General features: G+C 43.7%; 2 protein-coding genes across 2 annotated transcripts in view; both read right to left on the reverse strand.

Annotated features, from left to right (window-relative positions):
• Positions 1-591: 591 nt before the first annotated feature.
• Positions 592-49,698, reverse strand: LOC132888453 (NACHT, LRR and PYD domains-containing protein 3-like). Its single transcript, XM_060924501.1, has 9 exons — positions 49,694-49,698; positions 49,156-49,329; positions 42,970-43,143; positions 42,847-42,919; positions 41,213-41,361; positions 19,951-20,121; positions 12,093-12,263; positions 11,733-11,893; positions 592-1,294 (listed from the first exon to the last, which is right to left on the reverse strand). The coding sequence occupies exons 1-8, from the start codon at positions 49,696-49,698 to the stop codon at positions 11,818-11,820; spliced, it is 993 nt and encodes a 330-aa protein (XP_060780484.1). The 3' UTR covers positions 592-1,294; positions 11,733-11,817.
• A 13,008-nt stretch (positions 49,699-62,706) lies between these two features.
• The window catches only part of LOC132888454 (protein NLRC3-like), a 12,515-nt gene continuing 3,132 nt past the window's right edge, over positions 62,707-72,089 (reverse strand). The window contains exons 2-5 of the mRNA XM_060924503.1: positions 67,576-67,686; positions 65,403-65,460; positions 64,742-64,946; positions 62,707-64,472 (exon numbers count right to left, since the gene is read on the reverse strand). Of these exons, the coding sequence (XP_060780486.1) occupies positions 62,707-64,472; positions 64,742-64,946; positions 65,403-65,460; positions 67,576-67,686 (2,140 nt within the window). The remainder of the gene's footprint in view (positions 64,473-64,741; positions 64,947-65,402; positions 65,461-67,575; positions 67,687-72,089) is intronic.

Raw genomic sequence — 72,089 nt, forward strand, 5'->3', positions numbered from 1 at the left:
TCTTATAGTGTTTGTGTTTATGTTCTGTCTTCATGTGGGTGTGTGTGTGTCTATGTGGAAGTGTGTAATGATCTTGAATCAATCATAATATAAAAACATATTTTGGCTGACAATAAGGTACAGATAGATATCAGAGTTTTGGCTTATAATCAATATTATGTCTGATTTTCATGGAATAGTGTGGAATGTTAAACATAGATAATGTCTCGTCTACGGAAAAGGTCAAAGACACTGGTTTGCACAGAAAGGATCTTAATAATTAACATGAATAATTCTTAACACATGAATGTAAAAGTAAATTACATCTTGATTCCATCAACATAAGTAAAATAACAAATAACAGTATGTCTTTAATAATTCTAAAACAAGGAATGTTATAAGAAAAGAAACATAAAAAAATAAGAACAACTTAACCACAAGAACAATGAGAATATGTCTGAAAGAGAGAGAACAATTAAACGACTAACAGGATTAAACTCATAACTAAATTAGGTTAATGCTTTTAAACTAAAAATCCTTAGAATCATAAGATCTTAATTATAATTATGTCATTATGAAACTAATCTAAAACTATACAACTAACATTAATCACGGAATGCATTCATTAATTACGGGATCTATAAAACTAACATAGTATATTTCAATATATTTCAGTATATTTCATAGCTTTTTATGAAGCTATGACCTAAGGTTCAACTGGATGAATTAACGTGATCATGAACTTTAATTCTACCATTTCAGAGTGTGTATGAGTCGATCTGACACTAAAACAGACCTTCAGACACTTCTCTGTTCAAAATACACTTTCATAAACAAAATCTTCCCAAACAATGTCCAGCCCGACTAAGGTTGTTTCAACTATAATTTTGACACAGAATAAGCATAAGAATTAATATTTAACCTACCAATAGTTAATTAATATATATCTACATATATCTTGATTTAACCTACTGATTCTGATTCATATTCTGATCATAATCTACATATAATAAAATTTGACCCAACACTTGTGTAGCCTTTATTTTGTAGATTCTGTGAACTACTGGTGTGACTTTTCTCTGTGCAGTCTTTTGTTGTGTTCCCCCTCCTGCCCTGGTCTGGCTCGCTGGAGACATTGTCCACACTGCTTCCTCACTGTGGGACGAGTTCCATTTTTCCCTCTCTTTGGTCATGCTGCAGTGTCGACGACTCACTTTCTAAAGTCGGCTGCTGACCAGAATTTCTAATACCAGGGACGTAATGTGTAATAGCAAACCCAAGAGCTTTCATTTTCTCCCATGTGGTCTAATAATATCTGTAAGATGAAAACAGAAAAAAAAAAAGACAGGTTTCAACATTGTGGTCAATATAAATTATCTTACTCAGGAACTATATCTGTTTTCCCTTGTAATTATCACTTTATTAAAATAAATCACATTTGGTTAAATCACATTCGCACTTCAGTAAATGCAGTATAAAAACGTGAATGAACAGTTGATCATTGTGTTTGTGAGAGTGAGTGAGTTTAGAGCATGTTGGACTCGTGTAAGCTGTTATTCCTGCTGAAATGAAAGTAAAACTGCAGTGGTATTTCTGTGTAGAACAGTAACAGCTCAGTTCAAAGTGTACTTAGTGTACTCGAATCAAATTACAGCCACAACTAACAATTAGCATGCAGTGATTGTTAGCATTATGTTTGACATCTGATATTGAGTTCAGTGGGATATTCTATGCGCTTCTGTCAGGGGCGGTGCTGGGGGGGGGGGGGGGGGGGGTTAGGACGATTCTAAGGGCCTGGCACTGACAGGGGGGCCTGTGAGGGATATTAATATTATTTTAATAGTATTGCCTTGTGTAAGTTTTTGAAATAAAATATTTCATTTCATCTGTTAAAATATGCAAATTATACATGGTTATATCCTTGAATTATTTATGATATTGTCATTTCACCCCTCCTCCCTTTTTACTAATGGTACAGTCTGATTCTGGGCGGGGACAGTGAAATGTGTAGCTCCGTGTGTGCACAGCGCTACTAGCACAGCGCCGCTATTAGCGCAGCTCAGATCAGCTGCCGGTTTTTCTGTGTGCGCAACAGAGCAACATTCTAGAAGTTGCTAAGCAGGAGCAGGTGTGATGGTGGTGAGATAAATTATGAAGTCCAGATTTCAACAACGGAAGGAGAAGCAGCAGAAAGGGAGAAAAAGGGTCGACAATTGGTGACTCAGTTTTTCCCAAAGAAAGGTAGTCTATTATTCACTGACACTCGATGCCATTACAGCATGCTAGCTAATGATAGACTAGCAGATTTCATTTTAACCTAGGGTGACCAGACGTCCCGGTTTTACCGGGACAGTCCCGATTTGGGGTTGTGTGTCCCAAGTCCCGACAAAAGTCTGTCGGGACACGGATATGTCCCGGTTTTCGCCACTCGCGACGTTTGCGACTGAGCAGCGTGGGAATCATTAGCGGAGAAATGTCTGCATTTACTATTTTGATGAATTGACAGGAATCGCAAACTTTCCTGGTTACTGCCCCCTGGCCCTGTGGCATGGGTGTTTATTTAGCCACATTATTCCAGACAACAGAACGTGTTGCCATGCAACAATAAAATAAACATTAACTGGCGCGAATGTTCTTTGTCTAGCAGCTAGCAGCAGTAATGCCGCAGCAATTATGCCGAAAAGAAAATGTACCTTTTCCAAAGATTTACAGGGCACCTACCCCTTCCTCCGATGCAGAACAATGCGCACGAAGCCTACTGCACACGCTGTAAGTGTTTTGTTCTTGTACTGAGTTGGGTAGCCTATGTTGCAAATGCTGTGCGCTCCTGTGGGGGCTTTCCTCGGGCTGTCGCCCCTCTCCTCTTTTATTGCTGTTTTGTTTGAGTGTATATTTACGGAAGCCGTGAGAGGCCCTTCATATAATCTTTTTTTTATTCACCTTGTTATCCCGAGATAACGACATAATGAATTCAGGATCTCGAGAAAACAACACAACTAATTCGAGATCTCGAGAAAACAAAACCGTTATTCCGAGATCTCGAGAAAACAAAATTATTTCATGATCTCAGCTGGATCACTGTATCTCCGTCGGTAGAGATGAAGCCGGGCCAGTCTTCTGCGGAGGTGCCGCGGACTAATTTTGAAATTATCCCTTATTAAAAGACTTAATGCAATCTCTCCTTGTGTCAACCCCTGATCAAAATATTGCCTTATTAGGTGATCGATTATTCCAGACATTCTAATGACCAAAGTTGCGTCTATACAGAATGAGAAATAGCCCCAAAGTCAGCATATCACAAGTCTCTTGACACACCTGAATGAACCATTTCTCAGCTGTTTACTCGAGATCATGAAATAATTGTTTTGTTTTCTCGAGATCTCGGAATAACGTTTTTTTTCTCGAGATCTCAAATTAGTTGTGTTGTTTTCTCGAGATCCTGAATTAATTGTGTCGTTATCTCGGGATAACAAGGTGAATAAAAAAAAAAAAGGATTATATGAAGGGCCTCTCACGGCTTCCGTAGTATATATTCTCAAATCACTTGTCTCCTTTTTGTTTCTGTTTAACATACCATTCTGACAGTTTGGCCATATTGCTGTGTTGAACAGCTTGTTGCACCTTCCATTAAAGTGTTCACTTTTGTACACATCTTCTTGCTTTATTCATTCAGTTGTGGGGAATGGTTTTTTTCTGCTCCTCCTACTCAAGCGAGTAGGACGCTTCTTTGCTTTGCTCCTGCTTTCTTGATCTTTATTTCTATACTTTACTTTCTCATTTAATTTCCACTATTTTTTCATTTTATTTTTCATCTTTATAAGCGGGCGGCACGGTGGTGTAGTGGTTAGCGCTGTCGCCTCACAGCAAGAAGGTCCTGGGTTCGAGCCCCGGGGCCGGCGAGGGCCTTTCTGTGTGGAGTTTGCATGTTCTCCCCGTGTCCGCGTGGGTTTCCTCCGGGTGCTCCGGTTTCCCCCACAGTCCAAAGACATGCAGGTTAGGTTAACTGGTGACTCTAAATTGACCGTAGGTGTGAATGTGAGTGTGAATGGTTGTCTGTGTCTATGTGTCAGCCCTGTGATGACCTGGCGACTTGTCCAGGGTGTACCCCGCCTTTCGCCCGTAGTCAGCTGGGATAGGCTCCAGCTTGCCTGCGACCCTGTAGAAGGATAAAGCGGCTAGAGATAATGAGATGAGAATGAGATCTTTATAAGCTTTTAATTTAATTTTAATTTAATTTCCACTATTTTTTCATCTTTATAAGAAGTTAGTTTTTAAAACAAAATGCCAGGGGGCAAAAAATCCTGCAGAAAATGCATGGAACTAGAACAGAGGATTTCTATTCTGGAATCAAAGATTGATGCTCTGCCAAAGACAGACGAATTAAAAGCGATATCTCAGGAAAGGGGCACGGTGGTGTAGTGGTTAGCGCTGTCGCCTCACAGCAAGAAGGTCCTGGGTTCGAGCCCCAGGGCCGGCGAGGGCCTTTCTGTGCGGAGTTTGCATGTTCTCCCCGTGTCCGCGTGGGTTTCCTCCGGGTGCTCCGGTTTCCCCCACAGTCCAAAGACATGCAGGTTAGGTTAACTGGTGACTCTAAATTGACCGTAGGTGTGAATGTGAGTGTGAATGGTTGTCTGTGTCTATGTGTCAGCCCTGTGATGACCTGGCAACTTGTCCAGGGTGTACCCCGCCTTTCGCCCGTAGTCAGCTGGGATAGGCTCCAGCTTGCCTGCGACCCTGTAGAAGGATAAAGCGGCTAGAGATGTGTGATCTCAGGAAAGGAGTACAGAAACAGTGGCTGAGAATGCAGAGATTGCACTCCGACAGACCGATGGCATTGCAGATCGAGTGGATGAAATCATCAATCAAGCTGGGCAAAATGTGAGTACAGAAAACTGGCAAATGATGGGTGGCAAGCCCAAAAATAAAAACAGAAGAGTAATTACTTCAACACCAGCTCGTTCTACAAATTACAATAGGATCTACAATCCTATGGAAAATCCACAGCCCATAAGGCTTCAGAACAAATTTGAATGCCTCAGGGATGTGGAAGAGGATTTTTCAAGCAGACAAACACATCGTAAAAAGAGATCGCACCAAGATCGAAGAGCTGTGGGAAGAGGCAAAAAGCAGCTCGTAACACCACCTGATCCCACAACCCTTGTTCTTGGTGATTCCACTGTAAGACAATTAAAAGGTCATGGGATGATTATTTGCTGCCTTCCAAATGCATCCATCTCTGACACCAAAGACAGCATTTTGAAACTCATGTCCGAGCATAAAACTATTAAACGTATTGTTGTGCATGTGGGAGCAAATGATGTTTTCAGAGAACAGCTGTTTGTCCAAGATGATTTCAGAAAACTTTTTTCTGAGCTCTATAAGACTGGAATACAATCTTTTATTAGCGGCCCACTTCCAGCGAGAGGAAGTTTTGCATTTTCTCGACTCTTCAGTCTTAACACCTGGCTTGGAAAAACTTGTTTTTCATTTGGTATGAACTTCATAGACAATTTTAACCTTTTCTGGAATCGCAGAGAATTCTACAAGCCAAATAGCACTGAACTCAGCTGGATTGGAGCCAAAGTCTTAGTAGACCATTACAGACTTGCAATCTTTTCTCAGCCAGCATTGAGGAAAACAGTTGATAAGATGTCGCAGACTGACATAGTTACAAAAAACAATACCTCTGCAAAGCCTAAACAATCATCTTTGCAAGTCGTCATCAAGGACACACAGACATCTGACCTGCCAGACTGCCAAGATTCAAAGACAGACTGCCAAAAATCAGAGACAAACTGCTTTACAAAGAACTCCCCAATTTCTCGCTCTTCTGATTTCATTTCGCCATCTCCATCTTCTCCCAGGATGGATTTCCCAAATAGCATGAAAAAATTGCTCCCAATGGCTACACTCTCTTTTTCCAGCCCAAATCTGTCGCAACAGTGTACCCAGTTCATCAAAATTGTGTTCGCCCAGGACTTTCAGCTGGCTACAAATCTTTTTCACCATCCAAAAGATACGTCATCTCCAATCCTTTCACCCTCAAACCAAATGGAACATTTAGAAAGTCTTGTTTGATGTACTCTGGGTCCCTGCAAATGGGTGTAGTTTTGAAAACCGGCTGGGACCCAATGTGCCTATGCCATTCTCTATTCCTGTGTTGATAAGAAATAGAAAACATAGAGCACATTTAACCCTGGGGGTAAACCAATCTAATCTCCTTCCTGTTTTAAAACAACATCAGAGTGCACAAGCAGATATTACTTCTAGACTTTCTATAAAGCTAGCTCTTCTGAACGTTTGATCACTTTTAAACAAGTCATTTTTAATTAATGATCTTATCTGCAAACACAATCTTGATTTTTTGCTTCTAACTGAAACTTGGCTGGATCAAGCAAATAGTGCTACCACCCTTATTGAAGCAGCTCCCCCAAATTTTAATTTTTTGAATGTTACCCGACAAGGGAAAGGTGGAGGGATCGCAAATATATTCAAAGTCTCTTTTCAATGTAAACAATCCTCACTTGGTGATTTTACGTCCTTTGAACACTTATGTGCACTTGTTACATGCTCTCCTAACATTATTATTAACTATTTATAGGCCTCCGAGACATTCAGCCAAAGTCTTTCTTGAAGAGTTTGGTGAACTGTTGTCAGTCATTTGCTTAGAGTTTGATTGTCTTATTATATCTGGGGATTTTAATTTGCATGTAGATAATACTGATAACACTTATGCCAAAGAACTACTTGCACTTATTGACAACTTCAACCTAGTACAACATGTACAGGGGCCGACCCACTCTCGTGGTCATACCCTTGACCTCGTCATCACAAAGGGTCTTACTGTTTCTACTACTGTTGTTGATCTTGCCTTATCCGATCATTTCTGTGTTTTCTCTGATGTTTCTACGTCTCCTCACATTCAGAACAGCTCAATGACTATGGGTAGGAGAGTCATAAAAGACAACACATGTGCTCTCTTTGAGCAAGCTCTCTCTCAGAACTCAACCAAAATGTCAGACTCTGTAGATGATTTACTGGAAATTTTTAATTTAAACATGACCCAAATTATGGATGATATTGCTCCATTCAAAATCAAAAGTCAATAATAAGCAGAAAGCACCATGGAAGCAATACCCGGCTGTTAAACTGCTAAAGAGAGAAGGTAGAAAGACTGAAAGAAAATGGCACAAATCTAAACTTCACATCCATTATCAAATCCATAAAGAGATGCTTTGTAATTATAATTATGAAATTCGTAAAGCAAGACAGTCTTTCTTCTCCAACATCATCAGCAGGAATATGAACAATGCCCGTGTGCTATTTTCAACAGTAGAGAAGCTAACTAATCCCCCACCACAATTAGCACCTGAACTTCTCTGTTAATAAATGCAATGAGTTTGCATCCTTTTTCAAAGGTAAAATTGATAAAATACGGCAGAATATTGCTCATAATATATCTCAGTTGCAAAAAATTGAAAAACTGCAATCACCAATGACACAGATAGATAACTTCAACACAATGTCAGAATTTTGTTTAATTGATTATGAGACTCTTGAAAAAACTGTACAAAATCTCAGTTCCTCAACATCTGAATTGGACATTCTGCCCACCAACTTTTTTAAGTCTGTTCTTCATCTTATAATTACAGATGTGCTTCAAATTATAAATACATCCCTAGAGACTGGCGTTGTTCCTGTGTCCCTGAAAAAAGCCGTTGTAAAGCCCCTACTTAAAAAAAATAATCTGGATCCTTCAGTATTAAATAACTACAGGCCAATATCAAATTTACCATTCATCGGGAAAATCCTTGAAAAAATTGTCTTCAATCAATTAACTGCCTTCTTGATATCAAACAGCCGTTTTGATAATTTTCAGTCAGGATTTCGTGCCAATCATAGCACTGAAACAGCGCTGATTAAAGTTATAAATGACATACGTCTTAATACTGATGCAGGCAAAACATCGGTCCTGGTATTACTGGACCTCAGTGCAGCTTTTGATACTGTTGATCACAACATACTGCTATATCGACTTGAACACTGGGTTGGATTGACTGGTAAAGTTATCAATTGGTTAAATTCATACTTAGAAGCTTCTTTGTTACCATGGGAAATTGTTCCTCAACGTCAATGTCCTTGACCTGTGGTGTCCCCCAGGGGTCGATTCTTGGACCATTACTTTTCAACCTTTATATGCTCCCACTTGGGCAAATTATCAATAACAATTCAATTCTGTATCACTGCTATGCAGATGATACCCAAATTTATCTTGCTTTATCACCTAATGATTATGCCCCCCTTGAATGTCTCTACCAGTGTATCGATCAAATCAATAGCTGGATGTCACAAAATTTTCTTCAGCTGAACACAGATAAAACAGAAGTAATTCTATTTGGAAAAAAAGATGAAAGACTCAGGATTACCACTATTCTTGACACAAAAGGGATTAAAACTAAAGAAATGGTTAAAAATCTTGGTGTTTTCATTGACAGCGAGTTAAACTTTGACAGTCACATGAAAGCAATCACTAAAACGGCATTTTATCACCTAAAAAACATTTCCAAACTAAGAGGACTTGTGTCAAAAAATGATCTGGAAAAACTAATACATGCCTTCATCTCTAGTAGGGTTGATTACTGCAATGGCCTTTTCACGGGCCTGCCAAAAAAGACCATCAAACGACTTCAGCTGGTTCAAAATGCAGCGGCTAGGGTTCTCACACGAACAAAAAGAACAGAGCACATTACTCCAATTCTAAGGTCCCTTCACTGGCTTCCAGTAAGCTACAGAATTGACTTTAAAGCATTGCTGCTGGTGTACAAATCTCTAAATGGTACAGGGCCCAATTACCTCTCTGATATGTTGCAGCGGCCAAACCCAATCAGATCTACCAGATCGAAACAGAAAAATTTACTATTAAAACCTGTTGTTAAAACAAAGTATGGTGGAGCAGCTTTTAGCTACTATGCAGTGCAGCTATGGAACCAACTGCCAGAGGACATTAAACATGCTCCTGCTGTTGGCAGCTTCAAATCTAGGTTGAAGACCAAGCTGTTCTCAGATGCTTTCTGTTAAATAATTAATATTGTCTTTTTTACATGTTTTATAATCTTTACTTTTACAGTCTCTGCATGTTTCAAATTTACTTTAACTTTATTCTATTTTATTCTGATGGTTTCTTTTTTTTTCTTTTTCTCCCCCTATTTGAACTTCTACTTCATTTTATTATTTTATTTCTACTATTGTTTAATTCTTATTATATTTCTTTTAATTCTTTTAATTAATTGTTTAATTCTTATATTATATATTAGAATAAAAATAAAATTATTTTATGTAATTTTATTTTCTATTGTTTACTGTTTTGCTTTTACCTCTGTAAAGCACATTGAACTGCAACTGTGTATGAAATGTGCTATATAAATAAACTTGCCTTGCCTTTTCAATCAGCAGTGCAGTGTCATTTTATTTAAATACTTCACATTTATTGCCATGGAAGATCAGATGACTGTAATGTAGAAGGTCTGCACAGACAGTGGCGTGCACAGATAGACACGAGGTGGTGCTCAAGCACCTGCCCCTCTGCCCGCTGTCCAAAAAAGTGCCCTTTTGAATTTTTTTTTTTTTACAGTTTACTGAGGCCAATGCCAACATGATCTTTTAGAAAAGCCGCGGCATTAAAAGCGTGTGTGAAAATAATGTCCCGATGTGTGCCCCCTCCGCACACACACCGGACCTCTGTCTCTCTTGCTCTGTCACGTGAACAAGCGTGCAGTGCATTCAATGTTAGGTTGCAGCAGCATAGCGTCCTGGAAGCCACGGCCTTGTCGTAGCGCAGACAACACATCGGGCAGTCAGTCAGCTCTTCCCCTGCCCCACCAGCCAGGTAACACATGAATCGAGTGAAAATGTATTGTTTGCCCTCTAAGCCCAAGCTGTAATTTTGTTGTGAAGTAGCCCGTCGCATACAGAAACAACTGCACATAAGTATTATATTTTTTGCTAGACCATTTTCAGATTTAGGAAAACAAAAATTTCTTTTTCTATTTTGTTCAACTAGAGATTCCTGGCAAAGTCAAAAAGCCTTGATGTAATAAATTAACATTAAGTGGTTGTTTCACACCTTTAAAAACTAAAACGGGTCAGTGGCGACCCGAACACAAGAGGAGGGTTAAATCTCAGACTTTTATAATAAGGTGTTCCACATGCGCAAAAAAGTGCCCTTTTTTCCCCCCAGAGCACTTGCCCCCCAAAATGTCTGTGCACGCCACTGTGCATAGAACTAGCTAAACTTGTGCAGTAAACTAGCCTACTGGGCTAATACGTGAGGTAAAATATTAGGCTAGCCTACAGTACATGATACTGGTGCTAATAACTGGTTTCAAAACTAATGAGGTGCCCTCAACATACACAGATTCAGCCTCAGGAATAGGACCCCAGCCCTCAACCCAAATCCTAGGAGGAGGTGAGCAGTACAATCCATGAATAAAGGATTTAGGGTTAAAAACTATTTTAATTGCTAGGCTACAGTAAGCAGCATTAGACTATTAAGACTTACATTAAAATGAAAAGACATTTCTTTCTTTTATGAGCAACTATTCTTAGGTAACTTAGTATGGAGTTCATTCAATCAAAATGTTCATGTGTCGAGAGAACTTGCATGCATTACTGTCTCAGTAGTATCTCAGTGGATTTATAACAGATTCTGTATTCTGCACATTATGGATAGTTCAGAGCCAGCGCCCTCCTCAGGCCATGAAAGTTGAGAACACCGTGTGTGAAAAAAAAAAAAAAAATCACCTTTTTTCATAGGTATCTTTATTGTATAATTAAGTCTAGGTGTTTTGCCATTGTTCATGTGTGGATTTGTTGATATTGTTAAGTATTTAACTTGAATATTTTGCACATTAGCTGTGGTCATAGATATCATTGCTAGTGTTCATGTGTGGATTTATTGATACTGTTGCTAAGTATTTAACTTGAATATTTGAACATTTGCTGTGTTTTCTAATAAATGTGTGATGCCTAAAAGAAACCAAAAACACTTAGTGGATTTCTTGCAGTGCACTCTGTAACTGTATCAAAAAACTAGTGTAGTTATTCGTCAAGGCGTACATTTGATCACATACAATAAGTCAATAAATGGAGGAAACAAAGGAATACATTTTGTAATCCTGATTATTGATGATGTTTGCTGGAGGGCTCTGGAGTCTCCATAATGTGCATACAGAATGTTATAAGTCCATACTGATACAGTGATGCATGCAGTTTCTCTCAACACAAACATTTGGATTGAAGGAACTCCATAGGCTACTGAGTGGCCTAATAATAGTTGCTCATAAAATATATATATATATCTTCCATATATATCATGGAATTTTTATTTTAAGGCAACAGTCTATTCAGTCTAATTCTGACAGTTCTGCATTTAAAATGTTCATATCCCAAATAATTGTATCACCTAAACTTGCTAGGTAGCTGATCACATGCATAGTAAAGTAGAAGTGCCAGCCAAAAACAGACTTCAAATTCAGCTGCTTGCGCTTGAAAATTTTACCGGGGGGCCCTAAATTGTAATCTTTCATAGGGTCCAAGATTTCTAGCGGCGCCCCGGCTTCTGTCAATACGATTATCATCGGTACATTCTGTTGATTTGTCCCATTACATTACTCGAACAGACATGACATTCTTGCTCTTACATTATATTTTAGAGGAAATATACATTCAGTCCTGTGTGTGTTAAGTTCACTTACATTAGCCGGCCTCCTGAACTTTTCAGCAACTCCTTGAGCTGTGTGAGTGAATCTTTTAGTTCATTCCCTCTCAGATCCAGCACTTTCAGATTGAGGAGTTTGAGCTCAGAGCTGCAGTCAGAGCAGCACCGCCTCTCTCTGTTATTCTGCACTGAGATAACCTGCAGACAGGGAGATAATGACGTACGTGTGAACATGAAGAGATTCATGAACTCATCGTGAATGTAACACAAACACAGATGTTAATACAGAGATGAAGATCTTGTCAGTTTTGTTCGTGTGCATCTGGAAAGCTCTGATTCACAGAAAACTATTAAAGATTGTGATCTCAGTTCAGTGTTTCATCACTGAGTTACTCACCGCAGTGTCTCCAGTTTACACTCGTGTTTCTTCAGTAGATCACAGAGCTTCTCCACTCCTGAGTCTCCCAGTTTACACCCACCCAGATGCAGCTCTCTGATGTGTGATGGATTTGTACAGAGAGCTGAAGCCAAAGCAGTGCAGGATTTCTCACTGACGCTCTTCCTCAGTCTGCAGAAAGGAAACGGCATTTAGTCCATCAGGACAGAAAAAAAGAAGAGAGACCTGAGATGAAATTATTATTTTTTTAATTCTGATTTCTTTTTATCCAAGTGTTATCATGTACACTAAGTGAGTATTGTGGTTACATTGCCCCCCAGAAAAAAACACACACACACACACACACACACTAATTGTGCTGCCTTTTGTGAACTTATTTGGACCTTATGCCTGTTACATGACAATAAGACCCTCTTCAAAAGTTTTACTGACACGTTTTAATGGCAACCTCCATCTTCCTCCCCTCGAACGACCACATCCACTTCCGCTCCTTTCACAATACGAGTTTCACCTTTGTCATTCAGTGTAAGGAAACATATGTGAACATGTACAGCTTTAGCAAATTAAATACAACAAAAATTATAAACATGCAAAACTGTATGTCTTATATCTGAAAGTTAACAACGCCAATCACTAGACTGATAATTCAGTGTATTTTTGTGAGCTGCTGTGACTTTTCTTATTTGTAAGATAGAAGTGTAAAGGATGGAATGATGAAGTAAATGTAAATAAAATGTAAATATTATTTTGGGTAATATTAGCCTCTTAAAACTGTTAAAAATAACGACAGTTTTTAATTTAAGTTTTCACCATCTGTTCAGTATTAGTGCTGACAGATGTTTACAGCTGTTTACTAGTGCTGAGCCAGTGTGTGTTACTGTCAGAAAACTTGTGTTGAATTACAGGATGGTTTTCTTTAATGTACCGTCCATTGCAGGGCTCCATGCGCACACACTTTTACACACTCATTCACACCTAAAGGGCAGTTTATCTTCACCAGTCCCCCCCCCCCAAAAAAAAAAAAAAAAACAACACTGCGCAGGCACCAACATAGCCGCCACGTTTTGAAGAGCTCGGTGTTTGTTCTTTACTTTTATTACATTGATAGTTGCTTTCAAGCTTTTAAAAGCTAGATTTAAGGAAAACGAAACGCCGTGGCTCCAAAACAGCCGGTTTCAAGTTCCCTATTCGCATAAATATCGAGTTCGACGGGCGATTGTATTATGGCGTGATCGAGGCTTGACTTTCCTGGTGGCTCCGGAACAGTCCATTTTACTAGATATTACGATCTGTATGGATGTCCAGCCTCACCCTGGTCCAGAGCTTGTCGTTCCAGGGAGGAAGCAGATGGGAAATGTTCGCAAAAGACCAGACAGTGGGAATACAGCTTACGACCGTTTGAAACTCCTGTCCCTCAGGCATATGGCACTTAAGCCTGATAGGACCGTCCTGTCTGAACTTAAGTCACTAGGCATTTTGCGAGACAGAGGCAGAAGAGGGGCTGGACAGAAGAACATCCCTGTTGTTGAAACCCGCCGCCTTAAAGGCGTTGTGCGGTAATTTCAGCAATCAGGCTATATCATGTGTCAAAATGTCGGGTTTGGTGGGTTATTCAAGCCTCTCAGTTTCCCGCGATCTCAGTGTCACGATGCGCCCGCTACAAGCATTTAAAGTTGACGCGCACAGCCAAATTTAGGCAGCCAGCCGTTAACTAGGTCAACTTATGTGTGACGTCATACCAGTAACCTCCCTTGGGTGATGCTGGCCTGTCCCCATGTTTTCTCTATAGCGTGCGTTTACCAGAGTTGTTTACATTGCAGATTTTGTGGATTTATTCAGTTTGTGGATAGTTTTGAACACTCAAAACACTATGAAATGATATATTAACATTCTGTGATACAAAATGCCTAATCGGTGTATTGTGTTTGGCTGTAACAACGAACACTGAACACTATTTGTGACTGTTGTTATCAATGGATCTGATTTCAAGGTCATGGCTAGGTATTGATAGAAAAAAATTATTTTTTTAAAAACACATTGTAGCAGCGGGGGCGTGGTCAAGCGCTGGTCTGTGACAGGAGGGCGGAGCCAGGGAAGGTGAGTGGCAGAATCATTACACCTGACGGTAATTAACCTGTGTTTTGTGTGTTTTCCCAGTAACCGCGCCCTATTTAAGGAGGCAGAGGGAGCGCAGAGAAGAGCTCATCCCGGGACAAGAACACAGTGTGTGTGTTTCGCTATCAGATTAAAACTGGTGGTTATACTGAAAAGTCTGGCAATAAAAAGCCTATTTGCATCTGAAGCGTTGTCCTGCCGTCCTCTGTGCTCCACCCACACTTCAGAGAGCTCTACAGTGGTGCCAAAACCCGGGACAAGGTGGAGCACCAACCTCGCAGCCCCATGGAATCCTCCCCGTTCGCGGACCTGGTCCACGCCCTCGCCACGGCTAAGCAAAGCCAGCACCAGGCGCTCGTCACGCTCCGAAAGGAGCAAGAGCGGCGCTTCGAAGCCCTGGTGCTGGCCCAGCAGGAAGATCGCGAGGCATTCCGGCATCTCCTCGCGTCGGCGGGGTCCACCAGCGCCCCGGCCGCGGGCCCGCAGGACGACCCCGAGGCGTTTCTCACATTGTTCGAGCAGGTCGCCGAAGCCTCGGGGTGGCCGATGGAGCAGCGCGCGGCGCGCCACCTCCCCCTCCTGACGGGAGAGGCGCAGCTGGCCGCGCTATAACTCCCCGCTGACCGCCGGCCTACGCGGACCTTCGCCGGGCCGTCCTCCAGCGCGCGGACCCCGCCGACGCGAGGAGATGCCGGAACGCCTCGCGATCTTCCTGCTGGGCCAGCACCAGGGGTTCGAAGCGCTGCTCTTGCTCCTTTCGGAGCGTGACGAGCGCCTGGTGCTGGCTTTGCTGAGCCGTGGCGAGGGCGTGGACCAGGTCCGCGAACGGGGAGGATTCCATGGGGCTGCGAGGTTGGTGCTCCACCTTGTCCCGGGTTTTGGCACCACTGTAGAGCTCTCTGAAGTGTGGGTGGAGCACAGAGGACGGCAGGACAACGCTTCAGATGCAAATAGGCTTTATATTGCCAGACTTTTCAGTATAACCGCCAGTTTTAATCTGATAGCGAAACACACACACTGTGTTCTTGTCCCGGGATGAGCTCTTCTCTGCGCTCCCTCTGCCTCCTTAAATAGGGCGCGGTTACTGGGAAAACACACAAAACACAGGTTAATTACCGTCAGGTGTAATGATTCTGCCACTCACCTTCCCTGGCTCCACCCTCCTGTCACAGACCGGCGCTTGACCACGCCCCCGCTGCCACACACGTTTTAAGTGTTTCTATGTATCAATCATTAATTGTACAAAATGATTTTCATACACTTATGTATTTGTCATATCTTTCTTTGTCACATGAAGTGTTGTCTTGATAACACATGTGGCACATAATTTTAGCAAATGGATGACAGAAGATTAATTGAAAGATTTATGCCACAGAGCTGCCTTTAACTAATAATTATCACTTATTACTGACGATTGTACGTTTACTAAACAATACAAAGCTCAATACTCCCAGCCTATAACATACTGAATATCAAGTTAAAATCAACCGCAATAAAAGGAAAATGATGAAAACTGGAATATCAAGGGGTCTACTGTATCAGAAGGCCCACTGCATTTCGCGAGATCGCAAGCTGTCAAGTTGCTAGAATTCAATCTTTCTAGCTATACTTTCACCCCCTACAGCTATCAGTATTACACACAATCATAGATTAATCACACAGCATTCTAATTCAAGTGAAAATGGTTTTTAAAAATACACATAACTAGTGATTTAGTCAGAGAAACCAACCAAAACAAGTCTTCAAGTCGCCGGTCTTCATTCTCGTCTTCGTTTCTGTCGTCGTCTGACCTGTCCTCATTTTCTTCTGAAGATGAGGCTCAGGTTCAAATCTGTAAGGCTGGATACCACCAGGACATTCAGCTGTCAAAATCTCTACTTGTGGGCCATTTTCTTCTTCTGTATCGGTAAAATCAAAGCTAATTTCCTCAGCATCGCTCCTATTTTCTGGTGTGTCCGTCATTGCAACTGCACCGAGTGGTTACTGGTATGACGTCACGCAGCTGTTCCATTGACCGAGAGGGGGCGCTGCGAACGCGGAAAATTTCAAGTGATGGGCATGATCAAATAAGGACCGATTACAACCGCAGGAAGCTTTTGAAAAATTGACGGTCAATTTATTTCGAATCTCGAAAGCATTCTGATGCAGAATAATGCGACTTTTATCGCCACTGCGTGACGCCTTTAAAGTAAAATCTATATGTCACCCTATTAACCGAAGCAATCTGATTGGCATTCCCCGAGTAAATACAGCAACGACCTGTGCTGCTCCTGCCACGGATTTTGCTGTTCCTAACTGTCTTTTCACAAATTTTTGTGGATTGGCGAAAACAAAGAACCGTGTAAGGGGACCAGTTGCTCTCGAAACTCACTTCAGAAACCAGGATATCGATGTGTGTGTGGTATCTGAAACACATCCTTCAACCGATGTGCCTGATGCAGTTGTGAATATTCCTGAGTATGCAATCTACAGGCGTGATAGAGGTTGGGCTGATTTGGACAAAAGGAAAAAAGGTGGAGTGTCTGTCTACGTATGGAAAAATTTAAAAGTTTTGGACGTTTATCATTCTATACAAATTGATCTGTTTGACTCTGGTATTGCCTTCTGGATATCGAATGCTAATTTGTGGCCTTTACAATCCACCAAAGCACAATTACCGTGATGAAGATCTAATGGGCTATTTGGTTGGCTTTGTTGACTCGGTGTTGGAAAAACACCCTGAAATAGTCGTGGTATGTGGCGGTGATCTCAATCGATTGGATTTGCAAGAACTAAAGGCTTTGTCAGGGTGGGACATTATGGTTGATTTCCCCACGAGGGGCGATGCTATTCTTGACAATTGCCTAACCAACCGCCCGGAACTTTTTGGAAAAGCTTATCCCATTCACATGCTAATAAAAACCGATCACAAAGGCTTTGTTTTGCCAGCGGGTCGTAAACTGAAGCCCATTCGTCATAAAGTGCTAGCGCGTGACTGTAGAGAACACCGCAAGCGAGCGCTGTATCTTGCATTGGCGGATATGGACTGGGGAGATGTTACCGAGGCAACAAACATAAATGAGGCAGTCGGTCGGCTTGAAGAAAAGAGTCGCTCACTGATGGATAAATATATGCCTTTCAGATCTGTGCGTATGTCATCACGTGACCCTGCTTGGATGACTCCTCTCGTAAGATCAATGTTTAGAGCAAAATCAAGAATCTCTCTCTCTCCAAACAACGAAGAACACCTTATAGTGATTAATAGCAGAATTTCAGAAGTAATTAGCCAGAACTGGAGAAACCCTTCTACAATCTTAGGGAGCCGCGAGTGGTGGAAAAATGTAGACTTTATTTCTCAGCGCCGTAACTCAACCTACGTTGCTCTGGATGAACATACCATGGACCGTCTTAATGATTATTTTGGGCAACTCTGCTGTGATGACAACTACATGCGACCAATCAACATGCAAATTGCTGATGATGTGGAGGTTCCCGAATTATCTGAGAGAATGGTCTGGAATGCTCTTGGGAAATTAAAGAAAACTGCTACTGGCCCGGATGAGATCCCGTTCTGGATCTGGAAAGACTTTTCGGAAATATTTACACCTGTTATTTCTAAAGTTTGGAACTTATCACTGTCAACGTACGAATGGCCTGAGTCCTGGAAGAGAGCTAACATCAACCCGCTACCCAAGTTGGATATCCCGAAGGAGGACAAAGATTACAGAGGCATTAATGTAACACCTGTTATTGCGAGGGCCTTTGAAAAGGTTGTGTTTGAGAACTTCGCCAGGAAAACGGTCAAAGCTAGCCTTAGCCCCTCTCAGTTCGCATACAGACAAGGAGGTAACTGTACCAATGCGCTGATCACCATCCAGCACCAGGTGTGTAAATACCTGGATGACATTGACTGCAGAGCCGTTAGAGTTTTTACAATGGACTTCAGCGAGGCCTTTGACTGTTAAGCATAATCTTTTGTCAAACAAACTCAAACAGTTAGCGCTTAGCCCATACATAATCAATTGGTATCACAGTTTTCTTTTTGGTAGGCAACAAAGAATCTTCTCTAGTAATCACAGTTGCAATTGGAAGTCTGTAAACAAAGGGACTACTCAGGGCAGTGTCAGCGGACCGCACCTTTTTAACATTTTCCTTAATGATCTTGACATACGTTATAATGGTAATCCTTTTCAAATACGCAGATGATTCTACTATAGTGTCTCCCGTTTATAACAAAGCAGACCCTTCTATAAATTTAGTCAATTTGTTTCTTAGATGGTCTAATGAGAATCAGACGTCATGTAACACTAGTAAACGTAAGGAACTAATAGTGCAGAAGAAATGTAATAATTATGTATATCAGCCTGTTAGTGATATCCCACAATGCAGTAGCTTACCTTTATTAGGAGTTACGTTACAGAGTGATTTTAAATTTACATTACACACAAAGACTAAATGGACTAAGGCGAACAAATGTCTGCATGTATTAAGAACGCTTAGAAAGGAACAGTGTACTCAATTAGAAATTGATTATTTTTATCCCTTGTTTTGCCTTGTTTTACATATGCCTTACCTGTTTATGGTGCGTATGAATCTAGTCTTAATGTAGTTCAAAATTTTCTAGATAGAGGTCATAAGCGCCGCTTCATATCGTAGCCTATCTGTATTAAAACTTTTTTAGCAAAACAAGATTGTAAAATAGACAAGAAAGCACTGTCGACTGATAATCATCCGCTTAAGCCTTATCTCCCCGTCAAAAAAAAAAGCAAATATAATCTCCGTGGAGCAAGATATGTAATGCCTAATGTAAATACTGATCGTTTTAAAAATACCTTTGTAAATAGGCTACTTTTTAAACATTTAGCTTAACTTGGTATACGAACAAGTTTTTTTTTTCTTTTTTCTTATATGCTTATGTACCTTAGGATATGTATTTTTATCCTTTGACAATAAAGACGAAAAGAAAAAAAAAAACACTAGCAGGCGCCCTTGTTCTGCATTATTATAAAACTTAGTGTGTTTCATCACTCAGCACATACATACATACATACATGCACATAGAGAAAAGCGAATTTCTGCCGTAGCTCGACTGAAATCGAAGTTCTAAATGGCATGGAAACACCTTAGCTCGGCTGAAATCGAACCGAACTGGATTTCTCGTAATCGAGCTACGCGACCTAGATTATGCGATTGTAGCCGAGCTACTTAGTGCATGTAAACCCTATCGAGCTACAGAGTCGAGCTGCTTACTTCAGCACTGCCCCTTCCGGAAGTGACGAGAGCACAAGCGGGAAACACAACAGCCTCGGTCGGCATGACACGGCACCTTAGCCGCCACTTTATTAGGAGCACCTGTGTCTGGGCATGTACGCACCCATTTCCAATTAGTTGGTAAGTTATTAGCATGTTAGCAGGCTAACAGTTAAAATGTTCACCATTACAGATCAACTTCAACTTAGTGGCCATTTTATTAGGAACACTTCTGTTCGTACATACAAACACTTCTTGTGAACACGGAACTGATAACTTTGTTTATACTCTTGAATAGCTCTTCTTCATGACGACAACCGAAAGTGTACCAACACGATGGGGCGTGTAGCGCCACCTGTGGCTCGGGTGCACAATGCACCTCACACAATAGCTCGATTTCCTTGTGTGCATGTAGGATTGGATTTCTCTGGCACCCCTGCTGGGACCCTTAGCTCGATTACCGACAGCAGCTTGATTTGGATGTGCATGTAAACGCACTGACTGAGTTACTCACCGCAGTGTCTCCAGTTTACACTCATGTTTCTTCAGTAGATCACAGAGCTTCTCCACTCCTGAGTCTCCCAGTTCACACCAACTCAGATTCAGCTCTCTGATGTGTGATGGATTTGTACAGAGAGCTGAAGCCAAAGCAGTGCAGGATTTCTCACTGACGCTGTAACACAGTCTGCAGAGGGAGACAGAGAAAAGATATTTAATCCTTTATTAGAGTGAACTCAACACTGTTACAGTATTAAGGTCAATAACTAATCTGGAAAGTGCTGAAGCCAAAGCAGTGCAGGATTTCTCACTGACGCTCTTCCTCAGTCTGCAGAAAGGAAATAGCATAAAGTGTTCTCATGTACAATAAGGGAGTATTGTTCAATGGTTACATTGACCCCAGAACACACACACACACACACACACACACACACACTTATTGAAGCTGCATGCTGGTTTTGTTCACTTATTTGGACCTTATGCCAATCATCCGTCCATTATCTGTAACTACTTATCCTGTGCAGGGTTGCGGGTGGGCTGGAGCCTATCCCAGCTGACTACGGGCAAAAGGCGGGGTTCACCCTGGATAAGTCACCAGATCATCATCGCGGGGCTGACACACAGAGAGACACAACCATTCACACTCACATTCACACCTACGGTCAATTTATAGCCACCAGTTGTCCTAACCTGCATGTCTTTGGACTGTAGGGGAAACCGGAGCACCCGGAGGAAACCCACTGATGCCCCTTTTCCACCAAAGCAGTTCCAGGGCTGCTTAGTTTGGAACCGGGTTTTCTGTTTCCACTGACAAAGAACTGGCTCTGGGGCCAGAAAAACCGGTTCCAGGCTAGCACCAACTCTGCTGGGCCAGAGGAAAGAACTGCTTATGTCAGCGGGGGGGGGGGGGGGGTTGTTAAGACCACCAACAACAGCAAGACCGCGAAAGGTCACTATTTTTAAGCGACAAGAAGCAGCAGCTGTACAAACGCGAAGTCATCCATTATTGTTGTTGTTGCTGCTTCTTCTTCTTCTCCGTGTTGTTGTTGCTTCGATGTTTGCGCCAAGGTTTATGCAAACGCAGCGACGTAACTGACGTATACAGCGACGTAATGACGTGGCTCCCCTTAGCACCGCGAGCTATGGAAAAGGAAACTGGTTCTCAGCTGGCTCGCAAGTTGAACGAGTTGTGAACCAGCACCAGCACTGGCCCCGAACCAGCCCCGGAACTGATTTGGTGGAAAAGGGGTAACAGACATGGGGAGAACATGCAAACTCCGCACAGAAAGGTCACATCAACCACAGGGCTCGAACCCAGAACCTTCTTGCTGTGAGGCGACAGTGCTAACCACTACACCAGGGGTTCTCAACCTTTTCTACTTTCAGGCCCACCTATTCATATTTGTAATGAGTCGGGGCCCATTAAAAAAAGATCCCCAATTATTTTGGCTCATCTATTCTCTTAGAATCTAATAATCTACTGTAAAGTGTATTAATGGAACACAACATCACTCCCTGTTACAGCTGGGAGCTCAGGAATTCAATAAATGCAGTAAAAACAAACTGTTTCTGTCAGGTACGCGAGAGAGGCGGATGTATGTGCAGAAGTGTTCAGTTTAATACAGTGCAATATATACACAAAGTGCAGAAAACACACACAAAGGCAAACAGTCCAAAACGGCAGGCAAGATCAGAAACATGAAAACAGGTAAAGGGTCGGTCGAGGCACAAACAGTACATCAAAGGCACAACGAGACCGAGAACAAGGCACAAGAATCAAGAAACCAGGAAAACAAGAACACGGGAAGAAAGGCTCGGTAATGTGTATGTAATGTAGTGTAATACTTCGCGATGCTACTGCATCAGTGCAGTCCTTAAATAGCCAAACAGAGAGTTCGCTAATTGAGTTCAGGTGCGTCTTGTTCATGGCGCGCGTGCTGGAGCTCACTCGGTGCTCACACAGCCCGAGGCGTGCCTTCAGGTGCACACGCCACAGCGCACAGGACTGACAGTTTTTAATTGTAAGTTTTGTATTTAAAACTGTATGGATGTGCCAGAAGCCAAACCCATGCATGCAGCTCATTCTCAGCCCAAAGGGATTAATGATCCAAAAGTGGAGTCTGGTCCATTCACACAAGAACTCATTGCCATGTTTGTGTTCAGCAAACAAGCACGTTATTAAAACCAAGAAGTGGATATAGAACCCACTCAATGGGATTAGATCCTTACACGCTAACAAAAAAGGATTTTTCCTACGAGTTGGAAAAATTATCCATCCGTTGAGTTCCCCGACATCTCAGACTACCTGCTGCTGCAGACATCATTCTACACGGACACACAGATGAAAACCTGGAAGATCCTGGAGAAGAACAACTTTTTATATGTGGCTGGGTTAAAGATCTGGGGATCAGGACACTACACGATAGACGGCGGTAGACGGATCTAAGTGCAGGAAGAGTGTTTATTAGCAGGCGTGATATTTAAGTCAAACAAACAGACATTGTCGCAAAGCAGCTTCACAGAAAATTAAAGACTTTAAACATGAGCTAATTTTATCCCGAATCTATCCCCAATGATCAAGCCTGTGGCGACGGTGGTGAGGAAAAACTCAGATGACATGAGGAAGAAACCTTGAGAGGAACCGGACTCAACAGGGAACCCATCCTCATCTGGGTGATAACAGAAAGCATGAGTATAAATAACTCACTTCTATAACTGTGTCCTATAGAGTCACAAAGTATAACTGTGGAACCAGGAAATTCATTATAGTTTTAACAGGAAGTCTGTGTTGTTGAAGTTATAAACTGTTCACTGATGGAAACTTGAGTGCAAAACTGTTCATGACATCTGCAGCCCTAAAGTTAGCAAGTCAACTGAAGTCCTCAGATATAAATGCATTACTGTAAGAGTCCAGAGCGTCTTCCAAGTGTTGTGTGTTTTTTTTTTTTTTAAGCAAAACAGAAAGGGTATTTAAACAGCGTTACAAACAGCGTTACAAACACGGCTAGAAACAAATTGGACAGTGATGATGATAATACTTCGCAAAGCCTCTGTGAAAACAGCTTCCGTATCTGTGCGTGCTGATTGCACTCAAATCAGCGTCAGGTGTTCCCCATAACGACTGGGTCCCAATCACGCACACAACGCGCTCCGTGAGTGCACGCGGCCGCTCGAGCTGCACCAGGCTTAAGTGCACAAAGGTGTGACAGTCAAGTGTTCACCGACTGTGTGACCACAACTTTTAGCTCGCGTGTATGTCGCCATCAAAACGCCTCATTTTCATCAATAACCCGTCGCAAAGCACCGCGAGCTGTAGTGTGACCGTAGCTTAATGAGGTGGATGTGACGTCAGATGCAACCCAGGAATTGTACCCTAAAGATTAAAAATTAGCTTCAACTAGAAAAAAACATTCACGGCCCACTAGATGTCGCTTCGCGGCCCACTAATGGGCTGCAGCCCGGTGGTTGAGAAACACTGCACTACACCACCGTGCCGCGCCTTATGCCAATCACAAGACTGATAATTCAGTGTATTTTGTGAGCTGCTGTGACTTTTCTTATTTGTAAGATAGAAGTGTAAAGGATGGAATGATGAAGTAAATGTAAATAAAATGTAAATATTATTTTGGGTAATATTAGCCTCTTTTAAAACTGAAAAATAACGACAGTTTTTAAACTAAGTTTTCACCGTCTGTTCAGTATTAGTGCTGACAGATGTTTACAGCTGTTTACTAGTGCTGAGCCAGTGTGTGTTACTGTCAGAAAACTTGTGTTGAATTACAGGATGGTTTTCTTTAATGTACCGTCCATTGCAGGGCTCCATGCACACACACTTTTACACACTCATTCACACCTAAAGGGCAGTTTATCTTCACCAGTCCCCCCACTAGCAGGCGCCCTTGTTCTGCATTATTATAAAACTTAGTGTGTTTCATCACTGAGTTACTCACCGCAGTGTCTCCAGTTTACACTCGTGTTTCTTCAGTAGATCACAGAGCTTCTCCACTCCTGAGTCTCCCAGTTTACACTCACTCAGATCCAGCTCTCTGATGTGTGATGGATTTGTACAGAGAGCTGAAGCCAAAGCAGTGCCGGATTTCTCACTGAAAATGTAACTCAGTCTGCAGAGGGAGACAGAGAAAAGATATTTAGTCCTTTATTAGAGTGAACTCAACACTGTTACAGTATTAAGGTCAATAACTAATCTGGAAAGTGCTGAAGCCAAAGCAGTGCAGGATTTCTCACTGACGCTCTTCCTCAGTCTGCAGAAAGGAAATAGCATAAAGTGTTATCTCATGTACAATAACCATTGTTCAATGGTTACATTGACCCCAGAACACACACACACACACACACACACACACACTTCTTGAAGCTGCATTTGTTCACTTATTTGGACCTCATTCCAATCATCCGACCACTATCTGTAGCCGCTTATCCTGTGCAGGATCGCGGGCGGGCTGGAGCCTATCCCAGCTGACTATGGGTGAGAGGCGGGGTTCACCCTGGATAAGTCGCCAGATCATCGCAGGACTGACACACAGAGACAAACATTCACACTCACATTCACACCTACGGTCAATTTAGAGTCACCAGTTATCCTAACCTGCATGTCTTTGGACTGTGGGGGAAACCGGAGCACCCAGAGGAAACCCACGCGGACACGGGGAGAACATGCAAACTCCACACAGAAAGGCCCTCGCCGGCCATGGGGCTCGAACCCAGAACCTTCTTGCTGTGAGGCGACAGCGCTAACCACTACACCAGGGGTTCTCAACCTTTTCTACTTTCAGGCCCACCTATTCATATTTGTAACGAGTCGGGGCCCATTAAAAAAGATCCCCAATTATTTTGGCTCATCTATTCTCTTAGAATCTAATAATCTACTGTAAAGTGTATTAATGGAACACAACATCACTCCCTGTTACAGCTGGGAGCCCAGGAATTCAATAAATGCAGTAAAAACAAACTGTTTCTGTCAGGTACGCGAGAGAGGCGGATGTATGTGCAGAAGTGTTCAGTTTAATACAGTGCAATATATACACAAAGTGCAGAAAACACACACAAAGGCAAACAATCCAAAACGGCAGGCAAGATCAGAAACATGAAAACAGGCAAAGGGTCGGTCGAGGCGGAAACAGTACATCAAAGGCACAACGAGACCGAGAACAAGGCACAAGAATCAAGAAACCAGGAAAACAAGAACACAGGAAGAAAGGCTCGGTAATGCGTATGTAATGTAGTGTAATACTTCGCGATGCTACTGCATCAGTGCAGTCCTTAAATAGCCAAACAGAGAGTTCGCTAATTGAGTTCAGGTGCGTCTTGTTCATGGCGCGCGTGCTGGAGCTCACTCGGTGCTCGCACAGCCCGAGGCGCGCCTTCAGGTGCACGCGCCACAGCGCACAGGACTGACAGTTTTTATTTGTAGGTTTTGTATTTAAAACTGTATGGATGTGCCAGAAGCCAAACCCATGCATGCAGCTCATTCTCAGCCCAAAGGGATTAATGATCCAAAAGTGGAGTCCGGTCCATTAACACAAGAACTCATTGCCATGTTTGTGTTCAGCAAACAAGCACGTTATTAAAACCAAGAAGTGGATATAGAACCCACTCAATGGGATTAGATCCTTACACGCTAACAAAGAAGGATTTTTCCTACGAGTTGGAAAAATTATCCATCCGTTGAGTTCCCCCAACATCTCAGACTACCTGCTGCTGCAGACATCGTTCTACACGGACACAGATGAAAACCTGGAGGAGAACAACTTTTTATATGTGGCTGGGTTAAAGATCTGGGGATCAGGACACTACATGATAGACGGCGGTAGACGGATCTAAGTGCAGGAAGAGTGTTTATTAGCAGGCGTGATATTTAAGTCAAGTCAAGTTTATTTTTATAGCGCTTTTAACAAACAGACATTGTCACAAAGCAGCTTCACAGAAAATTAAAGACTTTAAACATGAGCTAATTTTATCCTGAATCTATCCCCAATGATCAAGCCTGTGGCGACGGTGGTGAGGAAAAACTCAGATGACATGAGGAAGAAACCTTGAGAGGAACCGGACTCAACAGGGAACCCATCCTCATCTGGGTGATAACAGAAAGCATGATTACAAATAACTCGCTTCTATAACTGTGTCCTATAGAGTCACAAAATATAACTGTGGAACCAGGAAATTCATTATAGTTTTAACAGGAAGTCTGTGTTGTTGAAGTTATAAACTGTTCATTGATGGAAACTTGAGTGCAAAACTGTTCATGACAGCTGCAGCCCTAAAGTTAGCAAGTCAACTGAAGTCCTCAGATATAAATGCATTACTGTAAGAGTCCAGAGCGTCTTCCAAGTGTTTTTTTTCTTTGTTTTTTAAGCAAAACAGAAAGGGTATTTAAACAGCGTTATAAACATGGCTAGAAACAAATTGGACAGTGATGATGACAATACTTCGCAAAGCCTCTGTGAAAACTGCTTCCATATCTGTGCGTGCTGATTGCGCTCAAATCAGCGTCAGGTGTTCCCCATAACGACTGGGTCCCAATCACGCACACAACGCGCTCCGTGAGTGCACGCGGCCGCTCGAGCTGCACCAGGCTTAAGTGCACAAAGGTGTGACAGTCAAGTGTTCACCGACCGTGTGACCACAACTTTTAGCTCGTGTGTATGTCGCCATCAAAACGCCTCATTTTCATCAATAACCCGTCGCAAAGCACCGCGAGCTGTAGTGTGACCGTAGCTTAATGAGGTGGATGTGACGTCAGATTCAACCCAGCAATTGTACCCTAAAGATTAAAAATTAGCTTCAACTTGAAAAAAAATTCACAGCCCACTAGATGTCGCTTCGCGGCTCACGTATGCGCTGCAGCCCAGTGGTTGAGAAACACTGCACTACACCACCGTGCCGCGCCTTATGCCAATCACTAGACTGATAATTCAGTGTATTTTTGTGAGCTGCTGTGACTTTTCTTATTTGTAAGATAGAAGTGTAAAGGATGGAATGATGAAGTAAATGTAAATAAAATGTAAATATTATTTTGGGTAATATTAGCCTCTTTTAAAACTGTTAAAAATACGACAGTTTTTAAACTAAGTTTTCACCGTCTGTTCAGTATTAGTGCTGACAGATGTTTACAGCTGTTTACTAGTGCTGAGCCAGTGTGTGTTACTGTCAGAAAACTTGTGTTGAATTACAGGATGGTTTTCTTTAATGTACCGTCCATTGCAGGGCTCCATGCACACACACTTTTACACACTCATTCACACCTAAAGGGCAGTTTATCTTCACCAGTCCCCCCACTAGCAGGCGCCCTTGTTCTGCATTATTATAAAACTTAGTGTGTTTCATCACTGAGTTACTCACCGCAGTGTCTCCAGTTTACACTCGTGTTTCTTCAGTAGATCACAGAGCTTCTCCACTCCTGAGTCTCCCAGTTCACACCCACTCAGATCCAGCTCTCTGATGTGTGATGGATTTGTACAGAGAGCTGAAGCCAAAGCAGTGCAGGATTTCTCACTGACGCTCTTCCTCAGTCTGCAGAAAGGAAACGGCATTTAGTCCATCAGGACAGAAAAAAAGAAAAGAGACCCGAGTTGAAAATTGTTCATAAATTTTAAAAATTCTGATTTCCTTTTATCCAAGTGTTCTCATGTACACTAAGGGAGTATTGTTCAGTGATTACATTAACCCCAGAACACACACACACACACACACACACACACACACACACACACACACACACACACACTAATTGTGCTGCCTTTTGTGAACTTATTTGAAGCTTATGCCTGTTCCATGACAATAAGACCCTCTTCAAAAGTTTTATGGACACGTTTTAATGGCAACCTCCATCTTCCTCCCCTCGAACGACCACATCCACTTCCGCTCCTTTCACAATACGAGTTTCACCTTTGTCATTCAGTGTAAGGAAACATATGTGAACATGTACAGCTTTAGTAAATTAAATACAACTTCTTCTTCTGGCTGCTCCTGATTAGGGGTCGCCACAGCGGATCTTTCGTCTCCATTGCTCTGTCTTCCGCATCCTTCTCTACCACACCTGCCACTTTCATGTCCTCGCTTTGGCCTTCCTCGTTTTTGTTTGCCTGGCAGCTCCATCCTCAACATTCTCCTTCCCACATGCTCTGCATCTCTTCTCAGGATGTGCCCATACCATCTCAGTCTCATCTCTCTTAGCTTAATTCCCAAGCTCTCCACATGTGCTGTCCCTCTGATGTGCTCGTTCCTTATCCTGTCCAACCTCGTCACTCCCATCGCAAACCTTAACATCCTCAACTCCGCCACGTCCAACTTTGCCTCCTGTCTCTTCGTTAAGGGTACGGTCTCCAATCCATACATCACAGCTGGTCTCACTACTGTCTTATACATCTTACCTTTCACTTTTGCTGGGACTTTCCCATCACAAATGACTCCCGAAATCCTTCTCCACCTGCTCCACCCTGCCTGCACTCTCTTTCTCACCTCACTATCGCAGCCCTCATTTTCCTGCACAGTTGACCCCAGGTACTTGAATTCACCAACTTTCTTTACGTCTGCTCCTTGCATCTTCACTACACTCTCATCCCCATTCTCATTGATGCACATGTATTCTGTTTTGCTCCTGCTCACCTTCATTCCTCTTCGTTCCAATGCATCCCTCCATCTCTCCAAACCCAACTCAACCTCCTTTCTACTTTCACCACATATCACAATATCATCCGCAAACATCATGTTCCATGGTGACTCTTGCCTCACTTCGTCCGTCAAGCTATCCATCACTCTGGCAAACAAGAAAGGACTCAAAGCAGATCCTTGATGGAGTCCCACCTGCACCTTGAACCATTCAGTCGTTCCAACTGCACACCTCACTGCTGTTTCACTGTTCTCATACATGTCTTGCACCACTCTTCTCACTTCACACTTCTCATTCACTCCACTCTTTCTCATACAATACCATAACTCATCTCTCGGCACTCTATCGTATGCCTTCTCCAGGTCTACAAACACACAATGTAGCTTTCTCTGGCCTTCCCTGTACTTCTCCATTCACATTCTTAAAGCAAATACTGCATCTGGCGTGCTCTTCCTTGGCATAAACCCGTACTGCTATTCACAGATTGCTACCTTTCTTCTCAATCTCGCCTCCAATACCCTTTCCCATATCTTCATGGTGTGGCTAATCAATTTTATCCCTCTATCAAGTATCAAGTCAACTTTATTGTCAAATATGCTATACACGCTCGACATACAGCACAGATGAAATATCAGTCCTCTCTGACCCACGGTGCAAATTGGCAATGCAATAAATAAAAATAGAATAACTGAAAAAAAAAACAACAGTATAAACACTCTAGATAGGAACTAGACATACTAAACACTCAAACAATATAAACAGTATAAATAAACAGTATAAACACTAGATAAGAACAAGACAGACTAAACACTCAGACAATATAAACACTCTAGATATTAACTAGATGAAACACTCACTCACACACACACACACACACACACACAAATTGGTACAAATAACCAAACAGTCAAGGGCACTTGAGGTACAGCAGGTAAACATGAAACATGAAATAAGCAGAATAAACAAACTAGCAGCCGTTAAGGTGAGGTAGTGCGGAATAGTGCAAATGAGCGAGGTAAAGTGAGATGTGCAGTCCCTGAGTTCAGTGTGTTAATGAACGATGAGATGTGTGTGTGTGTGTGTGTGTGTGTGTGTGTTGGGGGGGGGGGGGGGGGGGGACTGTGAGGATGACATGTCAGATGCTGAAGGGGGGTGTGCGGGCAGAATCTGAAGCAGGGGGCAGAGGGGGGGAGGAGGGGCAGAACAGGGAGGGAGTTGAGCCTCCTGACTGCCTGGTGAAAGAAACTGTTCTTGAGCCTGCTGGTTTTGGCCCGGAGACTCCACAGTCTCCTCCCTGACGGCAGCAGGCTGAAGAGGCTGTGAGATGGGTGGGTGGGGTCACCTGCAATCCTGATGGCTTTGCGGGTGAGGTGGGAGTGATAAATATCCATTAGAGAAGGGAGAGAGACACCAATGATCTTCTCAGCTGCTCTCACGATGCACTGCAGAGTCTTGCAGCAGGACACGGTGCAGGTGCTGTACCATACGGTGATGCAGCTGGTCAGGATGTTCTCGATGGTGCCTCTGTAGAAAGTGTGCATGATGGGGGCCGGGACTCTTGCTCTCCTCAGTTTGCGGAGGAAGTACAGACGCTGTTGGGCTTTTTTGGCCAGTGATGCGGTGTTGTTGCTCCAGGACAGGTCTTCAGAGATGTGCACACCCAGAAACTTGGTGCTGCTCACCCTCTCCACTGCAGCACCGTCGATAGATAGTGGAGCATGCTGGGTGTGCTCTCTCCTGAAGTCCACAACAATCTCCTTCGTCTTTTCCACGTTCAGACGGAGATTGTTGTCCTTGCACCACATGGCCAAGCGGCTCACCTCACTCCTGTAGATTGCCTCATCGCCACTGCTGATGAGACCCACCACAGTCGTGTCATCCGCAAACTTAATGAAGATATTTGAGCTGGATGTTGGTGTGCAGTCGTGGGTCAGCAGAGTGAAGAGGAGGGGGCTCAGCACACATCCTTGGGGGGCCCCCGTGTTTAGTGTGATGGTGCTGGAGGAGTTGCTGCCGACCCGTACAGTCTGTGGTCTCCCTGTCAGGAAGTCCAGCAGCCAGTTGCACAGGGAGGTGTTGAGTCCCAGCTGATCCAGTTTGTGAATGAGCTGCTGAGGAATGATTGTGTTGAATGCTGAGCTAGAGTCTATGAACAGCATTCTGACATACGAGTCTTTTGTCTCTAGGTGGGTGAGGGCTGAGTGGAGGGCAGTGGAGATGGCGTCATCGGTCGAACGGTTGGATTGATATGCAAACTGGAAAGGATCCGGGGGGGGGGGGGGGGCAGACTTGATATGCCTCATGACTAGCCGCTCGAAGCACTTCATGAGGATGGGAGTGAGTGCAACAGGGCAGTAGTCATTGAAGCAGGAGGGAGATGGCTTCTTCGGGACCGGGATGATGGTGGTGGCTTTGAGGCATGTGGGGACAACAGCCTGGCTCAACGAGATGTTGAAGATGTCTGTAAAGACATCTGTGAGCTCCTCGGCACAGTCTCTCAGGACACGACCAGGAATGTTATCAGGACCCAGAGCTTTTCGTGCATTTGTCATCCTGAGAGCTCTCCTCACGCTGTCTGGGGACAGCGTCAACACCTAGTCGCCGGGAGGTGGTGGGGTCTTCTGTGCCGTGGTGCTGTTGTCTGCCTCAAAGCAAGCGAAGAAGTCGTTCAACTGATTCAGCAGAGACGTGGAGTTGTCACAGGTCTGTGGCGAGGGCTTGTAGTCTGTGATGGTCTGAATCCCCCGCCACAGGTTCCTGGTGTCTCTGCTGTTGTTGAAATGGTCAGCAATGTGCCTGGAATACTGTCTCTTGGCCACCCTGATGCCTCGTGACAGATTGGCCCTAGCTGTCCTCAGGCCCACCTCGTCCCCAGCTCTGAAGGCGGCGTTCCGAGCCCACAGGAGCCTATAGACTTCCCCTGTCAGCCATGGCCCGAATGGAGACGGTTCTGGTGACCGTAACGTCATTCATGCACTTCCTCATGTAGGCAGTGACTGTCTCCGTGTATTCCTGGAGATCTGTGGTGTTGTTGTAGGTAGCTGCCTGTCTGAACATGCTCCAGTCAGTGGTGGAAAAACAGTCCTGGAGTGCCTCTGAGGACCCCTCTGGCCACACACGTATCTGCTTTTTAGCTGGTTTGGTGACTTTAACCAGCGGCCTGTATGCTGGCATTAGCATAACAGTGGAGTGATCTGAGGCCCCAAGGTGGGGGAGGAGTAGGACTTTGTAGGCGTCTTTATGCATGGTGTAAACATTGTCCAGAATATTGTTTCCACGTGTGGGAAAGTTGATATGTCCATAGAGTTTTGGAAATGCGCTTTTGGGGTTTGCATGGTTGAAATCCCCAGCCAGGATGAGGAAAGCACCTGGGTGGGCTGTCTGCTGCTCACTGATGTGCTGATAGAGTTCATTCAGTGCTTCACTCCTGTTATGGAGCACTTGCATGTGACGTCACAGCCGATCCAGATTGTGACAGACGCCATCTTGTCGGTCAAACGCCATATTTCCGCCTTCTACTTCTGCCTTTTCTTCTGGAAAACCCTACTATATACAATTCTACTACAACGGCTGTGGCTACAAGCTCTCCCTACCTGTGCACATTTTTTATGTTTTTTGCATGTTGTTCGTCTGTATCGGACTTCAACATCCACTACAACTGTATGGACTTACTGGACATTGGTTTCCAGCAGAAAATGACAGTTTGTAGCGATTTCCATCGCATGCACAACATTCCGGACGAGATAGCGAGACCAGAGGGGTCTCCACGGATTGTTATCGGAAGCAAAGCGAAGGAGGCGGCGTCGGGAGCAGAAGCAAAAGCGAGGCTGCAGAGCCGTCCTGTTGACCAAGCTCAGAAAACAGCCACTCAAATCTCCACTGCTAAGCCTCTATCTCTCCAACGCCAGATCCATGGTAAACAAGACGGACGATTTGGAATTACAGCTGGAATTACCTTATTCTATAATCGGCTGGTCAGTGCTATACTCAATACTTAAGTGACTTACCCGTCCAATGAGGATTGTTATTTTCTTGTTTACAAGATGCCACATCTGAGTCGCTGACAAATCCTGATTTTCTGTAAAGATAACTGTCCAGAGATTTATAAGCACGCAGTGCTTCACCACTAAACAGCGAGGGAAAGTTAATGAGGTAATTATACACGTCTGGGTATTCCGCTGGCAGTTCAATATCCACTGACACGGTTGTGAAAACTACGTCCAGTAAGCCATAAGGGTCACTAATCTGTAGATCGTTTATTTTAGACATATATCTAGTTATCTGTTCATTAGAAAAATGAGCCGTGTAGTCCGTCGGTTGAAATTGATCCATTCTGTACACGAGTGCAGCAATATTCAGCTGTGTTTTTTACCGACAAGATGGCGGCTGTGTACTTTCCGGTCACGTGACTGCAAGATCTCTATTGGAGCCGGGAGGGATGTATAATGCTACCAGCAGTATGGCTGTAAATTCCCTCGGCAGATAGAATGGCCGGCACTTAATAATCATAAACTCCACCAGTGAGCAGTGTTTGCAGACTACAACAGCATCACGGCACCAGGCATCACTGATGTAAACACAGAGTCCTCCACCACGAGTCTTCCCCCCCTCGATTCGCGCTCTGTCTGACCGGTAGCATGTTAAGGCCAATTTATGCTGACAACCCAGTCCTCGCAGACGGTGTCGCAGACAGTGTCTGCGTAGCCCCCCCACCTTCGCAGACGCTCTGCGCGCACCTCCCAAAAATTGTGACCACTGCAGAAGCCTCGCAGACAGCGCCGCAGACAAGAGGGCTCTGATTGGTCCACTCTACAGGCCTCTGCATGCTCTTGCGACAAGGCTTTCGCAGATCGCTTTTCGCAGACAGTTGTAATTTATTGTTGAGCGGGGGAATAGGCGTGCGCGATGTTATTCACCGGCACAACGCAAGGGAGCGCGAAGTCGCTAGGAGTAGTTGGTGGGTGTGGTTAGTGGAGTGTTTATCCTCCGGTTACTTATAATGACTAGAACTTTTTTTTTTTTTTATAATGACTAGAACTGGAGTCGTATAGATGTACGTACTTCCTCAATCAACCGCTCTTCATGCTGCTCCATCTTCGCTCGTGTTTTTAAAAATGCCGGTCATGAAAACAAAACAAACCGGGAAAGTAGGGAAGCGGAAGTGCGTGTACAGCGGATGTAGAGTGGACCAATCAGAGCCCTCTTGTCTGCAGCGCTGTCTGCGAGGCTTCTGCGGTGGTCACAATTTTTTCTGAGGTGCGCGCAGAGCGTCTGTGAAGGTGGGGGGGCTACGCAGACACTGTCTACGACACCGTCTGCGAGGACTGGGTTGTCAGCATAAATTGGCCTTACATCCGCTGTACACGCACTTCCGCTTCTCTACTTTCCCGGTTTGTTTTGTTTTCACGACCGGCATTTTTAAAAACACGAGCGAAGATGGAGCAGCATGAAGAGCGGTTGATTGAGGAAGTACGTACATCTATACGACTCCAGTTCTAGTCATTATAAAAAAAAAAGTTCTAGTCATTATAAGTAACCGGAGGATAAACACTCCACTAACCACACCCACCAACTACTCCTAGCGACTTCGCGCCCCCTTGCGTTGTGCCGGTGAATAACATCGCGCACGCCTATTCCCCCGCTCAACAATAAATTACAACTGTCTGCGAAAAGCGAACTGCGAAAGCCTTGTCGCAAGAGCATGCAGAGGCCTTTAGCCGGGCTAGCTGAATGGCACAGTCCGGGACGCTGTCGTTAAGCCATGTTTCCACAAACACAAGGACACAACACCCACTCACAGACTTAAAAGATGAGCGGAGCAGGCGGACATAATCCAGCTTGTTGTCCAGCGAGCGTACGTTGGCCAGAGTGATGGTAGGGATAGCCGGCCTGTGAGGATTAGCCGCTAGCCTAGCTCGGACACCTTCGCGTTTGCCCATCTTCTGCTTCCGCATGTTCCGCCTGTGGCGCTTCCACTGCCGGCTGGATGCAGGAGTGGGGGTCGGTGCTCGGGCAAGCCTCCGGAGCAAACCGTAGCCGCGTAGCACTTCCGGTTCTGCTGGATTTATATCCGTGAATAAAGTTCTGCGGATGTCGAGCAGAAACTCACGGGAGTATGTGCGCCAGTGGCGGCTGGTGAAAAAAATTCTTGGTGGTGCTGGTGTGTGCCAGTAGAGTTCCCTGCCTAGTCCAGTATAAGCATTCAAATGAACAGTCAGAAAATGACAATTCCACAATAATTTAATTTCCTTCTCAAAATCAGCAGTTTCACAGATAAAGTAAATTAACAATTTACAGCTATATTAGGCTCCATTTACGCTTTGGAAAGGAACGGTTTCCAATACAATACTCAAGTTCTTGAGAGAAGTTTACAGCAAGGGTATGATTTCAGATGAATCTATACAAATCAACTGTGTGTGTGTGTGTGTGTGTGTGTGAGAGAGAGAGTGAATGAGTGAGAGAGAGGGAGGAAGGTTTCTAAGGTGAGTGTGGGACTGAGTGAGGTGGTGTGTGTGTGTGTGTCTGATTCTAAGGTGAGTGTAAGATTTCTGTGTGAGAGAGTGACTATGAAATGAGGTGTGTGTGTGTGTTCTGAGCTCGGTGTATTTCTGTGAAACGAGACAGTGAGAGGGGGAGCGAAACAGTGTTGACACTCTTGTTGTGAATACAAACTATGACAAGAAAGCTGTGTGATTATTGTCCAATATGAACCAAAAGTCTAGTTTTGAACATCAAAGACAGAGAGAGAGAGAGAGAGAGAGAGAGAGAGAGAGATGCATTTTCTGTAGCAGGGGCGAAATTTCCAGCGCCCCAAAACCATTAAATTCGGCGATGCTGATTGGCCAAATATTTATGATTTTTCCCGAGCAACCATACACGATTGGCTATTCCGCTGCACTTCTGGGGCGCTTTACCGAGCGCCCAAGAAGAGAAATGATCCGAGTCTGTCGGTGGAAATTCACCATTGAATGAGAGTCAGTTGGTGGAAATGTTGTTTAAATAATTCAGATCGCATGTAGGCACACACTATTAAGTAAAACTGACATTGATAATAAAATTTGTAAAAAATATATATCGATATATTTTATATTTTTTTCCCCCTCCACATCTGGGAGGGCGGCGCCCGAGCGCCCCCATGAGCCAGCCGCCACTGATGTGCGCCTTGAAACTAATGGACGCGACAAAGACGAACAGATACACACTGTTTTAAAACACAAAACACGAAAACCCCGTTCTGTCGGGACAGAGAGGAGCCGCTGCGTGTGTGCGCGCCGCCATCCCTCTGTAATTACTGCAGCTCTGTACATCTCCCTTATTCTTGTATATTGGGACAAGCACACTCTTTCTCCATTCATTCAGCATTTTCTCATTCTCCAAGATCTTATTAAACAATCTCGTTAGGAACTCCACAGCCGTCTCACCCAAACATCTCCAAGCCTCAATCGGGATACCATCTGGTCCGACTGCTTTCCCAGTCTTCATTCTTTTCATGGCTGCCCTCACCTCATCCTTACTAACCGACTCTGCTTCCTGATTTGCTGTCTCCAACTAATCTGACCTCTAATCTGACCTCTCTCTTGGATTCTCCTCATTTCAAAAATCCTCAAAGTACTCTTTCCACCTTCTTAATACACTCTCTCTGTTTGTCAGCACATTTCCATTTCCATCTTTCATCACTCTTACCTTTCATCACTCTTAATTAAACACAACAAAAATCATAAACATGCAAAACTGTATGTCTTATATCTGAAAGTTAACAACGCCAATCACTAGACTGATAATTCAGTGTATTTTTGTGAGCTGCTGTGACTTTTCTTATTTGTAAGATAGAAGTGTAAAGGATGGAATGATGAAGTAAATGTAAATAAAATGTAAATATTATTTTGGGTAATATTAGCCTCTTAAAACTGTGAAAAATAACGACAGTTTTTAAACCAAGTTTTCACCGTCTGTTCAGTATTAGTGCTGACAGATGTTTACAGCTGTTTACATCTGTTTATGAGTGCTGAGCCAGTGTGTGTTACTGTCAGAAAACTTGTGTTGAATTACAGGATGGTTTTCTTTAATGTACCGTCCATTGCAGGGCTCCATGCACACACACTTTTACACACTCATTCACACCTAAAGGGCAGTTTATCTTCACCAGTCCCCCCACTAGCAGGCGCCCTTGTTCTGCATTATTATAAAACTTAGTGTGTTTCATCACTGAGTTACTCACCGCAGTGTCTCCAGTTTACACTCGTGTTTCTTCAGTAGATCACAGAGCTTCTCCACTCCTGAGTCTCCCAGTTCACACCCACTCAGATCCAGCTCTCTGATGTGTGATGGATTTGTACAGAGAGCTGAAGCCAAAGCAGTGCAGGATTTCTCACTGACGCTGTTCCTCAGTCTGCAGAAAGGAAACGGCATTTAGTCCATCAGGACAGAAAAAAAGAAAAGAGACCAGAGTTGAAAATTGTTAATAAATTTTTTTAATTCTGATTTCCTTTTTTCCAAGTGTTCTCATGTACACTAAGGGAGTATTGTTCAGTGGTTACATTGCCCCCCAGAAAAACACACACACACACACACACACACACACACACACACACACACACACACACTAATTGTGCTGCCTTTTGTGAACTTATTTGGACCTTATGCCTGTTACATGACAATAAGACCCTCTTCAAAAGTTTTATTGACACATTTTAATGGAAACCTCCATCTTCCTCCCCTCGAACGACCACATCCACTTCCGCTCCTTTCACAATACGAGTTTCACCTTTGTCATTCAGTGTAAGGAAACATGTGAGAACATGTACAGCTTTAGCAAATTAAATACAACAAAAATCATAAACATGCAAAACATACACTACCGTTCAAAAGTTTGGGGTCACCCAGACAATTTTGTGTTTTCCATGGAAAGTCACACTTTTATTTACCACCATAAGTTGTAAAATGAATAGAAAATATAGCCCAGACATTTTTCTGGCCATTTTGAGCATTTAATCGACCCCACAAATGTGATGCTCCAGAAACTCAATCTGCTCAAAGGAAGGTCAGTTTTATAGCTTCTCTAAAGAGCTCAACTGTTTTCAGCTGTGCTAACATGATTGTACAAGGGTTTTCTAATCATCCATTAGCCTTCTGAGGCAATGAGCAAACACATTGTACCATTAGAACACTGGAGTGATAGTTGCTGGAAATGGGCCTCTATACACCAGGGGCGATTTCTCAGAGACAACAAGGGAAGCCGAGCTTCCCCTAAAATTCTCTCCCCAAACTGCGGCATCTATGACATTGAATTCTCATTAAAACAATAACTTGCATAACATAATATATGCCCAAGATTGTATTTACATTCATAACTATCCTGTAACTTATTTGAGTGATGTCTGACGAACTTGCAGTTCGCTACGAGAATCACCTTTGCTGCCAGGCTGTAACCAGCGTTGCCAGATGCTGCTGACGTTTTCCAGCCAAAATATGTTCAAAACCCGCCAAAATGCACTTAAAACCGCCCAATCTGGCAACACTGGCTGTAACCTTTCTTATTTCAATGGGCTCTATGGACTGGCAGCCGGGTATCCGTTGCAGTCTATGAGACGGCTCTGAACAGCCAATTTCGGCTAGTTGTTATTGGTTAAAATCGACAAAATCGTCACTTCCAGGGAAGCCGGGCTTCTCTGGGACTAACGAGACAGTGGGAGGGGCAAGAAGCCGGGCTGATGAAGGATTATTGGAGGTAGTGTTTGAAAGACATGAGGAGGGCGGGCTCTGTACTTCAGCGTCAGCGAGGAACACAGAAGCATGATCAGTCCCTAGCGGATGTCGAGAAAGTGTAGTTGTGTGCCAAAGTGCTGTCCGAATTTCTTTTCATATAAACATTTCTTCTCATTGATGTCTCTGTACATTACTCTGTAAATAAATGTAAATATATTGATATAGAGATATAGATATAGATGTAGATATATATAAATCGTTGTGCTCCATTAACTTTCATCCATTCTATCAGTTTGATCATTCGTGAATTCACTCGTTTATTTCATTTGTAGTTCAATCTGGTTGTAGGCTAGCTTGAGCCTTATTGGGATCTGCAGTGCTAGCTGCTAACAGAAATTGGTGAAGTCTCTGGAAAGCACAACCAGCTGGTATGACAGGGTCACAGACCATTTTCTGGAAAAGGAGCGGAGGGCAGAATTTGTGTATAAATAGTGTGCATCATATAATGTTCATGAATCTGAAGTGTGTATATTGTTCAGTAATGTTAAGAGAATGGTGGGCTCTGTGTTATAGGTTATACCTGGGTATAATATTCAAGGTTCTGTGTGTTGCATAGCCTACCTGGTTATGAATTTCCAGACTGTGTTGCAGAAGATGTTCAAGGATGTGTTGCACAGCTGGGTGTTGTGTTAAAGACTCTGTGTTGCATATCAGGGTATGATGTTCAAGGCTCTTCGTTGAATAGCCAGTGATTTTTGGATGTTTGATATTTTTGATTAAGGATATGAGGCACTAGCCTGGCAAGCCAGACTATAACATGAAATGTACAAGCAAAAATACTTTCTGCCACTAGGTAGGGTTGTCTAGTTCACTATGCTAATGGGGCACACCTTTCTATGCTTTGATATCCGGCCTACAGGTTTTACGATGAATGCGTAAAATGGGCTTCCCCTGTTTTAAAAACCAGCAGCCGCCACTGCTATACACCTATGTAGATATTGCACCAAAAACCAGACATTTGCAGCTAGAATAGTCATTTACCACATTAGCAATGTATAGAGTGTATTTCTGATTAGTTTAAAGTGATCTTCATTGAAAAGAACAGTGCTTTTCTTTCAAAAATAAGGACATTTCAAAGTGACCCCAAACTTTTGAACGGTAGTGTACGACATATCTGAAAGTTAACAACGCCAATCACTAGACTGATAATTCAGTGTATTTTTGTGAGCTGCTGTGACTTTTTTTTATTTGTAAGATAGAAGTGTAACGGATGGCAGGGGCGTCACTAGGAATTAAGCTTTACAGGGGCACTGCACAATGCACCTTAACGTTCCTGTCCCCAACCTATGCAAAGTGGATAATTCTCATGCTCTCGTGGATGAAGTTATGTGAGGAATAGGTCAACGAGACGGAAAACACATCCCAGTCCCCAAAAAATTTATTGTTGGCATTTGGGCTTTTAATGCATGCTGATGCTAAACGTGTCACCTCAACTCTCACGATTCACGAACTTAGCTGGTTAGTTATGACTGACTAGCACATAGCCTACAACCTTAATCTGACCTCTCTCACCCTCCTCCTCATCTGTCACTGTTTCCCTGCCCCTGTCTCTGCTTCATGAGAAGAATTGTCTGATATCCATCTGGAAAAGTCATTTAATATCGTTTAATTCAATGTAGTTTAATGGGTTTGTTAGAATATGGTTTGCTTAGTTTTGTTGCAAAAACTTCGCGCTACCTTCACTCATCCAGAGCCCGTTCTCTGACTCATCCAAAGAGTAGACTCATCTCTCCAGTAGGCTAAATGGACTCATGGCACGCCGCATGCACGCTATGTTTACAGTGAGAATCTCCCAGACCAATCAGAAAATTAGTTAGAAAGAAGAGGCGATAGAAGTTTGAAACACACTCTGTCCTACAACTTACAGTAGATAAATGATCTGCCAAAGAAACTAGTTTGTTACGAAAATCTTTCAACATTTTCTTACTGGGGCACAGCTGATTTTTACTGGGGCACGTACCCCAGTAAAAAAGGCCTAGTGACACCCCTGAAGGATGGAATGATGAAGTAAATGAAAATAAAATGTAAATATTATTTTGGGTAATATTAGCCTCTTTTAAAACTGTTAAAAATAACGACAGTTTTTAAACTAAGTTTTCACCGTCTGTTCAGTATTAGTGCTGACAGCTGTTTACATCTGTTTATTAGTGCTGAGCTAGTGTGTGTTACTGTCAGAAAACTTGTGTTGAATTACAGTATGATTCTCTTTAATGTACCGTTGTTCTATCAAACTGTGCTACCTATCGAGATGTGCTACCCTGCGTCTTTGCGCAGGCCCATTTTTTGAGCTCTGTTTCCACGCCCATCATTTCATGCTACCTTGCAGGAGTGACTTTGCTGGAATCTGAAATGTATATTTCAGAATATGAGAATAGAGTATCAAAACATGCTCCCCATGCTCTGACAGCGCCCTTGGAGGGACTGGAGGTGTAAAATAGAATGTGTATCTACTGGGAGCATTATTTGATGGAGAATATTGGTAGATCAAAATGTACCATTTTAAAAACGTCAATCAAAACATGCAAGCCAAGCTCGGACAGTACACGTGACCTGGTTTGTAATGTAAATAAATATGTAACGTAACTTGTTGTGAGTAATATCTTTAGGAGATATACAAAAATCATACCGATAATCAACGGGAGCAGTTTTTGACAAAGTAGCATAAATCGATGGACTCTGCTGTCGATTAGCGCTACGTTAGCATTTTTCAGTAGAACACCACAAATCATCAGAACACCGTCCATTGCAGGGCTCCATGCGCACACACTTTTACACACTCATTCACACCTAAAGGGCAGTTTATCTTCACCAGTCCCCCCACTAGCAGGCGCCCTTGTTCTGCATTATTATAAAACTTGGTGTGTTTCATCACTGAGTTACTCACCGCAGTGTCTCCAGTTTACACTCGTGTTTCTTAAGTAGATCACAGAGCTTCTCCACTCCTGAGTCTCCCAGTTTACACCCACTCAGATCCAGCTCTCTGATGTGTGATGGATTTGTACAGAGAGCTGAAGCCAAAGCAGTGCAGGATTTCTCACTGACGCTGTTCCTCAGTCTGCAGAGGGAGACAGAGAAAAGATATTTAGTCCTTTATTAGAGTGAACTCAACACTGTTACAGTATTAAGGTCAATAACTAAAGAATAAACCACTGTGTGTGTGTGTGTGTGTGTGTGTGTGTGTGTGTGTGTGTGTGAGAGAGAGAGAGAGAGAGAGAGAGAGAGACAGGGTGGTGTGATGAAGTGGAGTTACTGTTCTCACCCTGAAGTTGATTATTTTTCTATAACAGCACATCTTGGAGTGTTATTCTTCTCATACCACAGCAATTTGCCAAAAAAAAAAAATAATTTGTAGTTATATTAAATGTTGCGGAACATCAATGAAAGAAGTTAGTTAGCCAATATTATTATTATTATCATTCTACATGCACACTCTTCTAGTTTTTCAATGTCGGTTCGTGTGGTTTTCTCTTGTAAACAGAGGGGAAGCGTCAGGGCCTTCCAGGCGTTCAGAGAAGCCCAAACATATCAGCATTTCAAATGTTTTTTAACATGTGCTTTTTAATTGCATTCTTGAAGGCGAACGCGAATTTAACCATGAATCGGCGCCGTCAGCGCAGCAGTGAAGTCACCTTCCAGCCGGTGTAGCGTTCATCAGTAGTGTTAGCGAAAGCTAATAAAGCAGTGAGTGCTATCGAGAGCAAGTAGCACAGGCTAACGACCGAGAAACTAAGATTTCTGTCTCCAGACTCTTCTTCCACACTGCACGCTCACTACAGTATTTTTCACTCAGACTTAAGGATTTATTCCCCTGTGGAATTTACTGAGTTAAAATCAACATCGACAGCTTCACACAACAGAGCGACCTGGCAGCCTGACGCTAATCCCTTACAGAATCCTTTACCCTGTTGCTGTTTTGGTGTCTGAAGTCCCAGCTCTAATAGTAACGGTTCACCACTGCTTGTAAACATGCGTGAAGAATATCTAATGAAGTTTTGGGAGCCTTTCAGGTGTTCAACATGTCTTTAGTTTCAGTTTATTTATTTAGTGCTTAATTATAGCACAGCTAATCCTAGCACTGGATTAGCCGAATCTTTCTCTTTCCCAGCGAACAAAGAAATGGTTCTGTGCAGCAGAAACCTCCCTCATTGGATATTCGCATCAGCTCTTATGTGTGACGTCACGTTGTCTTGATAAATGAAATAGTAGTCTGTTAAATTCATGTGATTCACATTTAGTGGTTACAACTGACCTGTTTATTCTTATTTTTTCTGAAAAATAATGTAAATATATAAAATCTGTAAAATGTTTAAAATAATTGAGTCAGTTGTGTATAATTAGGAGTTGAGGTGAAATGTGGCTGTAGTGCTGTGGCCTACTATAAAAGCCGTGTGACATAATTAGTGAATATCTACAAAACTGAGCTGTAAGAAATGGAATATTTAAGCCTGGGCTTCAATGAAAACAGCGTTTTCTCGAAGAGGCAGGGACTCGGCAGGTTGTAAGGTGAGTACAATTCACTGTCAGCGGCTTTCCAATCAGCACAGGCACAGTCCGCATGGATACAGTCGCTTCTGGCTGTAAAAAACAGCAACTGAGTGAAAACAGAAAATAGAGATCGATGTGTTTATAGTTGTTTCTTACGTAAGTTTCTGCAGTCTGTAATGTGGATCCTGCAGCAGAGCCGAGAGCTGATCCACTCTGACGTCTGTTAATTTTCTGGAGCTCAGATCCAGCTCCGTGTGCAGTAAGGGGTTTTTACTGAACATTCGAGTAAGAAGGTTGTAGGCTTCCTCTGCTTCAGCACTTTTCAACAACCTGTAGGGATTTGAAGAGAAAGGTTCTTTTCACAGTATTTATTTATTTATTTATTTGTTTGTTTATTTAATATGATGTTTGCTTCTAGAAGAATCACCTGAGTGTCAGTTTGTTAGTTTTGCAGTCAGTAAGTTGTTGGACTCCTGATGCTCCAGGGTCGTTCCCTCTGAGATCCAGCTCTCTCAGGTGTGATGATGGGTTTAGTCTCAGAGCTTCAGCCAGAGCAGTGTATCCTTCCTCTGTTATACTGCAGTCTGAAAGTCTGTGTAAAATGTTGCCAAAGAGGATCGAGAAGAAAAAGGGTGAACATCTTAGAAAACAATATAGAATTAAGAAGCTATTTGGCACACTGGAAAACATGGCACTTCTATTCATCTCATCTCATTATCTCTAGCCGCTTTATCCTTCTACAGGGTCGCAGGCAAGCTGGAGCCTATCCCAGCTGACTACGGGCGAAAGGCGGGGTACACCCTGGACAAGTCGCCAGGTCATCACAGGGCTGACACATAGACACAGACAACCATTCACACTCACATTCACACCTACGGTCAATTTAGAGTCACCAGTTAACCTAACCTGCATGTCTTTGGACTGTGGGGGAAACCGGAGCACCCGGAGGAAACCCACGCGGACACGGGGAGAACATGCAAACTCCACACAGAAAGGCCCTCGCCGGCCCCGGGGCTCGAACCCAGGACCTTCTTGCTGTGAGGCGACAGCGCTAACCACTACACCACCGTGCCGCCGCACTTCTATTCATAATATTATATTAAACACAATACTGAAGACATCAAAATTATGAAATAACAAATGGAACATATGTGGAATTATGTTGAAAATAAAGTGTTAAAAAACAAAATGTGTGAGATTTTAGATTCTTTAAAGTAGCCACCATTTACCTTGATGCTTTGCACACTATTCGCATTATCTTAACCACCTTCATGAGGTAGTCACCTGGAATGATAATCACCTCGAGTGATGTGGCAAAATGGCAGCCAATCGCTTTGTCACCATACTACTACTACTACTACTACATCAACCTCAGTCGGGCATACAGTGGTGCCTGAAAGTTTGTGAACCCTTTACAGTTTTCTATATTGCTGCATAAATATGACCTAAAACATCATCAGATTTTCACACAAGTCCTAAAAGTAGATAAAGGGAACCCAGTGAAACAAATGAGACAAAAATATTATACTTGGTCATTTATTTACTGAGGAAAATGATCCAATATTGCATATCTGTGAGTGCCAAAAGTATGTGAACCTTTGCTTTCAGTATCTGGTGTGACCCCCTTGTGCAGCAATAACTGCAACTAAATGTTTCTGGTAACTGTTGATCAGTCCTGCACACCGGCTTGGAGGAATTTTAGCCCATTCTTCCGTACAGAACAGCTTCAACTCTAGGATGTTGTTGGGTTTCCTCACATGAACTGCTCACTTCAGGTCCTTCCACAACATTTCGATTGGATTAAGGTCAGGACTTTGACTTGGCCATTCCAAAACATTAACTTTATTCTTCTTTAACCATTCTTTGGTAGAACGACTTGTGTGCTTAGGGTCGTTGTCTTGCTGCATGACCCACCTTCTCTTGAGATTCAATTCATGGACAGGTGTCCTGACATTTTCCTTTAGAATTCGCTGGTATAATTCAGAATTCATTGTTCCATCAAGGATGACAAGCCGTCCTGGCCCAGATGCATCAAAACAGGTCCAAATGGGATAAGGTTCTTATGCTGGAATGCAGTGTTTTCCTTTCTCCAAACATAACACTTCTCATTTAAACCAAAAAGTTCTATTTTGGTCTCATCCGTCCACAAAACATTTTTTCAGTACCCTTCTGGCTTGTCCACATGATCTTTAGCAAACTGCAGACGAACAACAATGTTCTTTTTGGAGAGCAGTGGCTTTCTCCTTGCAACCCTGCCATGCACACCATTGTTGTTCAGTGTTCTCCTGATGATGGACTCATGAATATTAGCCAATGTGAGAGAGGCCTTCAGTTGCTTAGAAGTTACCCTGGGGTCCTTTGTGACCTTGCTGACTATTACATGCCTTGCTCTTGGAGTGATCTTTGTTGGCTGACCACTCCTGGGGAGGGTAACAATGGTCTTGAATTTCCTCCATTTGTACACAGTCTGTCTGACTGTGGATTGGTGGAGTCCAAACTCTTTAGAGATGGTTTTCTAACCTTTTCCAGCCTGATGAGCATCAACAATGCTTTTTCTGAGGTCCTCAGAAATCTTTGTTCGTGCCGTGATACACTTCCACAAACGTGTTGTGAAGATCAGACATTGATAGATCCCTGTTCTTGAAATAAAACAGGGTGCCCACTCACACCTGATTGTCATCCCATCGATTGAAAACAATTGACTCTAATTTCACCTTCAAATTAACTGCTAATCCTAGAGGTTCACATACTTTTGCCACTCACAGACGTGTAATATTGGATCATTTTCCTCAATAAATAAATAAATAAATGGCCGAGTATAATATTTTTGTCTCATTTGTTTCACTGAGTTCTCTTTTGTCTACTTTTAGGACTTGTGTGAAAATCTGATGATGTCATATTTATGCAGAAATATAGAAAGGGTTCACAAACTTTCAAGCACCACTGTAATAATGGACTCTCCACTCCTCTCTATCCATCATTAGGGTCCTCAATTCAGTGGTGTCGACCACTCCAGCATCTTCTTTGAGGACATCCACCACTGTTTTGAGTGGCCGCCCAGGGCATCTTCTGCCATGTGTGGGCTCCCATAATACCATTACAGAAACTGGGATCTCTGGATGTTGGAAGCAGTGGCCGGCTAGCCTGAGTCGCCTTGCCGCTATTTTCTCTGAGACCCTAGGGAGGTCTCCATACAATTCTTGATTGGTGATGTGTTGCTGCCAGTTGATATTGTGAATGGCCCTCAGCATTCTTGTATAACACCTGTCCAGGGACTTCGTAAGGGGAGTGGTCAGGGTCCAGACCTCCCAGCCATAGAGCAGGATGGATTTAATGGCTGCTGTGAATATCCTGGCTTTTAACCCTCTTGATAACTTGGATGTCCAAACTCTTTTCAGGCTGTGGAGTGTGGATGGCCTTTCTGTTTCTTTGTGTGCAGCAGTAAAAGACCTCGGAGTGATTATTGACCCCAGTCTTTCATTTGAAACTCACATTGATAACATTACCCGGATAGCTTTCTTTCATCTCAGAAATACTGCTAAGATAAGAAATTGAATGTCACTACATGACGTGGAAAAACTAGTTCATGCTTTCGTTACCTCCAGGTTGGATTATTGTAATGCCTTACTGTCTGGATGTCCCAAGAAGTGCATAAACAAGCTCCAGTTAGTTCAAAATGCAGCAGCAAGAGTCCTTACTAGAACTAGAAAATATGACCCCATCATCCCTGTCTTATCCACACTGCATTGGCTCCCAATCAAATTTATTACTGATTATAAAATACTACTGTTGACCTTTAAAGCACTGAATGGTCTCACACCACAGTACCTGAGTGAACTTCTGCTCCTCTATGACCCACCATGCCTACTTAGATCAAAAGGTGCAGGCTATCTGCTGATACCTCGTATAGTGAAGGCTACATCAGGGGGCGGAGCCTTTTCTTACAAAGCCCCACAGTTATGGAACAGCCTTCCAAGTAATGTTTGGGAATCCGACACAGTCTCAGCATTTAAGTCTAGGCTGAAAACATATCTGTTTAGTCAAGCCTTGTGTTAATGGTGTTTATGAGGTAAAGGAGTAGATCTGGAGGATCCTCAGACAGTGTTTTGGTAAACTGGGATGTATGGATGCTGTCAGTCCCCCACTCGCTTGCTCACTCGAGTTTGTTGATGGTGTAGTGGCTGCTGCTTTATGTCCCGGGGCTCCCTCATGCCTGTGTTACCTTCTGGCTCTCCCCTTTTAGTTATGCTGTCATAGTTAGTTGCTGGAGTCCCTGCTTATACTCGGTGCAATATGTATACTGTTCCTACTTATTGAGGTGACATTGGGCATACCTAACAATCTGTGTTTTCTCTCTCTCTCTCTCTCTCTCTCTCTCTCTCTCTCTCTCTCTTCCCCCTCAAATCTGTCCATCTGAGTTACATATCGGTCCTGGGATCGAGATGCTGAACCTCTTCTGCTCCTCGGACCTGCCTGATCCATCCTGGTGCCCTGTGTCTGGTTTGAGTCTCATCACATCGCTCCTGTGGAGGACGGCCCCATGTGACAGTTGAAAGTCACACCTGGAGGATGCTCTGGACTCTTACAGTAATGCTTTTATGGCTGAGGACTACAGTTGACTTGCTAACTTTAGGACTGCAGTTGTCATGAACAGTTTTGCACTCAAGTTTCCATCAGTGAAGAGTTTAAAACATCAACAAAACTGACTTCATATTAAAACTGTTAATGTTATAGTCATGTTGTCTGTTGGTGCCCAAATGAGGATGGGTTCCATTTTGAGTCTGGTTCCTCTCGAGGTTTCTTCCTCGTGTCGTCTGAGGGAGTTTTTCATTGCCACCGTCGCCAAAGGCTTCATCATTGGGGATAGATTAGGGATAAAATTAGCTCATGTTTTAAGTCGTTCAAATTCTGTAAAGCTGCTTTGCGACAATGTTTATTGTTAAAAGCGCTATACAAATAAACTTGACTTGACATTCTTTGACTGCCTTCCTCGCTGTTTGTATGCTAGGGTGGTCAGAGGCTCTTGCTTTCTTGATGCTTTTAACAGTTGGTAAAAGCTTCATTGCCTCTCTGTTCGCATCAATAAATCTGGAGTAGCAGTCAGTGGAGCTTTCTTCAAGGTCAAGAGCCTCAAAATGATTCCTTACCTCGATGGTATATTGGGCTTGGAGTGTAGGATCTCCCGCAAAGGCCTTCCAGTCAATCTTTGGTGCAGGGATTGTCTTTGGCTGGTGTAGGCTGAGCCTAAAACTCATACTGATGACCCAACGGTCTGAGCCCGCTGTGCTGAAGCTGTTATAAGCCTCAGTATTGATTACACTGTTCCACCACTTTCTTCAGACAATGATATAGTCTAGTTGGCTTTTAGTCAGGGTGGACCTATCCTCCTGAGTCCAGAGTGTGGACAGTAACAAAGTATGACTGTACAAGCAGGATTCCCTTTAAATTCAGTAACTAAAATACAGTTGCAGACAGAGGTTATGCTTCAGAAGGACTTTCTCGCTCTAATGCTGAGCATTAGTCCAACCCCTCCTTGGGATGAATTTGTGATTATTTCTCTCCATACAGATGATGTCACTCGGTGAAAATCTTTAACTACTTCAAACTTAAGCTCTTCACTTGGGTGAACTCTCCTATGCTCCTGGATACCAAACATGTCAATCTTGTGTTCTTGCATTCTTGATGCAAGCTCTTTTGCATGATTTCTGAGGTGCAGTGTGTTAGCATTGAAGGTGTGACAATGCGCATTAATATGAGACCCTCCAGGCGCCACTTTATCTGGAGAGTCTTGACTTTCTTGACTTGAGAGGCTGTTATGTCAGAATTGTTTGAGCTCATGTAAGCAATAATAGACCTGCAATAATAGACTTTGTTACTGTAAGTGAGGAAGAATTACAAATGATGAAAGAAAATGCTGTTCCTAAAAGCACTAAAGATGATACGCAGTTTGGTCTAAAACTATTCAAAGGTAAGGTGGAATTGTGATTTATTTTATCGATTTCAAAACAAAGTATTTTATGTGACTCGGCTTAAATAAGTGACACAAGTCTGCGCTCCAAAGTTATTACATTTACTTGTCGCTTTTGAAGTTTGAAATACTTTTTTTCCAATATTTTTAAAAAAATAATCAGATGTATTTTACAATAAAACAATGAGTCACAGGCTCAGTGAATATCAGTGAAAATGAACTTTTTCATGATATTCTAATTGTTTGAGATGCACCAATATATACAGATCTAAAAATAAACATTTCTGCAATTATTTTCCTCTTTATTCTTTGTGTATCAGTTGCAATAAGCAATTCTTCAGATCAAGTCGACCCAATAGGAGAGATGAACTCACCTCAGTTTCTCCAGTTTACAGTTTGGACTCTCCAGTCCAACACAAAGCTGCTTCACTCCTGAGTCCTCCAGATGGTTACTGCTCAGATCCACCTCAGTCAGTTTGGAGGATTCAGAGCTGAGAACTGTGTGTAAAGCTGAGCAGCTTCTCTCTGTCAGGTTACAATCACTGAGCCTGAAAGGAGGGAGAGACATTTCAAACAAAAATACTATTCGACCATTCTTTAAAGAATGATTCACCACCAACACCCCCCAACATGCGAACGAACAGAGAGAGAGAGAGAGAGAGAGATTGAATGTTAACTTTACCTGGTGCCAGTAAAAACAAGGGAAAATATATTTTGAAAGACAATGATGACAAACTATTCAATTTTTCATATTTTAATGAGGATGTGAATATTTGAAAATCCTGACCCATCCCCACCTGAAAGCTGAAAATATCAGAGGAACTCATAAAAACACTGAGCCCTTCATGAACACAAACACAAAACTGTTTGTGCTGTAAGACAGAAAATCACTGCTGTACACAGAATATTCACGGCATTACCACGACCACAGCATCACAACTGTTTCACTCTGTGCTGGTTGCTGTCATATCCTGTTCAGAATGAACTCCTGATGAGTTTTGATGATTAAACAGTATATTTAATCGATAGTGTGAGGGAGAACTGAACCATGACTCTCTAGCAAGGTATCGACCGTGACAAAAGGAAGTGTGTGTCTCAGTACTCAGTGTATTAGTAATTCACACACACTGTATTTATTCGGCCCGCTTACGTTAATAATCCAGACTCAGAATATCTTTGTATGTGTTCAATTCCCAGCGGCTTGTGCTCATTTTTAATGATCTACTCGCCAATACTGCTGTGTGCTCAGCTCAGCCGTCCTCTCTATTTAATACACTGTTTATACACAATAAAGATGTTTTTATTGCGTTACTTGTATTGTAGGAAGATGTGATAGCTCCACCTCCTGATATTTAATGGTTTTCAATCTGATTTGCTTTGAGCGTTCATCATTTTAGTGCATCAAGAACAGTCATTTCCTGTTAATCTTTTCACTAGTGCTACAACTTACATCACATGGTATCAGATGTTGGGACTGGACACTTTTTTAGGAGTACTGTCAGTAACGGCGCTGAAAACCTGAGTTCAGAGCAGCCTCCACACATGGCCGCTCTGGACTACACTTCCCAAGATCCACAGCGACCCTTGTCACCAGAGTTCTAACAACATCACCTGTCTTCAGTCTACCTGCTATCACCTTCTCCATATACAGTGGGGCAAAAAAGTATTTAGTCAGCCACCAATTGTGCAAGTTCTCCCACTTAAAAAGATGAGAGGCCTGTAATTTTCATCATATGTACACTTCAACTATGAAAGACGGAATGGGGGGAAAGAATCCAGGAAATCACATTGTAGGATTTTTAATGAATTAACTGGTAAATTCCTCGGTAAAATAAGTATTTGGTCACCTACAAACAAGCAAGATTTCTGGCTCTCACAGACCTGTAACTTCTTTAAGAGGCTCCTCTGTCCTCCACTCATTACCTGTATTAATGGCACCTGTTTGAACTGGTTATCAGTATAAAAGACACCTGTCCACAACCTCAAACAGTCACACTCCAAACTCCACTATGGCCAAGACCAAAGAGCTGTCAAAGGACACCAGAAACAAAATTGTAGACCTGCACCAGGCTGGGAAGACTGAATCTGCAATAGGTAAGCAGCTTGGTGTGAAGAAATCAACTGTGGGAGCAATTATTAGAAAATGGAAGACATACAAGACCACTTATCTCCCTCGATCTGGGGCTCCACGCAAGATCTCGCCCTGTGGAGTCAAAATGATCACAAGAATGGTGAGCAAAAATCCCAGAACCACATGGGGGGACCTAGTGAATGACCTGCAGAGAGCTGGGACCAAAGTAACAAAGGCTACCATCAGTAACACACTATGCCGCCAGGGACTCAAATCCTGCGGTGCCAGACGTGTCCCCCGGCTTAAGCCAGTACATGTCCAGGCCCGTCTGAAGTTTGCTAGAGAGCATTTGGATGATCCAGAAGAGGATTGGGAGAATGTCATATGGTCAGATGAAACCAAAATAGAACTTTTTGGTAAAAACTCAACTTGTCGTGTTTGGAGGAGAAAGAATGCCGAGTTGCATCCAAAGAACACCATACCTACTGTGAAGCATGGGGGTGGAAACATCATGCTTTGGGGCTGTTTTTCTGTAAAGGGACCAGGACGACTGATCCGTGTAAAGGAAAGAATGAATGGGGCCATGTATTGTGAGATTTTGAGGGAAAACCTCCTTCCATCAGCAAGGGCATTGAAGATGAAACGTGGCTGGGTCTTTCAGCATGACAATGATCCCAAACACACTGCCCGGGCAACGAAGGAGTGGCTTCGTAAGAAGCATTTCAAGGTCCTGGAGTGGCCTAGCCAGTCTCCAGATCTCAACCCCATAGAAAATCTTTGGAGGGAGTTGAAAGTCCATGTTGCCCAGCGACAGCCCCAAAACATCACTGCTTTAGAGGAGATCTGCATGGAGGAATGGGCCAAAATACCAGCAACAGTGTGTGAAAACCTTGTGAAGACTTACAGAAAACATTTGACCTCTGTCATTGCCAACAAAGGGTATATAACAAAGTATTGAGATGAACTTTTGTTATTGACCAAATACTTATTTTCCACCATAATTTGCAAATAAATTCTTTAAAAATCAGACAATGTGGTTTTCTGGATTTTTTTTTTCTCATTTTGTCTCTCATAGTTGAAGTGTACCTATGATGAAAATTACAGGCCTCTCTCATCTTTTTATTTGGGAGAACTTGCACAATTGGTGACTGACTAAATACTTTTTTGCCCCCATGTAAGCTCAGCTCTCACTCTCAGTATTTGTGAAGTATTGTTCTGTGTCCCTGTGCCTGACTTTACTGAGCCGTTTGACTATCTGCCTGACTTCCCGTTATTGAACTCTGTTTACGTTTACTTTCAACTTCGTCCTCTTGCCTTATCTGTGATATCCTGTTCGCCGAATGACTGACTCTTGCTCGTCCCTGACTACGTTTCTAGTTTCCCGATTTGGATTTGTTCACAGTTCGCGATGCACCCGCTCTCCCCTGCAACTGCATCCATAAGTGCCTGCACCCTGACAAGTACATGTAACTCAGCACGGTATCAGACTGGAGCGGCGGCTACAATTATCAACACCTTAACGATCTTTTGGCCGTCGCAAAAGTAGAAGACTTTCAATACGTAAATTGTGCATGAATAATTCCTCAAACTTCCACTGAAAAAAAAAAGAGTTGATTCCTGATTACTTCGCTTATCAGATCACGTGACACTGTTTCACAATCATCGACACCTTTGTCCAGTTATCGACATCCAGATGAATATTTATAGAAAATAAATCAGTATGTGGTATTAAGTTAACAAAACAGTTTTTATTTAAAGTTAGTTTTCCATAGACTTATATTTAGGACAAAATATCTTTTATATAAATATATGGATGTTGGTGTTTACGTAAATGAGGAAGTAATTCTCATGTTTGTAAACAAATGAACTGATAATGTTTAACCTGCGTCAGAAAATCTTTTTGTTCCACTTTCTCAGGATTTTCGTAGATCACATTTTGTTAATCATTCATTCTTGTTTGTATTAATTTCTAGTTTTGTCGTTTAATAATAAATGTCAACAGGCAATCGACACTGTAACCACATTAACATCCAGGTCAAAGGTCGCATCTCATTCCTTGAACCAAAATTAAAAAATAAAAATGTCTACTGATACTGTAATATGTGGTAGATATTTACAACGAACTGAAAAATTAATTAACCAATAATAACTGTTGGAACTGAAACTCACCTTTGTAAAATTTGTTTTTTATTGGTAAATCTGAAAAGGTATCAATAATTATGGACTGTCGATAATTGTAGCCACCGCATACCAGTTGTTCAGAATTGCCGTGCCAGGTCTTAATTATTTTGACCTTTAAAAGTAGTAAACAGGCACCCTTGTCAGACATAGTGGCTCCCAACTCGTTAGTTGTCAGGGCATATTACAACATGCCAACTTCAGACACCCTGGCGCCACTGTCCATCACACTGTGCTGCGTGGACTATATAAGATGCGCACAAACATCGAAGAAAACACAGCACACATCAGACGGGGACTCCATGCAACACCTGCTTCTCATCAGTGAATATTTGGATCCGTTTCTCTCTTTCTTTCTCGGTTTCATTTCTTTCTTGCTTTCTGTCTTTCTATCGCGGACGTGTCAGGATCCAATGTCCATCATTTGTGCCGTGTGAGCATTCCGTGCGTCCTTGAATGTAAGTTGTTTATTGTTGCGTAGCTACTGTGTTATGTGTGTACTCGTTATCTGTAACTGTTACATGTGGCGGTAAGGCTAGCGAGTATTTCTTCTCTTTTTCTCTCATCCTGTGTCTGTCTATTTTCTTACGTGTTTGTTCTGTTCTGTTCAGTAGCCATGTAATGATAGCACTTGTTTTCTCGTCCACGGTTTGTTACGGGAGCACATTTCATTATTAGCCATTGCCGTGTTGGGAGTGTAGTGGTGGTATGTACAGTTCATAACCGCGCCACATATTCTAACCTTCTATGCGCAATACAGCGCGGGGCAGCGCTTAAAGGAGCCACGCTCCCCTTCATTCAGCCGACACACTCTGTGTCTTCATGCGGGTGTGACTCGCTGTAAGCAGTTGCACTACGCACCTTGGTAATGATAGCTGCTGTAGGCAGCTATCCTCATCCCCCGTGTACGTTGTACACATTGTACATATTGTGTACATATCGTGTATATAGTCAGTATCTAGTGTGTTGTGTTATTTATTATGGGGTGTAAGTAACATTCATTGGGCTTTACATTGTTTTACTTATATAGTATTCATTTGTGTGTTTTACATTTGTATTACATTGTATATAGTTATTATTCATTTTCGTTAATATATATTTAATGCGATGTGTATTTGTATTTATATCATTGTTATTATTTACATTATTGCTTGTGTGTATATTATTGCTCATGTCTTGTTGTATTTGTATTTTATTCTGTTTTCTAGTAAAACCACGGTTTACACGGTTTCTCGTGAGTGGACATCCATTAATTCCTGTTCTAACCGGACAGCCTGGGTAGCTCGCTGTATACCTGATCCAGTGTCCCTCTTATATAGTCCTTTACCCTGTCCATCACCGGACACCCATTTTTATATGGTCCTTCGAGCCGGATACAGCATTCTACACAGTCAGGATGTCCACTCATGATGGCAGTGCCCGTCCTCGCCGTGAGCACCACCACCCCAGGCACCTGGATGACTACGTGGTGACCCAGGCTCAGCGACGGCTGCCACAGGACGGCGCACACACCCAGGATGATTCTTCCCATGTGGGAGACAGCAGGCCCCGGGAGCCATCACACACTCCCCCTGCTGGGCAGACTCCCCTGGACACGTCAGCAGCTATCCTCCTCGCCCTTCAGCAGATACGGGAGGACAATCGGCAGCTGCAGCGGGATGTGCAGTACCTGTTGCAACAACAACACTATGCATCACCTCCACGCACTCCAGCGAGGGACATCCGGGTTCCAGCCATCACGCCTGGAACCCCCCCAGCAGTCCTATCATCACCACTGCAGCATGACAGAACATACAGCCCTGCTGACTCAACCAGTGGACATCGCCGCGCCCCGGTGGCAGAGCAGTCGTCACCTCTACCTCGGCCACACATCGCAGGAGCTGAGGCAGCGCCGTCCACACCGCCACACGGAGGAGCTCCCCATCTGCCAACACCACTGATGGCAGAGCTGACAGAGCACCTGAGGAGCATGAATCTGCCACGGGGTCACTCATTCACGTCGTCCTCACCCTTTCCTGCCACCCCACAGTACTCAGCGCCATTCAGCCCACGGCGCCCTTCGTCTGCTCAGAGACAGCGGATGTCATCACCGGTGTCGGCCGGTCAGAGGGCAGTGGCACCAGATCATCACAGGCTGTCACCTGTCCCACAGCGACTGACATCTCTTCCCCCTCAGGAGCTGACCTACCGCGGGCCCAAGATGCGAATCCCAGCGTTCACCGAGGATGACCCACGGCAGTTCAACAGGATGCAGCTGGCGCTCGACAACGTCCTACCACCCGACGCGACAGAGCGCTTCAAATATCAGATCCTGCTGGACCACCTGAAGCTAGAGGATGCTGTCCTGGTAGCGGATGCTTACTGCCACAGCAGCTATCCCTACAGTGATACGATGGCAGCCCTCACGAAGCTCTTTGGGCAGCCCCGCAAACTGGCACTCAGGCAGATCAACCAGGTCTTGGCTGAGCCCCCTGTCAGGAGCGGTGACCAGAGAGGCTTCAGGAACTTCGCCCTGAAGGTGCAGTCCTTGGTGGGGATGCTGGATAAGATGGGGACCCAGGAACAGCTTGAGCTACGGTGTGGTTCGCATGTGTCTCGGTTGCTGCCCAAGCTGCCTCACGAGCTGCGTACTGCCTTCAGGCGGTACATCGACCCAGACCGTGTGCCTGTCCCCACACTCCTGGACTTCGCCGCATGGTTACAGCACGAGGTTGGTGTGCAGCTGGACGAGACCAACGACCCGCCAAAGGCAACAGCGAGCCAAGCAGAGCGGCAGCGGAGCACCAGAGGCAAGCAGCCGGCAGCCACACGCTCCACCACGGTCCTGCTGGTAGACCCCCCAGCCAAGTCAGCTCAGCAGCCATCAAAGTCAGCTCCACGTACACCCGCCAAGGTGGAGCCTCCAAAGAAGTACTGCCCCTTCTGCAACAGCACGGAGCACTACTTCAACCAGTGCACTGCGTTCAAGAGTATGTCACTGGAACCGAGGCTCCAGTGGATCAAGACCGGGAAGAAGTGCTGGAGGTGTGGACGCGACCATCAAGCAGCTCAGTGCTACCTCAAGGCACGGTGCCCGAAGTGCAATCGCCTGCACCTCGAGGTACTGCATGAGGTGAATGCACAAAGCAGGCCGGAGACTGCGACACTGTCTTCACCCAGCCAGCCATCCACCTACTACCTCGACCCAGCACGGAGAGGTAGTTGTGTGCTGCTGAAGATGGTGAAGGTGCTCCTTCATCACGGGGGCAAGAAGATGGAGACCTACGCCATCCTCGATGACGGGTCAGAGCGCACCATGCTCCTCCCCCAAGCAGCGCAGCAGCTTGGCCTCAAAGGACAGAGTGAGAATCTGGCCCTCCGCACCATCCGTCATGACATCAGAACGGTGCCGGGGAGGTCAGTGTCCTTCTCTGTGTCATCCCTCAGTCAACCGCAGCAGCGGTACAAGATACAGCGGGCTTTCACATCACCCGAACTGGGACTGTCCCCTCATTCACACCCAGTTGAGGCCCTCCAAAGGACCTACCGCCACCTCAGAGGGCTGCCTCTTCACTCCGTTACTCAGGCCCGTCCGCTGCTCCTCATTGGATCTGACTACCCAGACCTCCTCATCCCCATCGAGCCTGTGCACATAGGCCCACCAGGTGGACCCATTGCCCTGAAGACACGCCTTGGGTGGACACTTCAAGGCCCCGCCAAGGCTGTCAAGCATCGGTCTTCCACCTCAGCGTGCCTGTTCATCAGTGCACCGTCACCATCAGTGGAGTTGCTGCAGAACGTCACCAGGCTGTGGCAGATGGATGTGGTGCCGTACCGAAACGAGAAGATCATCACCCGGTCCAAGCAGGATGCTGCAGCTGTCAAGTTGCTGGAGGAGAAGACCGTCAGAGTGACAGTCGACGGCGTTCAGCGATATGCCACTCCTCTGCTGTGGAAAGCAGGGAGCCCACAGCTCAACGCACCGCTTGAGGCTGTACTGGGCCATCTACGCGGCACAGAGAAGCGGCTGTCACAAGACCCCCTCAAGGCCAAGTCGTACAGCCGTGAGGTGAAGAAGCTGGTGGACGCCGGCTATGTGAGCAGAATCACTCCTGAGGTGGTCCAGGCGGGAGACAGTGCGTGGTACATCCCTCACCACATGGTCACGCACAACGAGAAGGACCGCATCGTGTTCAACTGCTCTTACACATACCAGGGTGGCAACCTGAATGAGCAGCTCCATCCTGGGCCCACACTCGGATCCTCTCTGCTGGGTGTGCTACTCCGCTTCAGGCAACACCCGGTAGCAGTGTCAAGTGACATAAAGGGGATGTTCCACCAAGTCCGTCTCCTACCTGAGGACAAGCCCTTCCTCCGCTTCATCTGGAGAGACCTGGACCGTAGCAGTGCCCCGACTGTCTACGAATGGCAAGTGCTGCCGTTCGGCACAACGTGCAGTCCCTGCTGCGCCACGTTCGCCCTCCAGAAACACGTCCTGGATCACAGCAGCACAGAAGACACCCGATACTCCATCGAGCACTGCTTCTATGTGGACAATCTGCTGCAAAGTTTCCCCTCCACATTAGAAGCCAGGCAGCTGATCAGTAACTTGCAGCATCTTCTCCCCTCTGGCGGGTTCGAGCTACGCCAGTGGGCCACCAACGTGCCACCACTCATTCGGCACATGCCACCTGACATGCGGTCCGAGAGCTGTGAACTCTGGCTCTCCCATGACACAGCTGACCCCCAGGAACGGGCTCTTGGCCTGTTGTGGCACTGCATGTCAGACAGTCTCAGCTACCGTCTTCGCTCCACAGACCATGCTGAGCCCACCATGCGGAGCATCTACCGGGTCCTTGCACGTCAGTATGACCCTCTAGGATTGCTCATCCCATACACCACTCGGGCCAAGATTCTTGTCCAGCGCCTGTGGGACAAGAAGAGGGACTGGGATGATCCACAGCTTCCAGAGGACGTTCTACGGTCCTGGCGTGCCTGGGAGAGTGAACTCCAGCACCTCCCCTTCATCACCCTGCCACGATGCTACACCAGACCAGGGACACGGCCCACAACACAGACCATTCACGTGTTCTCAGACGCATCAGAGAGCGCGTATGGATCTGTAGCCTACCTGCGAACAGTGGACGAGTCTGGCGACATCCAAGTGGCCTTCTTGGCAGCCAGATCCCGGGTGGCCCCTGTCAGACAGCAGTCCATCCCCCGACTGGAACTCTGCGCCGCTCATACAGGTGCCCAGTTGGGCTCTGTCCTGCAAAGGGAACTGTCCCTGCCCATCACCAGCATCATCTACTGGACTGATTCATCCACAGTCCTAGATTGGCTTCAGTCCCAGTCCTGCCGCTACAAGGTGTTCGTCGGGACCAGGATCGCGGACATCCAGGAGCTGACGGAGGACAGCACTTGGCGATACGTCCACTCATCAGACAACCCAGCTGATGATATCACCAGGGGGCTGACTCTGTCACAGCTCATCCAGGAGCATCGCTGGAGTCGCGGACCTCCCTTCCTGTGGCAGGACGAGACAGCATGGCCGACTGGTCCAGGCCCCTCACCCACTATCGCTGCTGACGCCACCGAGCTGCGGAAGTCCCAGTTCTGTGGCCACATCACCGTGACCTCTGACCCTGCGTTGCCTGATGCAGGGAACTTCAGTCAATATCCAGAGCTGCTGGAGGCCACAGTCAGAAAGCGTCACGGGGCGGCCACATCCGCCATCACAGCTGAGGACTACAGGCAAGCGGAACTGGCACTCCTCAGGAAGGCACAGAGTGACTCCTTCCCCGAAGACCTCACCCTGCTCTCAGCGGGGAAGCCAGTCTCCACTGACAGCAGGATCCTCACATTGTCCCCGGAGTACGACGCTGAGACACAGCTGATCCGGGTCGGAGGTCGTCTGCGCAGGTGTGACACGGTTGAGGAGGAGACTCTGCACCCCATCCTGCTTGACCCTCAGCACCCCATCACACAGCTCATCATCCAAGACTTCGACAGCCACCTGGCGCACCCAGGACCAGAGCGAGTGTTTGCTGAGCTGCGCCGGCGGTACTGGATCGTGCGTGGGAGAGCGGCTGTCAAGAAACATCAGCACAGCTGTCCAGAGTGTCAGAAGTGGCGAGGCACACCAGTGATCCCCAGAATGGCTGACTTGCCACCATCAAGTCTGCGCTTGCACAAGCCAGCCTTCTATTCCACTGGAATGGATTGTTTCGGGCCGTACCTCATCAAGATCGGCCGACGCACTGAGAAACGGTGGGGCATCGTTTTCAAGTGCCTGACAACCCATGCAGTGCATCTAGACCTCCTCACCAGCATGGACACTGATGCTTTCTTGATGGCCCTGCGGCGCTTCATCGCACGCCGAGGGAAGCCACATGAGCTGCTCTCCGACCAAGGCACCAATTTCAGAGGGGGTCAGTCTGAACTGCAGGAGACGTTCAAAGCCCTCAGCCCAGAGCTACAGTCCCACTTAGCCAGTCAACAGATTGACTTCAAGTTCAATCCTCCACATGCTCCGCACTTCGGTGGTTCCTGGGAACAGGAGATCCGTTCCATCAAAGCTGCCCTACACACTACACTCGATGCACAGACAGTCACTGAGGAGGTGTTGAGGACAGTGCTGATCGAGGTGGAAAGCATCATCAACTCCAAGCCCTTGGGTTACACCTCGTCAGACATCGCAGATCCAGATCCCATCACTCCAAACATGCTGCTGATGGGGCGGCACGACCCCTCCATACCACAAGTGGTCTACACCGACTCCGACATCCTGAGCAGGCGCAGGTGGAGACAGTGCCAGGCCCTTGCGGACCAATTCTGGGCTAAGTTCATCAGGAACTACCTGCCCTCTCTTCAAACCCGCTCCAAGTGGCAACGAGACCGGGAGGACCTCATCGTTGACAGCATCGTGATGATTGTCGACCCTCAACTCCCACGTGCCCTGTGGCCTGTGGGCAAGGTCACTGCTGTCATCCCTGGAGCAGATGGCAGGGTACGTACTGCACAGGTGCAGGTCAAGGACCGGACCTACACACGCCCAGTCTCACGCCTGGTGAGACTCCCTTCACTCCCTCAGGACACCTCTGCCTGACATCATGGACACAACTTTGTTCCACAAAGTTGGGGGCGGCTGTTCAGAATTGCGGTGCCAGGTCTTAATTATTTTGACCTTTAAAAGTAGTAAACAGGCACCCTTGTCAGACATAGTGGCTCCCAACTCGTTAGTTGTCAGGGCATGTTACAACATGCCAACTTCAGACACCCTGGCGCCACTGTCCATCACACGCCAACTTCAGACACCCTGGCGCCACTGTCCATCACACTGTGCTGCGTGGACTATATAAGATGCGCACAAACATCGAAGAAAACACAGCACACATCAGACGGGGACTCCATGCAACACCTGCTTCTCATCAGTGAATATTTGGATCCGTTTCTCTCTTTCTTTCTCGGTTTCATTTCTTTCTTGCTTTCTGTCTTTCTATCGCGGACGTGTCAGGATCCAATGTCCATCATTTGTGCCGTGTGAGCATTCCGTGCGTCCTTGAATGTAAGTTGTTTATTGTTGCGTAGCTACTGTGTTATGTGTGTACTCGTTATCTGTAACTGTTACATGTGGCGGTAAGGCTAGCGAGTATTTCTTCTCTTTTTCTCTCATCCTGTGTCTGTCTATTTTCTTACGTGTTTGTTCTGTTCTGTTCAGTAGCCATGTAATGATAGCACTTGTTTTCTCGTCCACGGTTTGTTACGGGAGCACATTTCATTATTAGCCATTGCCGTGTTGGGAGTGTAGTGGTGGTATGTACAGTTCATAACCGCGCCACATATTCTAACCTTCTATGCGCAATACAGCGCGGGGCAGCGCTTAAAGGAGCCACGCTCCCCTTCATTCAGCCGACACACTCTGTGTCTTCATGCGGGTGTGACTCGCTGTAAGCAGTTGCACCACGCACCTTGGTAATGATAGCTGCTGTAGGCAGCTATCCTCATCCCCCGTGTACGTTGTACACATTGTACATATTGTGTACATATCGTGTATATAGTCAGTATCTAGTGTGTTGTGTTATTTATTATGGGGTGTAAGTAACATTCATTGGGCTTTACATTGTTTTACTTATATAGTATTCATTTGTGTGTTTTACATTTGTATTACATTGTATATAGTTATTATTCATTTGCGTTAATATATATTTAATGCGATGTGTATTTGTATTTATATCATTGTTATTATTTACATTATTGCTTGTGTGTATATTATTGCTCATGTCTTGTTGTATTTGTATTTTATTCTGTTTTCTAGTAAAACCACGGTTTACACGGTTTCTCGTGAGTGGACATCCATTAATTCCTGTTCTAACCGGACAGCCTGGGTAGCTCGCTGTATACCTGATCCAGTGTCCCTCTTATATAGTCCTTTACCCTGTCCATCACCGGACACCCATTTTTATACCAGTATCAATAACAATGCATCCCGAATACATCCTTTAGGATGAATAAATTAACACGAGCAGTTTGGTGTATTGCTGTGAAATGCAATCAGAACAGCTCCTCTCCCTCCCAAAACCTGAGTTTAATAGAGAACTGAGTTTGTGGAAGTGAAGGCGTGGTCAAGCATCAGTTTGGGAATGGAGAGTGAAGGTGCGGGAGGTGAATGGCAAAGGGACGACACCTGGGACTGATTAACAGTGATGAGTGTGTGTGTGTGTGTGTGTGTGTGTGTGTGTGTGTGTGTGTGTGTGTGTGTGTGTGTGTGTGTCAGAGTGAGACTGTGAAACAATAAAGCTGCTGAAAAGTGCAAGTTGAAAGTTAAAGCGAGACGGCCTTTCGATTTCATAAACTCGGTGAAATTTAGTTCCGTCTGAAATGTGGTGATTGTGATATATGTTTATTTCTGTAATATCCCACAAAATAGCAGGCCATTCTGTGGCTGGGAAGTTATTTAATTTGAGGGGATTAAAGCAAATAATGTGCATGAAATCGCTCACTTGGGGCAGTCAAGCAGACAGAGGAAGTCCGTGTGCGCATGCGCAGGTTTACCTTCTTCTTCTTTTGGGTTTTACGGCAGCTGGCATCCACAGTGTTGTATTACTGCCATCTACAGGTTTACCTTTGAGTGTGCACTGACAGTTCCATCATTCTGTCGCTAAACGAACAGCTGATCACACCGAGGTGCTCGCTGACCACCGATATTTATTAGTTTGGTCCTGCGTTTCCTTTCCGTCGTATATAACATAACGTCTTTTCTTCTCACTTTCCATTACTGTAGTCGATCTTTCACGTTTCATTCGCACATTCACGCCCTCCATTTTTCTCTCCTTTTTCAAATTTTTTATCCCACAATGCCTTGCGTGAACAGGGAAAGCCCATCACGTGATGCATGATGTAGTATCTCGTATTGGGTCATGGTGAAGCAGGAAAAAATAGCGGAGAATTTAGGGCCACATGGATCTAAATACATTAATTGTTCTATTTAAAAAAAAAAGAATAAAATTGGAAGTCTGTGATTTGAATTCAGTAGCTTTCGGTCACTAAACAAAAATAATTGGGTGTCGGGGAAAATTCTTTTTATGACCTACACCTGAAAATCTGAAAGGCAATCTACCTTGAATAAAGCAAAAGTAATCGGCCTGTCTCCATCCCAACAGTCTCCCAAACCCCGTAAAGTGTCACAGGGTTTTACTTACAGAACTGTTGTGGCTTGCTGGACGACTGGTAGCAGCCTCTTAAAGCATTCATCTGACTTTATGAACTTCTGTAGCTGAAACACTTCCAGATCCTCATCTGATGTCAGCAACACAAAGACCAGAGCAGACCACTGAGCAGGTGAGAGTGCAGCTTCAGAGAGACGTCCTGAGCTCATGTAACTTTGGATCTCTTTCACGAGTGAATCATCATTTAACTCATTCAGACAGTAGAAAAGGTTTATTAATCTCTCTGGAGATGGATTTTGTTCAAACTTGAACTTGATGTACTCAACTATGTCCTTCTGGCAGTCAGAGCTGCTTCCTGTGTGTGGCAGCAGATCTCGAATGAGCTTCTGATTGGACTCCACTGAGAGGCCCAGAAGGAAGCGGAGGAAAAGATCCAAGTGTCCGGTGTCACTCTGTAAGGCCTGGTCCACTGCACCTTTGAGGAAGTCAGACATTTCTGATGTGTTGAAAAGACCAGACAGAGCAGTAGTTTGCTCTTTTGTTGGAGTTTTGTCAAGAAAGCAGAGAAATGCATACAACCCAGCCAAAAACTCCTGAATGCTCAGATGCACAAAGCTGAACATTTTCCCCAGGTAGAGTCCTGATTCTTTTCTGAAGATCTGAGTACACACCCCTGAGTACACTGCCACTTCTCGAACACCAATGCCACACTCTCTCAGGTCTTCCTCATAGAAGATCAGGTTTCCTTTCTCCAGTTGTTGGAAAGCCAGTTTTCCCAGTGCCAGGATACTCTCTCTGGTCTGCTGAGAATCAGGGTCATATGTTCCATGGTACTTTTGTTCCTTGTGTTTGATCTGAAAGATAAGGAAGTGTGTGAACATTTGAGTCAGAGTCTTGGGGATCTCTCCACTCTCTGCTTCACCTAACATTCTTTTGAGAACAGTGGCTGAGATCCAGCAGAAGACTGGGATGTGGCACATGATGTAGAGGCTTCTTGAAGACTTCATGTGTGTGATGATTTTATTGGCCAGGCTCCGATCACTGATCTTCTTCCTGAAGTACTCCTCTTTCTGAGGATCACTGAACCCTCGTATCTCTGTTGCCTGGTCTACACTCTCAGAAGGGATCTGATTGGCTGCTGCTGGTCGAGTGGTTATCCAGAGGAGAGCAGAGCGAAGCAGATTCCCCTTGATGAGGTTCGTCAACAGCACATCCACTGAGGCCGACTCGGTCACATCACACAATCTCTTATTGTTCTGGAAATCTAGAGGAAGTCGACACTCATCCAGACCATCGAAGATCAACAGGATTTTGTAGGTATCACTCTCTATTACTTCTAGGTCCTTAATATCAGGGAAAAACTGATGAAGAAGATTCATCAGACTGAGGTTTTGCTGCTTCATCAGATTCAGCTCTCTAAAGGGAAGTGGAAACATGAAGGTGACATCCTGATTCACTTTCCCTTCAGTCCAGTCCAGAATGAACTTCTGCACAGAGACAGTTTTTCCAATTCCAGCAACTCCTTTAGTCAGCACACTTCTGATGGACGTGTCTTTAAAGAGATCATTACATTTGATGGGTTTCTCCTCTGTTACTGGTCTCCTGGACACTGTCTCAATCTGTCTCACCTCATGTTCATCACTGATGTCTTCACTCCAGCCCTCTGTGATGTAGAGCTCTGTGTAGATCTGATTCAGAAGTACTGATGTCCCATGCTGGGAGATTCCTTCATTTATCCTTTTAAATTTATCTCCAAGTCTGGATTTGAGTTTTCGCTGATATACAGAGGCCAGCTCTAACAAACAGAACAATGTGATGGCCATTATTTTCATGTATAAACACTATACACAGTGTGAAAGTCAATATCAATAAAAAAAGAACTGTCATACATTCCTAATAAATACATAAATATTATGGAAAAGAACCAAAACACTCGGATTATCTCAGAGTCATTTATTTGTTGAAATAACTGTAGTCATTAGGATAAACAGCAGTATGATAATATCGACCAGTGGCCCAGTGTGTTTCCTTTAAACTGAGAGAATAATAATCTAAAGCTCTTACTGATCTGCAGTTGGTGAGCGAGATCTTTCTGCTTCAGGTTCTTCAGGATACGCAGTGTGATCTTCAGCACACTCTCTCTAATACGGTCCAGATCCTCCTCCTCCGCTTTCTCCTCCTTCTCAGAGCATTCTGGGTAATCAGCACTCAGTAGCTTCTTTAAATTGTTCAGTTCATTCTTCACCAATGTGATGACTTTGTGCTCCAGCTTGTGATTTAAAAAAAAGCAATAAAATTAAATAAATCAATAAAAATGGGACATAACCTGATTTTACACCACGTTGCTGTTGAATTCTGGATTCTGATTGGTCAGAAGGGGTTAACTGGATTTATTTTCTCATTCTAATACATTTCTATAGCTGATGTACAGCTGTTTCACAGGGACCTGTACAGCAAACACTCCAACTAAATCGATTAAAAATGCGAGTAATCGTTAATCTGGTGACGTTTTCAGTAAACAGATGTTTATTTCACATGTAGATAAGGAGTCTCCATTATCAGTACTTTGTAAGTCAGAAGCTGATTTTAAAACAGATTGAAATGCAGTTTTGCCCGATTACCCATAATGCTGCTGTAACTGTAAACTGTTAACTGTAAATTACTGCCATTGTTTCAAATTAAAATTGTGTATATTAATTACACAACAAAACACATACAAACACACCTGGAATACGGACTCTATCAAATTTCTGCAGCTGTTTTCTGGTTCCTGTTTTGGGGTTCTGTAGATAAACAAACATTGGAAATTACTTTTTTAATTTTAATATCAGAACACATCCTGTAGATATGGTCCACACAGCTGTGATATATAAACCTCTGGAACTCCACACGTGAGTTTCTTATCATGGGAGAACTGGCTCCAATGGCAACATGAAGGGCGTTTCCTGTTGAGACAATCTGAAGAGTTCCAAACCGCGATAAATCCACTGTAAGGAACTTTGAGAAAAAGGTATTTTCTTTCCCAAAAAAGTAGTTGCAGGAAAACCACGATATTCTGTTTGAAACTTTAATATAACACTAAGAAGCTGTAATGACATTAAAAATACAAATCAAGATTTTGATTTTTAAATTTTATTTAAAAAACTGATTGTTTTTTTTCCCCCAAAATGCGATATATCCATTACATCAATAAAAACATTATTTTTTTTAGTTTTAAATATAACTAGAAACAAGAAGTAGAGCTGATCACATATGACAGCCTCTGAACTTGGACCATCTCTTCTATTGGACCACAGATTGTCCCACATTACATTCATCTCGTCATCTACAAGCAACAATCTATTTTACACACATTACACACTCATCGGGAGCTGCGTTTTTAGGCGGTGCATCAATATATATATATATATATATATATATATATATATATATATATATATATATATATATATATATATATATACAGTGTCATATCTCCACCCAGGAGGAATCAGGGGCTCAAATCAGAAAATAACACTGGACCACATTCTCTACTGGAATAAAAATATAAAACATTAAAATAAGAAATGTTTGATTCCATCGCCGTTATTCATTTATCGAGTTCAAAATCTCACTAAAAGACAGGGATTCTCCACGATGTTGACAGTCGATGGGAGGGGTTATTACTGTTTCCGTATTTGAATGGTGCGCTGTGATTGGTTGAGAGCAGAGATAACACGTTCTGCTGAAAATCAGTAGTGGCGTTTGTCATATTTTGAAAAGAAAGGAGATATTCAATGCAGAAACACATGGCGAATATCACATTTTGTATAAAATTGATTTTGGAACTTTGAATCGAGATCAAATGCCAAGCTTATTTTAACAGAAACTCAATTTATTTTAATGGCGCTTGGAGTGTTTTGGAACCAAACTCTTCATTTGTACCAGGAGATAAAACACTTGGAACCCCCAACTGTAGCTCGTAATGACTTGTGATTACTGCCAACCAACAAGAGCCCGTCAAGGTCACATGGTGGGTTGGGAAAGCCAACCATGAGGTACTGCACCAGGGAAAACATGGTGGGTTTACCACCACAATTTTAACAAACTGGTGGTTCCTATTTTTCTGGCAATGACAGTGACAGAGAGAGATGAGCTCTGGCTCAGGGCAAAAACATCAACTCTATCATGGCAGTGCTGAAAACAGCACTGGACTACGTTTCCCATCAGGCACTGCACCACACCTGTTTAACGTTTTGGTTAATGAGCAACACTATTTAAGTCATGACTGTCCACACTGTCGTTCTTTAGTCTCTCCTCCCTGATGTGTACCATGTTCCTGTTATGATTTTGCCTCGTTCACGTTGCTTGGTCTTTGTGTTATCTGTGTTTCACCGTTAATAAACATTCTGCATTTGCATCCACGTGCTGTTCACTTTCCCTGACAGAATCTCACTCAGAACCCACTGGGACACCATCTCTAACCTTCCTATGGAGCAATAGTTGCCCAATTGCAAGATAAATGTTTTGGACATTTGCTCCCTGACCTACTTGGTTAGGTTTGGGTTTTGCACTGATCTAACGGAAGACAACACAGAGACTCCTCTGACCACTAACCCCATCCCCCCCACCCCCTCCTGGAGTTTACCAAGGGCTATTGGCAGATTCCCTTCTGGAAAAACTTTTCCTTTTCTACCCAGAAGTTATTAGGGTAGAATTATTTTGGGCTTGTTATGAGTAGTGATACGACTAGAACACACGTTCATAACGGTTCATATGAACTCTGAATTTGATACCAGAAATTTAATCAAGAAAATTTAGCACAACACATTTTATACTGAAGCGAACAAGAATTGCCTTGTCGGGAGTTATTTCTACAGATATTCAGAGAACTGAGTGAGAGGAAGATAGAGGAATACCTTTCCACAGAGGATGCTCCATCTGTAAAACGGATAGGCTCTGTCATTGAGCGGTCACTCTGAAAGGACACACAGCTGGGTCCAGGTGAGACAGGCCTTTCCTTCGTTTCACTAGAATGAAGAGAAAGTAGTTTTAGATTTTTATCCATAAAATATAGTGATTTATATCTGAAGATGCCATTATGTATATATAGCTCCAGAGTTTCATAATTATTTGCATATCCTAATTTGATTATTATACTGCACCTCTGGAACAGAGCAGAATAAAGACCTTGCTTGATGGACCAACAGGGGCTTTGTAGCTTGGCTGCAAAGTAGCAGCTAGTTATGAGGAGACACTGAGTAAAAGGACTGAACATGTGATTTGAACATACTTTTTCGACTTTTCACCCCTGATTCACCCCCCCCACACACACACCCACACACACACACCCCACACACACCCATACCCACACACACCCACACACACCACATCACCTTTGAGAACCATAAGTGATGAGAACAAGTATAAAAAATAAACAATTACAGTGGAGAGGGAAAAGAGGAATACACACACACACCTCCACCCACCCACACAAATATATAAAAAATAAACAATTATAAAGAAAAAAAATATACCAAAATGATCAGTTTCTCTGGTTTTATGATTTACAGTTGTGTTTGAAGAAATTGAACATTTTTGTTTTATTTATTCCAAAAATTACTGACAACATTTCCCTCAAATTACACATAAAATATTGTCACTTTGAGTATTTAATCATCACTTAGAGTATTCAGTAATGACCCTGAATATACAACGTTCTTAACTGAGGAGAGAAAAGTCTTATCTATGAAAAAATGATCGATTCTGGAATATGTACTGTGTGCATGGGGGAAAAAAAGAGGAAAGTTCTTTGTTGTAAGGAAAAAGGGTCTGCCAGGGGTCAATGCACCCCACCTGGTTCATAAATACAGATAAGGTCGTAGCCATTTTAGAGAAAGTCAAAAGTTTAGGGTTTGATCAGTCTAAGGCTGGGTCAGTAACAATTCAGATCACCACCTAAAATCAGATCATGCGAGTTCAAGCTAGGCAAGGAAGAAATGAGCTTGTTAGTAAAGCTCACGTAGTCCCAGTTGTGTGTGTGTGTGTGTGTGTGTGTGTGTGTAAAACACGTGTGTTAGAGAGAATTCTCTAAAAAACAAACAAAAACTTTCTGTTTTAAAAGTAAATACATCAATATACAAAATCAAATTTTATCTTTCACAATATTTCATGATCTCTTTAAAAAGATTTTCTCCATTCCAGGTTGAAAATGACAGACTAACACTCACTGCCACCAGAGGTCTCTGTCTCACTTTTCTCCTTTTTCAAGTTAGATTAGATTAGATAGATTAGATAAAACTTCATTGATCCAATCTATCTAATCTAATCTAACTTGAAAAAGGAGAAAAGTGAGACAGAGACCTCTGGTGACAGTGAGTGTTACTCTGTCTCTTTCAAGACAGTTGTTATTGTTTAAGATATTTTTCTGACGATCACGCAACATTAATGGTCTTGGTTCTGTTGGTTCTGTTCACAAATAATTTCTGAGCAGTTCTTTCAGTATACCTGTCTCCCCCCATGCCTGTGTTCCATTAACGTACCCTTTTCCCACTAGAAATACAGGACTTCTTCCTCATGAACATTTCAACAATACGTGAAACCTGAACCATTACCAGTTTGTCGCTAATTCACTACTAGGCCCACTTTACACGGGGACGGTCTGAAACAAAAACGCAAAAGTCCGTTTTCGTTCTCACTTTTTTCCGCGTCTACACGACCGTTTTCAAGGAGGAAATCTGCGTCTATACGGTGACGCATAAATGTGTGGAATTCAATTGGATGTGCATGCCAGGCAGCTAGGCGGTGCTGTGAAAGACCTCCGCTATGTCTGCACGCATGCACAACGTCTTCCGTCTTGTCTGATCTGCACATCTGTGCCGCGAAAACTTTGACTACTCTGGCTATGGTAAGTAAGAAAGTACTGTAAGTAAAAAAGTAAGAGCATACTATACCCGCCTTTGTTCATTAACGGTATGTGTGCAGATTCGGTATAGATATTCGAAGGACTCCTGGACGTTTATTAAAGCTGCCAGAGCAGCTTGAAGGTCCGTTGGATCGATGTAATCAGACATGCTCTTACTTTTTTACTTACTTTCTTACTTCCCGGGCTGGCATGTACAGTATATGACATATGTATGACGTAAATGCGTACCCGACGTGAGCAGATCCGAGCAGAGTTTCGCGTATTGGGTAGTTTAGACGGATATGCAATGGGGGCTGTTTTTAACTTATCCACTCTGGAAGGCGTTTTCAATTTTTTCCGTTTTTCAGCCTCGGAAACACCGTCCCCGTGTAAACGAAAGGCACTTCCGATAAAATATTTAGTCGTTTTTACCCGACAGCGTCCTCGTGTAAACGGGCCCCTAGTTTTCAGATTTAGTTCCATTTATGGGTCATAGTAAACTTCTCACACTACACATTTTTAATATTTTAAACACTGCTTAAAAAACAGTAAAAAAAATTATTCCATTCTGTACAATATTTCATTCAGAGCCTCCATGCAGAACTTCTAACAAATCCTTTATAAGTTTATGTTAGTGCATGTAAATTTCCTTTTTCTTTTAATTTAGAACATAGGGAGCAGTAGGTTATATCACATTTTTGCATTCTACATGCTTTCGTTTGTGTCTTGTGACAAACTGATCAGGCGGGCCGGCTCTGTGGTCGGCATGAAGCTGGACTCTCTGGTGACGGTGGCAGAGAAGAGGACTATGGACAAAATACTGAACATCATGGACGATGCCAGTCACCCTCTGCACACCGTCATCAGCAACCAGAGGAGCCTGTTCAGTGACAGAATGCTCCTTCCCAAGTGCAGGACGAACAGACTCAAAAACTCCTTTGTCTCTCATGCCATCAGACTGTACAACTCCTCTCTGGGGGGGAGGAGGGGTAACAGGAGGACAGAGGATGGGATGGAGCAGCAGTAGCCTAGCCTAACAAAAAGCAATACTGGACAATGTGCAATATAATGTGCAATACCTCTCCTGCTGGACTTTTTTCATATATACACCTGTATACACCGTTCGAACTACGGGGGTACTTGGGGGATCCGAGATCCCCTGAAGCAGACATGAGATCCCTTGAAAACATGATTTGGGAAATGTTGGGGGGTCTCTAAAATATTGGCAAAATGATGTTTCTTGACATAGCAATCGTGTGTAACGGGAAGCATTTGCATATCCGAAGTGTTGTGTTTACATCAAAGATAAAATAAACCGATATGACAACGACTGCTGCTGCCAGGTTGGGGACACAAACTAGTAGAAAGGAAGTGTGCCAACAGTGCCAACACACTTCCTTTCAGGTGTGGAGTCCGCATGATATGTGCATAAGATCGGCTTCTCATGTGTTTGGAGATCTGCGCTCTGAGACAAGCTCAAGCACACACGCCCCCCCCCCCCCCCCCCCCCCAAGGGAAAAAAAGGGACCCCCCGAAAATATCGGCATAGTTCGAACACTGCCTGTATATATATATATATATATATATATATATATATATATATATATATATATATATATATACACTACACACATATATATATTTATTTTTTAATTTGTATATGTTAATACTTAATTTATCCAGAAGCTTTTTCTATTTTCTATTCTCTATTTATCCTGTAATGATGTTGCTAGAATTTTAATTTCCCTGAGGGAACCCTCCAAAAGATCGATTGATCTATCTATCTATCTATCTATCTATCTATCTATCTATCTATCTATCTATCTATCTATCTATCTATCTTTCTTGTGCTGCTCATCTTAACTCATTTCAGATGTTCCGAGTTCCTCACACTCCCCAGACATTATTTCAGAAGGTCTAATTAGCTTAGACTGGTCCTGGTGTGAAAACAACAGGGGAAAATGATATTACAACAAATATGATTTACACACAGTACCGGTCAAAAGTTTGGACACATCGACTCATTCATATGTTTTTCTGGACTGTGACTATTTTCTACATTGTAGAACAATACTGAAGACATCAAAACTATGAAATAACATCTGGAACATATGGTACTAGTGCATCTCAAAAAATTAGAATACCATGAAAAAGTTCCTTTTTTTCATAATTTAATTCAAAAAGGTAAACTTTCATATATTCTATATTCATTACATGTAAAGTGAAATATTTAAAGCCTTTTTTGTTTTAATTTTGATGATTATGGCTTATAGCTCATGAAAATCAGAAATCCAATATCTCAAATTATTAGAATATTCCCTAAGATCAATCAAAAAAAGGATTTACAATACAGAAATGTCCAACTTCTGAAAAGTATATTCATTTATACACTCAATACTTGGTTGGGGCTCCTTTACCATGAATTATTGTATCAGTGCGGTGTGGCATGGAGGTGACTAGCCTGTGGCACTGCTGAGGTGTTATTGAAGCCCAGGTTGCTTTGATAGTGGCCTTCAGCGTTTCTGTATT

The sequence above is a fragment of the Neoarius graeffei genome, chromosome 6 (assembly GCF_027579695.1).
Source record: "Neoarius graeffei isolate fNeoGra1 chromosome 6, fNeoGra1.pri, whole genome shotgun sequence".
NCBI lineage: Eukaryota > Metazoa > Chordata > Actinopteri > Siluriformes > Ariidae > Neoarius > Neoarius graeffei.

Excerpts from the sequence above, each read along its gene's own strand:
- LOC132888453 (XM_060924501.1), bottom strand. Across the intron at positions 41,362-42,846 it reads TGATTGGAAAGCCGCTGACA|AAATCCTGCACTGCTTTGGC; the intron begins GTGAATTGTACT and ends AGCGTCAGTGAG. Across the intron at positions 11,894-12,092 it reads TGTAAACTGGAGACACTGCG|GTTATCTCAGTGCAGAATAA; the intron begins GTGAGTAACTCA and ends CCCTGTCTGCAG.